The 72,089-nt window shown below is 47.9% G+C and overlaps 1 protein-coding gene across 3 annotated transcripts; it reads right to left on the reverse strand.

Annotated features, from left to right (window-relative positions):
• Positions 1 to 14,054: 14,054 nt before the first annotated feature.
• LOC125544102 lies at positions 14,055 to 19,431 on the reverse strand. 3 transcript variants are annotated; one of them, XM_048707668.1, is made up of 12 exons: positions 19,058 to 19,431; positions 18,701 to 18,778; positions 17,316 to 18,594; positions 16,860 to 17,236; positions 16,588 to 16,776; positions 16,408 to 16,499; positions 16,275 to 16,334; positions 16,121 to 16,190; positions 15,539 to 15,742; positions 14,712 to 14,868; positions 14,526 to 14,628; positions 14,055 to 14,449 (listed from the first exon to the last, which is right to left on the reverse strand). In XM_048707668.1, the coding sequence occupies exons 3-11, from the start codon at positions 17,587 to 17,589 to the stop codon at positions 14,540 to 14,542; spliced, it is 1,512 nt and encodes a 503-aa protein (XP_048563625.1). In that variant the 5' UTR covers positions 17,590 to 18,594; positions 18,701 to 18,778; positions 19,058 to 19,431; the 3' UTR covers positions 14,055 to 14,449; positions 14,526 to 14,539. The 3 variants fall into 3 exon arrangements, with proteins under 3 accessions (XP_048563625.1, XP_048563624.1, XP_048563623.1); XM_048707667.1 differs by having other exon boundaries at positions 14,712 to 15,075; positions 18,701 to 18,748; positions 19,058 to 19,429; XM_048707666.1 differs by having other exon boundaries at positions 14,712 to 15,075; positions 19,058 to 19,429.
• Positions 19,432 to 72,089: the final 52,658 nt, after the last annotated feature.

A 72,089-nucleotide genomic window follows, 5' to 3' on the forward strand; every position in this document is an offset into this window, starting at 1 on the left:
AGATTCGAATTGAGTTGGCACGGTAAACGTGTACTCTGCAAATTTTGAACGAAGCGGGGAAAGTCACAGTAACCGCCCAAAACCAAAATCTGTGAGATGGAAATTACTACTGCCTATCCCTGCCACGCAAAGCCTATCTGCTTGATTTCTATAGGTTCCGATAGGGGTAGGTTTGTAATTTCACTCAAACGTGACATAACCGCCTCTCACCCGGATTCATACACGGTGGGAGCCAAAACACAGTGTGTCCTCGGCCGAAATCGACTCCCTCCCCGATTCATACACGGTGGACGCCAAAAACAAACTCTCGTCGGCAAATATTTGGTGTATGTGAGATTACCGTCCTGTCCCCAACCAACTAATATTGCTGTGATGTAGGAAATTTGAAACGGGGGCTAAGTTTGTAAATTTCCTCGCATTTGAAACAAGCGTGCCCTGAAGACATGGTTCCCCCCTTCCTCTCCACCTACATTTCCCATTCGTACTCTGTGGGCGCCAAAACACCCTCTCCACCCCAGCCTCCTCCGCCCACCAACCCATCCACCGCCGTCCTCCTCCACCATGTCGGAGCTGATACCCCGACGCCACCGTCCATTACAAGAGATTGGCCTGTCTCACCCACGACTTTGGACTGGGATCCTTGCCTCCCGTCCTCTCGCTTTATCCCCGTCGTCGTCCACCTTGCCGGCACTGCTCCTACGACCGTCTCGTCCATCGCGCCCCACCGCCACCGTCTAGATCTGCTTCCACGCCGCCGGCAGCCATCACTATCGCAGCACCGTCAAATTCTCAGCAGATGCATACATGGCGCCGCACCAGAGGCTGTACTCTTTCGTATATGCTCAACTTATTTATCGTAGCAAGAAAATAGATCGCCACTGCTTTACTCTGATTTCTTGTCCATCACTTACTTGCTAGTTGAAAGCAAACATTGGTTGCGAAGTTGCCTTTGTCCGGTTTGCACCTTCAGGTCCGCCATGGCATGCTCAACATTATAATCCCAACGCTTATGGTTTTCCCCTTTTATATTCCACACTAGTTAAATCACGGTAGACTAAATTTCAAAATTGGGTCAGTTGATTTTTCAGAGCTCGTCGGAGTTTGCCGGTGCGAACGAAGGGGCTCGGGTGGGGATGGTGGTTGTGGGGGTGGTGGTGGGGTCTCGCCGAATGAAGAAAACTCGACACGGGTGGGGGCGGGGGTGGGAGGTGGGGGTGGCGGAGGAACACAGGCGGTGGGGGCCGGTGGTCCGGCTAGCGGCCCGTGCGGTGTTCTGTATGGGAAGAATCAGAGATGAGGAAGAAGAAGGGTTAGGAGACGTAGGATCTTCATCCAACCGCCTGAAATGGTCGACTGACCCAAATGACAAAAGTCACGCGACTTGCATGCAGACATGCCTTTATATTCAGTACCATCATCGTACCTGCTTAGCACTGCTCCTGAATCCATCAAGCTAAACAACGTGCCACTCATAATTCCAAACTTGTTGCTCAACTATGAATCTGATATGATGCTGATATTACTAAAACAGATAACATTTAATTGGTCAGCTAATGTTCCTACTTTACTTTCGAAAAAGCACGTGGACCACATATGGAGAGACAACAGGGAGTTGCTTTCTTAATGCGCTCTGGTTCATCATATGTGGGCACTATGCAACGAACATTTTAGTATCCAAAATCTGCTTGCTCTTCTTTAGCATGATCCTCTTCCGTTCTTCTTTAATAAGTACTCTCTCCATTCCTAAATACAAGTCTTTGTATAGATTCCACCATGGACTACATATGGAGCAAAATGAGTGAATCTACACTCTAAAATGTATCTGGATACAACTGTATGTGATCCATAGTGGAAATCTCTACCAAGACTTATATTTTGGAACTGAGGGAGTATGATAGTAGTACAGTATGTTCCTTGTAGTGAAGATGAGCAGGGACATTTGCAGTGTAGAGGTCTATATGGTCGGTTGTGATGGACACTTTGAACTCTTCGGGCCCCTTTGATTCGTAGGATTTTGTAAACATGGGAATAGGATTTGTAGTGGCCTGCCCACTTGAATCCTATAAGAATAGCAAGGAAATGCGGGGAGCTATGTCGCCTTTGAGAGTTACACTGATATTAACAGTACCGCACCTTCAGTTGAAGAGAGCTGGTATCCAAAGCCTTTCTAGCCGTACCGGCAATACTAGCACATATATTCCAGCAAGTTCCACTTTGCTGATTTTACTCTGATGCTTACGGTTTTCTCATTATATCTACACTATGATCTGTTTAGCTACTTTGTGTCGCACTAGCAGCAGTCCACTCTTGAAGCTAAACACTCCAATGACTTACAAAATTGGCACCAAGGCATTGAGTGCCATTCTGGATGCAATGAAACTCATGCGCTCCCCACTTGTTGATTCTTGTTTAGAATATGATCCTAATGACTATTCTAACCTCGAGGAGTCAAAGGAAGATGGCCTGTCCTGTTCACCCATCAAGGCGCCTGTTCTAATTTGGCAAGGTTTTATTGATTGTGTGTATTTTGCATATGTTGTCTTGCATTTCTTCTACTTTGTTGCACCACCATCTGCTTAGTTTACTCATCATATATGTCGAGATGCCATGCCCATCCATTATCAATACATATTCCATCTGTCATCATACCATGTTTTTCCACTCAAATGTTGTTCTTGTGCATCAGACATCAAAAAGGAAGAGGGTGATTGCTGAAACTGAAGGAGCACCAGCAAAGTCCTTGAAAAACATGGTTGTGCCGGAGAAATCAGACAACACCCCACTTATATTGGCTGTACAACCAGTGACATAAAACATAGGACCGACTCCAGCAGACTGTACCCATACTTCACTTGCCACACCACTAGCCCCACCACACAGGACCTGCACTCTAGCAAAAGGTATGCCGATTTCAGTTGCCATAGTACCAGCCGTACCACAGAAAAATCCTACTCCAGCAAAAAGTATAGCAAGTCCACCGGCCGAAGACCTATCCCAACTGCAGAGACGGCCAAATCCTGTAGATTGGAACCCCATTCCAGTTATTCCCAGTTTAAAAGACAATGCTTTCAATGTTGTTAGGGACTACGTGCATATATTCCCATCATGGGAAGATTATAGTGAAGACAAACACCATTTTCACATCTTCATGTCCCACTTACGTATAAGTGCTATTATTCATGGTGATTATTTTCCTATTTTCTGCTGATTGAACACATCAATGATTTACATTACATTGTTGTAAGTAGGCGAGGGTTAATCTGGATAGTCATGACAAGCGAAGCTTGCTTGCGCTTTTCAAGGAAGCATTGCAGTAGTATCGGTGTTATCTGAGGAAATCACACTTTGATGCAAGTGTATAAACAAATTTCTGGTGAAGTCTCCTGTGCTAAATTTAGAAGACATTGAATGGAAAAATCTTGTTATGCACTGGTCTCGTTCCGAGGATGAGGTACTGTCTATGATATCACATGACAATTTCAATTTATACTTTTCCGCATGTGCCTTACGGATCTTTTTTGCAGGAAATCTGCTCGAAAAGGAATTCCGGTTTGAAAAGAACGACAGGATATCGCAAATATGCTGCCCGCTGCTTTTCTCTTGTTAGTACCTGTTGTCCTGTATCACTATACTTGCATACATACCTGGTTCATTATGTGACAGTAGTATGCATGATAGCTTGCTTATCAATTGTTTGCTCCAAATTATCTGATCTGTATGAATGGTTACATTAGTGTAGAATATATCCAATGCCAATGAAATTTTTTAGCTCTGCATTGTTCTTGTAAGTACATGTTGTCCTTTATTAGTGTACTTATATTGACAGGTAGTTGTTCATGTACCATCACTCTGCAGCTTATTTTCCTTTGCCCTACATTTTGTACACATAAGATCTATATTTACTCTTACCATAAGGTTGGATAACACCGATGGTACTGAAGAAGTTTAGCTCTGCATTTCTCTTGGTTGTACCTTTTGCATGTATCGCTGTACTTATATTTATAGCTACTTGGTTATGTAGCATCACTCTTCATCTTATCTTAAATATTCTCCATTTTTTCTTATATTGTCACATCTATATTTGCGCTTAACAAAATGTAGAATAAAGGCAATGGTTATGAAGAAGATTCTGTGGTAAACTTCTTGAATTGCCCCCCCCCCCATTAGCATGGACAAGGGCTTTATAGAGCCTTCCTTCACCAATAATGTAAGTTTGTCCTTCTCAAGCCTTCAAACTTTGTTGTGTATATTTGGTTAGGCATGACTGCAACAGCTATTTATTTTTGGTGCTTGCATCAAATTGCATGTTTAAAGTTTATTATGTACTTCATAAACAAAAGTTTGTCCTTCTCAATTTAAGTTTTTAGTTGTACAACCAAGTTCCTTCTTCATACCATGTAAATTGAACTATACAGAGCAAGTGATCTTATTTTGCCAATCTGAAATGGGATAAATTGACAGTACACTAACCATTGATACTTATGAGTTCTTGATCTGTAATCCAGTGGTGTCGTGAAGCTGCCAACTTCTTCACAATGTCATTTCCTGCCATGTCTTGACCCGAACAATATCATATTGTGTTAATGCTATTTTAAACTGTGTCACTTTATTTGTTAGTAAGAAATGTGATGAATTGTCAGCACTGATACTTATATGTGCAAAACCTATCATCTGTCTGCTTGTTTATCTTTCAGAGTGAGGAGGATATAAGTGTCAAACAAGTGCAGTCTCATCAGCTTGCTCAGCTGCTTGCGCTGCAGCTCCCGAGCAGGGCTAACCTTTCTTGATCTCTATTGAAGTGCTGTCGGTTTTGTATATTATTTTGTCGGCGTGTTTAATTGCACTGGTGGCGATCTTTGGTGCCCAGTGTATGTAAGTTGTTGTCTGCTTGTGCTTTATTATCATAGTGGCGAACTTTGATGCCCAGTGGATGTAGTATGCCGTAATTTCTTTATTGTATAGTCTAGGTTTTTTTTTCTTATTCACGATGCTGCAGTTATTTTACTGTATATATATCTTATCTTCGTAGTAAACCGGCTAAACTGTAAAATTACGGTACATAATCAGGCCGTCATGCAAATCACTATGTATGATCCGCATCATGGGCCCTGTCATCTTGGTCCGTCAACAAGCCTAAATGTAAACTGGCCCACTAGTAGATTCGGGCCTTTAATAGGTTGAGTAAACTGCCGGCCCTATTTTCCCAAGAAAACTCAATGGGCTTTTAAGAGGCTGAAAAGTAGGTTGGGCCTGGAAAGTGACGAACAGCTCACGGGCCGGCGGCAGGCTGAAATAGACCCCAGCCCATGATTGTGCCAATCAAATCATGGGCTTATAACATGCCAAAATTGTCTCGGTCCTTGTTTGGCCCAATCAGATTATCGTCTGTGAGCAGGTCGGATGCAAACGGGGCCGTTGTTAGGCCCAACTATATGACGGGCTTTTAACAGGTCGAAATATATATAGGGCCGAAATGTTAAACGGGCCTTTAACAGGCCGAAACTAATATCAGGCTGAATTACTAAATGGGCCTTTATCAAGTGGGCCCAAAAGCATAGCGTCCAGTTGACGGGCCGAATCTGATATGGGCCATAATTTAGCCCAAAGCCTCTCAAAGGGACGGACCTAATCTGGGCCGTAATTTGGCCCAGAACGTGGTAGGCTTTTAACGGGCCGGATCTCATATGGGCCTTTATTAGGCCCGAAACGTGGCAGACTGTTAATGGACCGGATCAAATATGGGCCGGCATTTGGCCCAAAACATGGCAGCCTGTTAATGGGCCGACCTACTAGTGTCATCAAAATCTTTTGGGCCTTCAGCTGGGCCGACCCATTATGGTCGGCGAAATCTTGTGGGCCTTTAGCTGGGCCGGCCCATTATGGTCCGCAAAATCTTGTGGACCTTTAGCTGGGCTGGCCCATTATGGTCTGTAAAATCTCGCGGGCCTTTAGCTGGGCCGGCCCATTATGGCCCACATAATCTTGTGGGCCTTTCGCTGGGCCGGCCCATTATGGTATGCAAAATCTCATGGGCCTTTTGCTGGGCCGGCCCATTATGGACCGCAAAATCTTGTGGGCCTTTAGTTGGGCCGGCCCATTTAAACTTTATGGGCCACTTTTGGGCCGGTCCACGTGTCAACATTTCATAAGCGCATCTCGCCCATTGGATGAGTGACACCTGTGCCAATGGGGAGCTGACACGTGTTTCCTCCAGCCAATGATGATTTTACACGTGGAAAATCGCCATTGGTCCGGGCTGTTAACGGGTTATCGGATCCAAAACCGGACCTGATAGCTTAACGATGTTCCGTTACGGTGGATGCCATGTGTCGGTCACCCTTGACGAAAGCACTTCTATGACGCGTGATTTTTTGTCATGGAAGTGGACACTTCCGTGACGATAATTTTGGTAATGTCATGGAACACTTATACGACATCACAAGTATGACTATCTTGATTCTGTCAAAAAATTGTCATGGATGTACATGCATGATAGAAAACATGACCTACTGTGACAAACACGTATCATCACGGAAGTATATTTTTTTGTAGTGCAAGTAGACCAAAACGATTCTGCATCTATTCTACTATTACTCCACACATCGACCGCTATCCAGCATGCATCTAGAGTATTAAGTTCATAAGAACAGAGTAACACATTAGGCAAGATGACATGATGTAGAGGGATAAACTCAAGCAATATGATATAAACCCCATCTTTTTATCCTCAATGGCAACAATACAATACGTGCCTTGCTGCCCCTACTGTCACTGGGAAAGGACATCGCAAGATTAAACCCAAAGCTAAGCACTTCTCCCATTGCAAGAAAGATCAATATAGTAGGCCAAACTAAACCGATAATTCGATGAGATTTGCAAAGATATCAAATCATGCATATAAGAATTCAGAGAAGAACCAAATATTGTTCATAGATAAACTTGATCATAAATCTGCAATTCATCGGATCTCGGAAAACACACCGCAAAAGAATATTACATCGAATAGATCTCCAAGAACATCAAGGAGAACTTTGTATTGAGAACCAAATAGAGAGAAGAAGCCATCCAGCTAATAACTATGGACCCGAAGGTCTATGGTAAACTACTCACACGTCATCGTAGAGGCTATGGTGTTGATGTAGAAGCCCTCCGTGATCGAATCCCCCTCTGGCAGATCGCCGGAAAAGGCCCCAGATGGGATCTCACGGGTACAGAAGGTTGCGGCAGTGGAAAAGTGGTTTCGTGGCTCCCCTGGATGTTTTTAGGGTATAAGAGTATATATAGGCAAAAGAAGTACGTCGGTGGAGCTACGAGAGGCCCACGAGGGTGGGGGGCGATCCTACCCCCATGAGTGCACCCTCCTACCTCGTGGCCGCCTCGTTGCGTCTCTGACTTCCACTCCAAGTCTCCTGGATTGCATTTGTTCCAAGAAAGATCCTTGCGAAGGTTTCGTTCTGTTTGGATTCCGTTTGATATTCCTTTTCTGCGAAACACTGAAATAGGAAAAAAAACATAAACTAGCACTGGGCGTCCGGTTAATAGGTTAGTCCCAAAAATAATATAAAAGAGCATATTAAAGCCCATTAAACATCCAAAACAGATAATATAATAGCATGGAACAATAAAAAAATTAGATACGTTGGAGACGTATCAGCGGGACAATGAAGAAGAAGGAGGAGCGAGCAGCAGGAAGATGAGGATGGGCTGGGGGCTTTGCCCCCTATCCCATTTATAGCCAGAGGAAGGCTGATCGGCGGCCTCTCACGTCCCAAGCAATGATGGCCTCGCTGTATGCACTAGACAGTTGTCAAGTCAGGCAGTTGCCGAGGCGGCGTGGGGAAGCGGAGACGCCCACATCCCGTCAAGCGCCACATGTCAGACTGGACCGCGGGTGATTTGGGCCCGCGGCGCTTCGCCCTTGCCCCTTGGCTTCGCCTCGAAGCCAAATCCGAGCGCGCCTTGGGCCCGGGGGCTACTGTCGGCGTTCTGGGAACCAGGGTACCCAGACTTGCCTACCTACGGCCCACATCGTGGCTCACTCGACGACCTAGTATGGCCGATCTGCAAGACCGCAAAGACAAGACCCTCGCGAGGGGCCAAGCCTCGTGAGGCGGACGACACCAATACCTCCCGAAGGAGCGGCCTCCCGAGGAGTGGAGATTTCTATGCAGGTACCCAGCCTCATGAGGCTACCATGACACAAGACATGCGACCAAGGCATGCAGGTGCCATCAGGCACAGAGGAGGCAGTTTCCTCTTTGGTGCTAAGGAGGCAAGGACAGGCGTGGGTTCCCAAGGAATCTGGCAAAGGTTTCCATTTCAGTGCAACGAGACCAAGACCGCCGGCACGGCAGGACGGATGTCATTGCTGAGCCCACTGCCGCGTCACGACCAGAAGCTTTGCAAGCGAAGATCACCTTTCGTCAGGATAAGATGTACTACTTGCCCCTTTCAAATTGGCCACTTTGGGATCCCTTCCCACCTAAGTTTTGGGGGAAGAGGACCGAGGCCTCTATAAATATAGGTTAGCCACCACCTTACAAGGGGTCGACTGATTCCTCACCCCTGAACCTCATGAGGTTGTTCATCCCTTGTACTTGTTCATCCTCAGCCCCTCGTGAGGCCAATCCACCACAAAGCAGGAGTAGGTTCTTACACCACAAGTGGCCCGAACCTGGGTAAACTGTCGTGTTCATCTTCTTCCTTGCTCATGTGAATCGAGCTAGGTCGTGGGGCGACGAGCTGGTAGGCTGGATAGGTTGAGTTATTTGCACACACCCCAGAGTTTGAACCTTTCTTGGGTCTGCGGAGCCCTGAATCCGACAAACACTCATTAGACAAAGATCCAGTCACACATATGCTAAATCCACATACACATATAGGGATACAAGGGTCCAAATCAAACACAAGAAGGTAAAAGAGGAACTAGTTCATCCCAATCCTTGAAGGAGTTGAGGTATTGGTATCCAAGAGGATCTTCCCTAGAAGGGGTCTTGAATCCACTTGAGGATCTTCTTACATGGAGGCCTTGATCTTCATGGGAGAGGCAAGTGGATGAGAAAAACTCAATCTCAAATAAGCTAAACCTTTGCTAACCCTAGCTAGGATGAGGAGAGTCCCTATATATAGTCTTGGGTGAAAAGAGAGAGGAGGAGGAGGTACATGGGCCTCAGACCCGACTGTGCACGCATAGGTGCCGGATGTCCAGTGGTTCACGACGCGCCGGATATCCGGGACAGGGGCCGGATGTTCGGCCTGGATCTGCCCAACTTTTGTCTCTCTTCGGTGTCCTCCGGCTGGATTTCCGGGAAGGATCCGTATATCCGGGCTGGACGGGATGGGGCCGGATGTCCCGCTCCTGGATGTCTTCCAGCATAGCCTTGCTGCTGGACTTGGGCGACGGATATCTCGGGCAGGGGCCGGATGTCCGGTCACTGTAGCATTTCAATGGTCTCCTTCGTTGTGCTTGTTGGTCCATGTACTTAGGGACTTGGTCTTAATTCCGATCGTTTCTCAGGTGGTCTTCTTCATACCTAAGCAGTCTTCTCCATACCTAAGTACAGATAGCATTTCCGATTGAGGTAGTAGCCATGTATCACGTGGTTCATACGGAAGCTCGTTAAGGAGAGATGTTACCTCGGTCTTGATAGCTCTTGCACGTGCTCGTGTCATCGGTCCCCTTGGCACATGGGGAGACGAAGGTAGGTACATGGGGATGACCGTAGGATGCTCCGCATCACAATGTACATGGGTTTAAGTGATTTGATTGATGTGAAGTTTCAGTAGGTTTTCTCAATTTAATGTTAAAACTATGTTGATTAAAGGCAGTAAGTGTACCTAACTAGGAGAGAACTTGCAATATCCAGACTTGCAATGTTCAGACTTTATTCAATCAAACTATATTAATAAATAGAAGACTTTTCTGTTTCATAACATTTTGTCTTTGCATTGACACCCAGAGCACACCTATAGTTCCATAGTAAGCTGACTGAAAAAAGTTTGAGACTATGACATTTTTATCTTTGCATTGACACCTAGAGCACACCTATAGTTCTTTGCATTCAAACCTAGAGCACCAAAATTTGACATTTATAATGGATAATATGAGCACCAATATTCAGATAATATGAGCAATGTCACTCATATAGTGTGAGCACAAAGATTGAGATAATATGAGCACAAACATTTAGATACTATGAGCACAAACATTCAGGTAGATAGATATCATAGATAGATGAGTTCAGATAGAAAGCACACATGGTTCTAGTTCTTCGGACGCAAGCACACTACTATGTTCAGAAACTAACTGAACCCATATATTGGTTCAGATCTTGTTGCAAAAATCAACTAAGACTTCAGTACTACATCAGACTCACTCTTGCTGCAGCTTTAGAAGATGGAGTGATCGACAAACTGGCCCCATGATGCGAAGCTGCTTCTTCTTCTTCCTACTGCTGCTTGTGCCAGTCTCCACCTCCATCTGTTGCTCCACCTACGACGCCTCCACCTGCACCTGCTGCTCCATCTCCATCAGAGCGATGGGTAGCACTAGCACCACCCTATCGAGCTCGTAGTCCACGCGGAGTTGGTCGCGGTTCTGGTACATGTACCAGCGTACCCGCTGGAATGGATCTGGGGAATTCCTTGCCTCCCCCATCGCCTAGACCAAGTTCTCGATGAGTGGGTGGTGGAGGTCTGGCAATTAGGCGTACTCCTCATGGTTGGCGGCATCCATCACCACACGCGCATGATTCTTGAGGATTGCAACACTGGCGCACCAAGTGCTCACCTCGCACACGTAGGAGAGCTTAGTCCTGTCGCCGTCGAAGATCTCCTGTAGCGCCTGGTCCCATCCGAGGTCAAATGCCATGGCGCAATGTAGGTTTCTTTTGGTTTCTGTGGAAGGAGGAAGTTGGATGGAGAGAAGAGATGGAGAGGCTGTGGAATGGTGGTTATCTATGCAAGAGGGTGAATGAATGCAGTGTTTCTATGTGTGAAGACTGGGTTTTCTGGAGAAACCGAACAGGCGCAGTCAATCGATCGAACTACCGCTTGGTTTTTCGGAGAACGAGCAGAGCCCGACCCAACAACCCAATAAACAGAAACCATCGAACGCGCTGGCCTGACCCAGCAGCTTCATCCCGAGCGCAAAAAAATGACAGCCTTTAATGGCCGTTAGCGCCACACCGTCACCGCTGCCCCCTTGCTCGCGATCGACCACATCAAAACGCGCTCAAAAAATGACTCAGTGTTTTTGTCCGCTATAAATTCTTCGGTTCAGAGCAAAATATCACGTTTTGTAAAGTGGTGATTTTCCGCGAGTTATGACACGAAAATGATGGTTCTGTGCATTTAACTCTTTCAATGGTGATCATTGTATTCACGGTACCAGAAGCAGAAAAAGATAGAGACCACTGACAAGCGAGTCCCGTGTGTCATAAGAAAGTTGAGCCACTCACATTCAAGTCCCATAGGTCATACGAAAATGGGGATTGACAATTGAGGGCCGTTGTTGAAGTTGAAGAGTTCTTTTTCTGCTGAGCAAACAAGGGTAAACCCTTCTCTGACCTTTAGTACTCCCTCCATTCCCTTATACAAGGCCACAAGCTCAAAATACAGGTACCAAGGCAAAATTTAATGATTGATTTGCAAGTCAACTTTTCTTCTCGTGAACCGGGATTATTAATATGTCCGCATGCATGCAAGGGAGAAATGAGAAGGAAGTAGCACAATGTCATTATGACTACATGCATGCAAGTTTAAACAAGTTGCTACTATGAGAAAACATCATTAAATGTTGCCTCGATTACTGTTAGTGGCCTTATATAGATACAAATGTATTTTTTCATAGTGGCCTTGTATAAGGGAATGGAGAGAGTATCTGTAATCGACCCCTTAAAATTTAATTTAGGCCCTCATATGCCTCCTCAAACTTTAACTCTTTATATACGAGGAATTAAAAGATGTGATTACTAGCCGAACTCTCAAATTTAACTCCCCAAACTTTTTTCACACGACACAATTCCATTCAAAAAAATTTGAAATTAGTCCATTCGGGCACACATTTCGATTCAAACTACATTGCATAACACGAAATTTAAACTACACTTAGTAAATCACTCATTTTGAAGGAAAAAAATTAAAAAAAAAAGTCTAATCCTCCTGGATCATGAGCTTGCCTCAATTCACGCCGTCGTCAAAGCTAAATGTTGCCTCAATTATTGTTAGTGGCCTTATATAGATGCAAAATGTATTTTTTTTTCATAATGGCCTTGTATAAGGGAATGGAGGGAGTATCTGTAATCGACCCCTTAAAATTTAATTTAGGCCCTCATATGCCTCCTCAAACTTTAACTCTTTATATACGAGGAATTAAAAGATGTGATTACTAGCCGAACTCTCAAATTTAACTCCCCAAACTTTTTTCACACGACACAATTCCATTCAAAAAAATTTGAAATTAGTCCATTCGGGCACACATTTCGATTCAAACTACATTGCATAACACGAAATTTAAACTACACTTAGTAAATCACTCATTTTGAAGGAAAAAAATTAAAAAAAAAAGTCTAATCCTCCTGGATCATGAGCTTGCCTCAATTCACGCCGTCGTCAAAGCTAAATGTTGCCTCAATTATTGTTAGTGGCCTTATATAGATGCAAAATGTATTTTTTTTTCATAATGGCCTTGTATAAGGGAATGGAGGGAGTATCTGTAATCGACCCCTTAAAATTTAATTTAGGCCCTCATATGCCTCCTCAAACTTTAACTCTTTATATACGAGGAATTAAAAGATGTGATTACTAGCCGAACTCTCAAATTTAACTCCCCAAACTTTTTTCACACGACTGGAACAAAGGTCACTCATTGCCCCACCATATGACCAGGCCTTGTCGGTACCCCCCTTATTGTACAGCTCGAGGCGTTGACGCTCCTTGACAACGAGCTCCAAATTATTCAGGCGGAGCTCGACCATGTACTCCTCATCGACGCACACCACCTCGAGACGCTCGAAGGCCTCCTGATTCTCCCGCACCTCGCGACGGGAAACCACTCGAGGGTCGATGGCGAGGAACTCGGGGACATCACGGCCGCTGCGAGGGAAGTTGATCTTCGCCCGACTGTCGTAGAGACTCACCGCCTGCTTCGCAGACTAGAAGGAGTCAATCCAGTACCGACGACCGGTGTCTTGTCCTTTATTTACGAATCCCATGCGGCCACATGTCGTAGCACTTCCTCTTCAGCGGCGGCTGTAGCAAGTCGGTGTAGGAGCGAGAGGGTGACGCGCCGCCGCATGCTCAGATCGCTTGCATGTGCAGTACGGATCGACACTTCGATACGGATCGACACTTCGAATCAGCGGTGGTAACCCCCAATGGCTAAATCCTACCATTTCGAGGGAGTCGAGGGCGGCACCGGTTGATTGGAAGTGCCAGGCGCGGGAGGGCAAGTGCTATGGTGGATTTTGGCGGCGCGGACGTTCATGCGGTGCAAGCGCAGGGAAGGGGTGATATATCCTGAGATTAAGCCACGGTAAAAGCTAGGAGTAAAAGTTTCAACTAGTTAAACCGGATTAAGGTTTGGATAGGTCCGGTTTAACACTTGAAAACGAATTTTGCACTCCCTTACCCGGTTTTGAGGGACTATTGCTATAGTTGCTTTTGACTCCACCCGGTTTTGAGGGACTATTGCTATAGTTGCTCTGACTCCACCACTATAGAGAAACATTTGAACATTTCGAGACAGGAAGTGGCACTTGGAAAGTTGCAGCTACATCGGCCTCACTGTTGGAAGACAGTAAGGACTACAAGGAGCTTTTGGTTATTGGGTGCAATCGCTAGGAAACGTTTCAATAATAGGATAGAAGTTTCTTGTCATGTTTTTCGCCGGTTGTGGCCTTTTTTTCTCTCTTTGTGCTTTTTCTCAGGGAGCTTTTGGTTATTGGGTACAATCGCTAAGAGACATTCCAATAATAGGATAGGAGTTTCTTGTCATGTTTTTCGCCGGTTATGGCCTTTTTTTTCTCCCTTTGTGCTCTTTCTGAGAACCGTACTGGATGTCAGACTTTGTTTTGATTGGCACTTTTAAGAAGATGGCCGCGAGGCCGAGGGAATACCCCCCTTGTCAAAAAAAAAAAAGAAAAAACATCGGCCTCCCTGTTTTGCTGTCCATGTCAAAGTAAAGCTAAGAATCACATCGAGGGCTCTGGCCACGTGAATATCACCTGATCATGAGAGTGATTGCTCGAGGAAACACTACATCCGTAGCTAGTGGTACCACACACACGTAGACTTTACAGAGATGCGACGATGGTAGATCTTCGTCTTAAAGGCTGCCGTGTGCCGTCCCTTTGAAAAGGAAAACTGATCTGCAACACGCTTGGGAGTTTCTTCAGAACTTGTCTACACGCTGCAACGAACCAACCGCATTTGCAGCTGCTCTCTTCACCTGCATGGATCAAGGAAAATCAGCAATGTCACTCTGCATGGTGAGAGCTGAAAGTCTGGTGGATGGATGTGCTAACCTCACATCTCGCCACTACAGGGTGCAAAGCGAAACCAAGTGGTAACCCTGAAGCGCTGGCTCACACTTTGCTTCAAACGAAAAATACCTTCCAAGTTTACGCGCTGATGGATGCATGGAAAACAAAAATATATTAGTAGTAACGTTGCAAATTTAGATGCTGGGGATATAAGGAAACATGCATCACCTTTATCATAGATGAGATCAGCTGCTCTAGGAGGCAAGTCGCTCCTCAGGACTCCTTCTCTCACTTTAGCGTGTGTCTCGGCCTCGTGCTGGAACATGGAGACTAGCTGCTGGAGCTCCAACTTCCTCATTTGGACCTGCTCATCACTGACCGGTTTCTGCAGGCCGAAATAGATGATTCCGACGATGATCAGCATGAACCCAAGCAGGAACAGAAGCCCGGAGAACAATGCAAAAGCATATGGAGTGTTTTTAGCTCCTGGGATGCCGTCCACGTTGATCCCAAACAATCCGGTGATGATTGACAGAATGAGGCCACACCCACCAAAAATGGTCAAATTATGCGTGATGCGAAGGCTCTTATCCTGAGTATCACAACAACCGATCGAGTTCATAGCTGATACTTCCATATATCATAGAAAAGGTACAGGTCTCGGTCATATTACTTGTTAGCATAGGTTGATCTTATTTTCTCCTTTATCTTTTGTACTTTATGTAAATACTTTACTTTTTAATATATATATACCGTAGAAAAATATATTACTTGTTAGCATACCCTCAATTTTTTTTACTTGTTAGCAAACTACGGTTCATGTTGTCGCTTATCAATTACTCCCTCCGTTCCTAAATATAAGTCTTTTTAGAGATTTCAATAGAGACTACATACGAAGCAAAATGAGTGAATCTCTACTCTAAAATATGTCTAAATACATCCGTATGTAGTCTGTACGTATTGAAATCTCTAAAAAGACTTATATTTAGAAACAGAGGGACTAGTATAAAAATTTCAATCAGATCCCACAAGAGTGAGTCTGCCAAAGTATTTACCTGCAACCAGGCACGCACAGTGCTCTGCATCACATCCTGGATGGTGAACAACCGGCCACGGACAGCCTCTTGCTCTTCTATCATTTGCCTTGTGTCTTTCCTGATACCTTCAAGCAAGAACCTGGTGGCGGTTCCCCTCAGATACTGGAGCAGCTCAAATATTATCTCCTCTCTAGCATGCAGTGACCATTTCACCCTGATAACCTATTCACAAAATGCATTCAGTTCAAACATATTCTTTCTTTTTTTTGAGAAATACATATTCATTATGTGCGTGTTTGGTTGCTAGCATAACAGCCATGCAGGCTCTGGGCGGCCAAATCCGGTCCACAAAGAGAAACATGCCTGCCCGCTCCTCAAAGCAAACCCTCAGCCTGGCCCGGGAGGAGCCCTCAAATCGGCGGTTTGCAGGCCCGAACCAGTATGGGAGCAACCAAACGAACTACACAACTCGGCTCAAACCTCGTATTAGCCCATACAGGCTCTACCGGGCCAGGTTTCCAGGAAGCCCAAAAATGCAGTGAGTAACCAAACACGCCCTATATCCACTGTACTGAACTTACTCATTCTGAATATACATACCTGAGTGGCTAACCTTCTAATGTCTTGGTTAAATATTATGCACAGCAGGTTTAGGTCTTCTTGATTCCTCCTGAACATGCTCATACTGTCACATAGTTCTAGCCAAAGAGGAAAGAGGTTCATGAAACCAAGGGTATTAAAGTATATAACTTGCCTGTTTACAAATTTAACTTCAATTTCATCGGCTGCACCAAACACGTATTTGCGCCACAATCTGTCAGGTAAGTATGATGATGACTAGATGTTACAACACTGGGTAGTTGTGCTTCTTAAAAATTCAATACCACCTGTCATCCCATCGAGCAAGGCGGGAAGCCAAATGCGCTACAACTTCATGGATACTTTTAGGAGCTGTACTTCCACATGCAGAAAGAAGCTCCTGCAGCGAGCAAGACTATGCAGGTGAAGAGGAAAATTAACAGATTAGAGATGGTTCTTACTTGAAACTGTTCACTGAGAAATGGTACCTGAACCTCTGTAACCCCTATGACGTTAATGTTGGTCGCAGAACCTTTCACATGAAGCGCTGTTATAAGAAAATTTTGAGCTTGCCATGCACGGAGCACAATAGGAATGTCATCTTCGTCCCCGGCCGGATCGCCCACGGACTGGCCCAATAGCTCGAACAGCAAACCACCTGCAACTCTAACCGGGACCTGAGCGGCATGGGTCACCATGAATTATTTTGTCCACGAGATCGAGATGGCACACAAAGAATTCAGTTAATTCAGTCCGTCACCTCATACAGTAGATGCTTCATCTTCTCACTGATGAGCATGCTCTCGTCCCTGAGCGCCACGCGGATGGCCGGGTGCAGCCATCGCGCCCCGGCAAGCCAGGCGTCCACCGCCGGGTGTCCCGCTGTCACGTGGCACCACCAGGTCGGCCCCGCCGGCCTCTGCCAGTACGGCGCGGCGACATCGGCCACGGTGATATCGCAGCACTGGTCGCCGTCGTCCATGAGGCCGCCCATCCCCTGCCCGTCCCACGCCGCGTCCCCCTCCACCATCTCCACCAGCTCCGCTATCCTCCTCCACCCGATGGGCACCCAGTAGCTCTCCGGCGACGCCTTCCCGTGCTTGCACGCCGGCCCCGGCTCCTCGCCGTCCTCCGAACCTACCGGTTGCCAATCTGTCAAGCCAACCGGGCTTTCTACCGCGAAATGGAATCAAACCAAGAAAGTTGTATAGCTTGCCTTGAGATGAAACGTCTCCCAACTTTGTGATGGGTAGCTTCGTGGGATCCATGGCTGCTGAATGGTCTTTGGAGTACTGCGAGGAGTTGTTCCGTGAGAGATTGGGCGGGCTAGCGAAGCCGTGGCCGCGGACGAACTCGAAGGCGCAGACGAGGCCTCCGGTCCACAGGTCGGACTGCGGCGAGGCTTCCTTGGTGGAGCTGCCGAGACTGTGAATGAGCTCTTTCCTGACGTTGCTGGGGAAGCTGTTGTGCCACCGGGGCTCGCCGTCCATCGTGTCGATCAGCAGCAGCAGCAGCAGCCTGCGAATGCAACGGCGGCGATGTACGGGATATTTCAAGTTTGAAGCGGTCGCCCTTGTCAGCGGTTATGTGGGGGCAGTGGAAGCGAAGCGGGGGAGCGGGTGCCACATGTATCGTCTTTTTGGGCGTGTCGGGCACGCGTGTCAGAGGGCTGGGAGGCGGTGCGCAAGGAGCCGACGCGACACGTGATTTAGCGAGACTATGGCAGCATCGTTAACTTCTCATTTGTGGTGTGTGACAACCTCATGCAATTGTAGTAACAAATATCAGAGAATGATATCCGATGTGAACAGACATGATTGATCATCTGGCAATGATACACGAAAATTGATAACAGAAACACACCAACAGACAACTAAATCACCTGCGGCCACAAAATTCTGCATGATCAATTATATGTGGTTCTTTTAGCTCCAATCTGAGAACAATTGGCTCTAACAAATGCAGTAGCTCCTGCCTAAGAATGAGATCAAGGTGGGAGGTTGTAAGCTCAATCAAATAACAGAAGACAGACCCTCGGGAACAATAAGGCAATGCCAAATATAACTGAAAAATGAAAAGATCCAAGCTCACAACACCCGGGATTAACTGGTAGCTTGACTACCAACCGACTTCACTTGAAATGTGCTCTGGGTACATACTGCCTAGCCTGAAAATTTCTTTCTTTCCAGTTGTTCCCTCAAGGAGGCCAAAAAATGCATCCAGTGAAAAATGAGGCCTAAAAATGCTAGTCAGGTCCTACGTAGCACCGATACGGCGACACGGATACGGCGATACGGGTACGGCGATACGGGATACAGCAATTTTCAAAAACAACAATACGGCTATACGGCAAGTATATATAAATAATTAGTAAATTGCATGCTATAAAGACAAAGAATAATAGATCAAAGTACTGCCCCATAAGTTGCATTCATGCCTCTTTTCATCAAGTCGTCTTCATGACTGAATGATCATCAATTTACTGAATCCCCATGCTGCTTGCAAAATACATCATATGCTGATATTAGAATTTGAACTAAACATAACACTTGTGCATTAAAAGCCTAAAATAGTAAAGACGTTGGCTTGTAGCTTGCTTACCCAATAATACATGACTGATGCTTCCCAGCCTCTCAACTGAAGATTGGCCTGCAGATGACATTGTCGGTATTTCACTCCCTAGCACGTCAGCAGGTCAGCAGCAAATCATAGTTGATACAACAGAGGCCAACACCCAGTGCCCATCAGTAGCTAGCAAGCACGCACACAATTACAGAACAAGTACGCAGACGGACACACCAAGCACGAACGCACGCACGCCGCAGCAAGCACACACCACGCACGCACTCGGCAGCAAGCACACACATAATCAGCACGCGGCAAGCCAGCAAGAGCGGGAGGACCAGGCACCACCGGAACAGAGAAGAGAGCAGAGATTGGGAAGGGGCCGGGGGATACCTTGCTGGTGACGGCCAACAGGCGGCGGCGGCGGACACTCCAAGCGGCGGCGAGGCGAGTCCAGATGGCCGCGACGGAATCCAGGCATCGGCGGCGCACTCGTGCGGTCGCACCTGAATCCTCGATCCAATCTGCCGCATAGCAAACTGCGAGAGAGAGTGCTGGCTGTTTAGGGTTACGACTTTGCGAGCGGCGGAGTGGGCCTCTACTGGGCTTCCCGTGTCGCCGGCGTGTCGGCGCCGTCCCGGCGGCGTATCGGCATTTTTTTTCTTTTGTTTTAAATCGAAAATCACGATACCCCACGGATACCCGTATCGCTGCCGTATCTTGCGTATCGCCGTATCGGTGACGTACAGGACGGCGATACACAGGTTTTCCACGTATCGGTGCTTCGTAGGTCAGGTCAGTCCACTATGAAACAAATATTGGCATCACCATCTCAAAATTACAAAAACGCACACATGCATTTCCCTCTGGATCAAAGCACAAACCTTGCAAAATAAAAATTAATCGTAAAACCATGAAGATTGAGAGGTAAAACTATACACTGATTAATACACACGCCACACATACCTTCTACTATGCATCGATTTGACAAAATCAAAGTAGTTTTAACTACAGTAGATAGACGCCAATCCTCTTTAAAGAAAACTGCAAAAAACTTGTTCAAGCATGAAAGAGCAAGTACATATACAAATTTAAGAACTTTCAAGCATGAACTTTATCGCCAGTCGGTAGATCTAGAGGACTAAGATGGGTAGAATCAGGCCATGTAGGTACTACAATTCTATAATGAAAAGCATTTGCATGTTAAATAATCATTATGCATCACATCTAGTAAGATATCAAATGTAGTAAATGTTGACCCCAGCATTAGTTTAATCTCCAGAATCTTCAGTTATATAATACAACACAAATATACTACTTGCGACAATATGTTACCTTCTGATTCGCTACATCCATAAATAGATCTTGAAATCCTTTCTTGAACATGCAGGTAAATTCATATAGCCCTGTGGTAAAAATACTAATTTGATAGTGAGCATAATAAGAGGACAGGAGACGGGAACAACAATTTGAAGCATTGCATCAGAAATTCCTTCATGCATCTCGAGTTCATCACTTATACACGCAGAAATTCCAAATGAGAGTGTTAGCTGATGTTTTCTCAAAAAAGAATCTGTCCCAACCAAATAAAAATTGTGAGAAGCATTAGAATGCTGTGGAATATAGTAGGGTGAGCCTTCAATTTTTCAGGTAGATTAGCGAGAAGTTCTGACCCCAAGGCTTCGTACTGGTTGAAGAAGAGTCCAGGAGGTGAGTGCGACACAACAGGGCTGGGTTTGGGAAGTGGCGATGCGACGGTTCGCAGATTACTCCAACCATCGATTGCTCAAGGTTCATATGACGAAAAATTCGTACATCACACCATCACCAAGAAACGTGTAGCACACAATAGTAGGGACGGGAGCAACAACCCAGCAATATTTTTGTTCGCAATTCTTGTATAGTATGTATGCATCGATTATTGCAAGAACATGAGAATGCAGTGTAGCTTGACTTTAGCTGATCCCATGTTTCATAGTAGAACATTACTCAAGAGGGAACACATCTTGCAAGCATAAGAGAAATTAGAAAGAAGTTTACCAAACAAGCAAATCGTTTTGTGAAAAGAACTTCATACCTAACATGAAACTGTTAGAAATGAACTAAAATAATATGTGCAATAGAACTACATACCTAGTGAATAATGGAAATTTAATGAAAAAAATTATCCACAATATTTAGGTGATAGCTGCAGCACAAGCAACAAATGCAATTAATAAAAGGCCATTTCCGAGACACTTACACCATCTGGATGTATTTCGCTGAGTCTGGTCATACTCTCCCTTTCCTTCCATAATAGTTCTGCAGTTTCAACTAAGTACTGCCAAATAATGGTATCAATGACAAAGTCTGAATCAGATAAGTATTTAAGAGAGTGATTAAAAGGAGGACAGGAGGGGTATAGTATTTTTACACAAAACAAACTGAATATGTGTAGAAAAACTAAATCTAGTTAGGGGGGGGGGTGATTCCTGAATGAAGAAATCAAGTGACCACACCTTGGCCGTTGACCCGGTCAGCCCTGGCGATTACAAAAGAGGAGCGGAGAGTCAACGCACCCGGCCTCCTCCACGAACGCGACACGCATCCCACATGGTCGTGTCTCTCGCTAAATCCAGATCTAGTGATGGTGCAACAACTCAACAGAGACGGGGCTCAACAGCCGGCACAACAATGGGGACGTAGAGAGAGTTTGTGGGGAGGAGCGAAGGTGTACGGGAAGGGCGCGGCATTGCAGAGGAGGCGGGGGCGATGGCAAAGGCAGTGAAGATCCGGGACGCTCGGCGGCGGCACACAGAAAAAGGTCGGATTCAGGAAGTTGGAGAGGGCCAGCAAGAACACCGGCACCATAGGCCTCACACGCCAGAGTCAAAAGCCCATTTACAACCGACCATAGGCTAAACAGGGCCCATATACTGCCTAAAACACCCCTGATCAACCAGAGGCTCCCATTTCGTGGGAGCTTAGTATCTGTAGCGACTAGCTACGACTGTTCTTGTAGCTGCTTCGTGGGACCTGTGCTGAGTTACACTAGCATGAGATTTAACGGTGGCCGCAGCAATTGCGGTTTTATTATTTAAAAGGTTTAAGTATTACACCCGGCCTCTGCATTACTAAGATGCACACAGGCAACAAAGTTCTCACGATAAGACAAAATAAAAGAAGAAGGCAAAATACAAAGATGAATATCTGTATGACACCTAAATCGAAGGAGGCCCAATCCTAAGATCATGTTGCCACCCATGTTAGGTAAAACTATCCTTCGCCGCAGCCTCCAATCGTGTACACATCTCTGTAAACAGGTCTCGATTCTCCACTCGCTGTAGAGAGGACCATAAATGAAGCGTCCCGGTACATCTACAGATAACCTGCATAAGGAAAGTATTTTTATCATTAAAAACCTTATCATTTCTACATAGCCAAAGTGACCAAATCACGGCAAGCGCTCCCATCCTAAGAAGAATTCTAAACTTGTGATCAATCTCATGTAACCAGTTGCCAAATATATTAGCAACACTACACGGAGGATACAAGCCAGAATCTATCTGGATGACTAACCATATAGAACGAGCCAATTTACAATGGAAGAACAAATGTTTTATTGTCTCATCATGCGAACAAAATACACATTGCATACTTCAATGTCAATTCCTCTTAATAAGGTTATCTTTAGTAATAATGACTCCGCGACGAAAATACCACACAAAGATTTTATTCTTAAGAGGTATCTTCGTCTTCCAGATCTTCTTATTATTATCAACTGGCACATCGGATTGGATCAGAGCTCTATACATAGACTCCACTGAACTGCCCATTCCCATGTAGGTTCCAACGAAAGACATTGGACCCTTGTGACAACTGTACCGTGGTTAACCTTTGGAGCAGTATTTTCCACGATTGGAGTCTAGGTCCCAATTAAATCCCTTTTGAATGTCACATTTGACGAAATTGATTCCAAAACCTTGGCAATAGCATCGCCCTTGTGACGCACAATATTGTACAGAGCTAGATATTGCGCCCGGAGAGTAGCATCCTTAATTGAGAAGGAACCATAGCGGAAGAAATATGTCTTCGTTGCCATTAGTCCGGCCCAAAAATGAGAGTCCCCGAGCTTCCAGTATACTTGGGATACCGCCTTAGAACCCACATATTTTCTTTTTGGCAGGGTTTGTCATACACCATCTTTCGTCAACAACTTAAACAACCATTTGCCGAGGAGGGCCCTGTTCTTAACCTCAAGGTCATGAATGTCCAAACTGCCTTGGTCCTTGGGACGGCAAACCACACTCCATTTAGCTAGCCGATATTTTTTCTCTCGCTGTCTCCTTGCCAAAAGAATCTCAATCGGAAGTAATCCAATCTATGTAATACTCCTTTCGGCAATTGGAAGAAGGAAATCATATATAGTACCATGTTACTTAGTACTGAATTTATGAGGACCAACCTTCCACCCAGAGATAGCAATTTACCTTTCCAACTACTAAGTCTTTTTTGTAGGCTCTCCTCAATGTGTTTCCATTCAGCATTTGTGAGTCTCTGACAATGCATCAGTATCCCCAAATAAGTGATCGGAAACTGGCCCAATCCGCATTCGAATAGCTCAGCATACAGATGGGCTTCGTCTTGAGCCTCGCCAAAACAAAGTAGTTCACTTTTATGGAAATTGATCTTAAGCCCTGAGAGTTGCTCGAATGCTGATAAAATTAATTTCAAATTTCTTGCTTTCTCGAGGTCATGATCCATAAAGAGAATCGTGTCATTGGCATATTGGAGGATAGATAGGCCACCATGCACTAGATGATTCACTACCCCATTAATTTAGCCATCAACCTTGGCACGCTCAATCATGACTGCTAACATATCAGCCACTATATTGAATAGCATGGGCGATATTGAGTCACCTTGTCGCAATCCTTTCTTCGTTTGGAAATAGTTGCCAACTTCATCATTGACTTTAATGGCAACAGTACCTCCAGACAAACTATGGATCATAGTGCGCCAGTCTGCAGAAAAACCTTTCATTCTGAAAGTCTGTCGAAGAAAAGACCACTTGACTTTGTCATAAGCTTTTTCAAAGTCGATTTTAAGAACCACCCCATTCAATTTTTTCTGATGCAATTCGTGAACTGTTTCATGAAGGACAACAACCCCATCTAGGATGTTTCTTCCTTGCATGAAAGAAGTTTGAGAAGGACGAACCACATGTTCAGCAACCAAATTTAGCCTAATCGTCGCTACCTTGGTGAATATTTTAAAACTAACATTAAGGAGGCAAATTGGATGATATTGTTGTATCCTTTCAGCCTCATTAACCTTAGGTAATAAAATAATTTCACCGAAGTTTAAGTAGAACAAGTCTAGTTGGCCAGTGTGAAGGCATCCAAACAAGAGTAGGAAATCCTGTTTGATGATCTCCCAAAAATTCTGGTAGAACTCAGCGGGAAAACCATCAGGACCCGGTGCTTTGTTATGCTCCATTAGGAAAACCTCCTTTCTAACTTCCTCATCGGAAAATGGAAATGTTAGAAGGCTATTTTCCGCATCAAAAACCTAGGGGATGTCATCTGTTCGTGACTCATCCATCGAGAGGTTTCCTTCCTCAAGGGTTCCGAACATATTTTTATAATAACTAGTGATATAAGACTTAAGTTGCTCATGCACTTCAATCATGCCCTCCTCCTGTTGTAGGGAATGAATAAGTTTATTCCGATGTCTACCATTAGCGACACCATGGAAAAATCTCGTATTCGAATCACCTTTCAGGATAAACCGAGAGTTTGAATTTTGGTACCACTTGAGTTCCTCCTCGCGCAGCATGTGAGCTAATTGGGCATTTGATTGACTCTTGATCTCTATTTTGATGTCAGAGAGAGGTCTAATCTCTGCCAAAGCTTCTAAATCATCAATAATAGATGGAAGGCGAAGTTTCTCCTTTTTGAGGATACCCGCAGTGTGCCTAGCCAATCCACAAAGGAACTTACATAATGCACGCATTTTGTTGTTCCATATGTGTATTGGGGTAAGCCCGGCAACCGGTTTATTCCACACGTCCTTGACCATTTCATGGAATCCATCCCGATGCAACCAACCCAGTTCAAACTTGAACCTGCGTCGGTGCTGTGGTCGAGGTAATCCAGTGGTTAAGAGAATGGGTGCATGGTCTGAAATAGCCTCTATACGAGGAAGAGAGCGAACAGAAACCATTGGGAATTTGCATTCCCAGTCGGTATCCATTAAAACGCCGTCTAATTTCTCATACGTCACCTCCGGAAGGCTATTCGCCCAAGTGAATTGTCTTCCAATCATGGAAACCTCTCGCAAATCTAGATTGTCAATGACAACGTTGAAAAGGAAAGGCCAATGATTATCAAACCTACCTCGGCTTTTCTCATTTGGAAATCGTAGCAAGTTAAAATCCCCACCAAAGAATGGGGTAGGGATTATCTTTCGCCAGATTAACCAGTTCACTGAGAAAAACGGCCTTGAGCTCATCCTGGGCTGCCCCATACACGGCGACGAGGGTCCATGTGAAGTTGTCAGCTTTGTTTCGGATATGGGGTTTAATATGAAACTCTCCATCCGAACTAGCCAGAACATCTAGTCCCTGTGTTAATGCCAAGTAAAATGCCCCCAGAATGACCTCGAGGTGGCCGTGAAATCCAATTATAGTCCATCCCGCCAGACAGGCGGTCAAGCAGACTTGCTGAGAAACCACGTATCCCCATTTCAGATAAAGCCAGAAAGTCTAAACTGTACTCCCTATTACATTCCACAATGAATAGATGTTTAGCCAAGTCACCAAGATCTCCGCTATTAAAGAACATGCCATTCATGAGGAAACAATAGGATATTTAGAAAATTTCACCCTCTTAGAGGGTTCACGACCTTTTTTCGAACGGTCGGACTTAGATTTACGACCGGAAGCTGTAAGCTCAACCAATGAACTAAGCCCGGGTTCCTCCAAGCCCACGTCTGAAACCTCCCCTACTACACGAGCGAGTAGCTGACCATCTGATGTGGCATGCAGCTCCTCCTCATCTAGATGAGAGGTAAAACATTTGCTAGAAACTCGTGGAGTGACCTTTAATCAGTCATATTCCAAATGTCTCAATGCGTTTGTGGAAACAGAAATATCATTCTCATTATTTCCTAGACTAACACCCACATTATTCAACTTAGCAATGATGGATGTAGTAGAAAAAGATAAAAACGATTTGGGTGAGGACGAAGTACCTTGGTTGTCGAGGTTCTGCATGGCTTTACACCGCATGGCCTTGCCAGGGAGTCTTCGTCAGTGTCCGCCGTTACATCGTCAGCCACCGTATGGCGGGCACTGCGACATGTGGGTGTCACCTTAGATGAAGAAATACGTGTAGGAACCTCCACCGAAGGAGGGGATGAGGGTGTAGTAGCAACCCCCTCCCCGGTAGTCACGAGCACGGGTACACTCAACACCGTCGCCGAAGATGGCATGTATGGAGGCGGGACCACGGGTGGTGCGTGCATGGGTGAGACGCACACATTTGGATTCATCTGAAAATGTTGAGCATCCGCGGACGCGTCCGGCTCCGATGAAGATCGAATAATAGTTGAATGTGCAGTGTTGCATGGCTACACATCTGAGGCCAGCCCTTTGTGTCCCAGCACACTCGAAACATGCATGCATGATTCCAACTGAGGTGCATGTTGGGTTGGCCCTACCCGAGCTGTTGAATGCCTACTAATTAAAGGAGCTTTAGGGCGCCCCGCTGAAACTCCGGCTGCCTGCACCGGCTTGGAGATAGCCGGCTGCGACGGCGCCGTCCGCGTCGGCGGCGGCAGCTGCGGCGCCACCTCCGCAGATGGAGAGTCCGGGCATCCCGCTGAGCCGCCGGTGACCTGCACCAACTGGAGGGCAGCGGGCGACGACGTTGTAGTCCGAGAAGGCGACGATGGCTATGACACAACGATAGCCCGTGGCATAGAAGGCGAGGCAGACTCCTGCGCTAAGAGCACTGAACCACGTCCTGTCACATCTCCAGAGCCCACACTCGACAATACACGTCATTGAACTTGAGTCTCATGAATTTTATTCGTCTGAGCAGAACTAGAAGACGGATGATTGGAAGGGTTCCCGGTGTGCTCTAAGGTGTCCATCACATCGTCCTTCTCCTTGGCGCCGCTCTCATCGTCAGCATCATCACCCTTGCATCCACAGATAAATGGGACAAAGTCAAGGTCCAGAATGTATCCAGCCGGTTCCTTCCTAAACGTGAATGCGTAGCCCTTGAGCTTAACTAGCACATCTGTTGCAACAAAAGGCCCCGCATCATCCTTATCCTTAGACAAAATCTAAGAGTTGCTCATAGCCACGAGAATCCGGATGTAGGATGGAAAGTATGTCTAGAGGGGGGTGATTAGACTACTTGACCAAATAAAAATCTAGCCTTTTCCCAATTTTAAGTCTTGGCAGATTTTAGCAACTTATCACAAGTCAAGCAATCAACCTACACATGCAATTCTAAGAGTATAGCAGCGGAATGTAAATCATTGCATATGAAGGTAAAGGGGAGGAGTTTGGAGGGAGCAAATGCAATGTAGACACGGAGATTTTTGGCGTGGTACCAATAGGTGGTGCTATCATACATCCACGTTGATGGAGACTTCAACACACGAAGGGTAACGGCTACGCGAGTCCACGGAGGGCTCCACCCACGAAGGGTCCATCAAGAAGCAACCTTGTCTATCCCACCATGGCCATCGCCCACGAAGGACTTGCCTCACTTGGGTAGATCTTCACGAAGTAGGCGATCTCCTTGCCCTTACAAAATCCTTGGTTCAACTCCACAATATTGACCGAGGCTCCCAACTGACACCTAACCAATCTAGGAGACACCACTCTCCAAAAGGTAATAGATGGTGTGTTGATGATGAACTCCTTGATCTTGTGCTTCAAATGATAGTATCCCCAACACACAACTCTATCTCACATATTTGGATATGGTGGAAAGATGATTTGAGTGGAAAGCAACTTGGGGAAGGCTAGAGATCAAGATTCTTGTGGTTGGATTGGAATATCTTGGTCTCAACACATGAGTAGGTGGTTCTCTCTCAGAAAATGAATGCTGGAAGTGTAGGCACGTTCTGATGGTTCTCTACACGAATGGAGGATGGGTGGAGGGGTATATACAACCTCCACACAAAATCTAACCATTATACACAATTTACCAAACTCGGTGGGACCGAATACTGAAACTCGGTCAGGCCGATTTAGTTCAAAATGTGAATGTTAGGCTTTTCGGTGGGACCGACATGTCAACTTGGTGGGACCGATTGTGTTAGGGTTAGGGCATAACGTAATCTCAGTGAGACCGATCACATGAACTCGGTGAGACCAATATCTGTAATAGGCAAACAGAGATTTGGTCGGGCAAACTCGATGGGACCGATCGCTCATTTCGGTGAGACCGAAACATTACAAAAAGGAAACAGAGAGTTTGCATTGCGAACTCGGTGGGACCGATCGCTCATCTCGGTTAGACCGAAATGTTATGAATGGAAACAGAGAGTTTGCAATCCCATCTCGGTGAGACCGAGATCCCTATCGGTGAGATCGAACTGATTAGGGTTTCTGGCTATGGCTATGTCAAATGAACTCGGTGGCGCCGGATAGATCAAATCGGTGGGGCCGAGTTTGACTTTTGGTTTGGGACGTATGTGGATATGAGAAAGTGGTTGAGGGATTTTGGAGCATATCACTAAGCATTCTGAGCAAGCAAGCCATAAAGCAACACCTCATCCCCTTTTAATAGTATTGGCTTTTCCTATGGACTCAATGTGATCTTGGATCACTAAAATGAAAATGTAGAGTCTTGAGCTTGAGCCAATATGTGTCCTTAGCATTTTGAGGGGTCCACGTCTCTAGTCCTTGCCATGCCAATCATTGAACTTTCTGAAAACATTATCTTGAATGGATATTAGTTCAATAAGCTATATGTTGTTAATCATTACCAAAACCACCCAGGGATTAGTTGCATTTTCAATCTCCCCCTTTTTGGTAATTGATGACAACATATAGATCAAAGCTTCGACAAATGATAATACGAGTGAAATATATCGTCGCTTTGAGAAGTATGTGATAAGCAAGGGCTCCCCCTAAATTTGTGCATTATTTAAAATTTGCTTTTGAATGCAAATGCACAATCGATTAGGATCATGGGTTACTCTTCCATGTCACATACATCTTGGTGGAGCGCTCATAATGATAGAATATGAAATATGCACTCATCACCAAGACAGAGTGAATGATCATACATGAGAGATAAATAATAGCAGCATTCAAGCACAAGCATTGAAGTATGATATGATCAAACACATGACCATACAAGTATCTCACACACACATTATCATCCAAGCAAGCAAACAAATAAGTAGAAAACAAGTAGCAAAAGAGATAGCAAAAAGAAGCAAAGCTCTCTCTCTCTCTCTCAGCCTATGATCTATACACTTTCTCCCCCTTTGGCAATAAGTTACCAAAAAGCTCGAAAATGCATAGTGCTATGTGGCTCTCCAAGCTTGATCTACGGGAGGTGGCATGGAGAGGACTCCTAGGACAATTACGTAGATAACTCCAACTTCCTCGACCACCTCAACGTTGACCTCCCCTTTTACTCCGACACCGACGTCCACGACTTCATCATCGAGATCACAGAAAGTGACCGTGACGACGTCTGGAGACGGAAGACCCGTGGGAAACTATACGTAGACATCACCAGAATAGTGAGGATAGGAGTTCGAGAAGAACCTAGAAGAGGTGTCTTCAGACTTAGAGACAGTGGAACTGTAGGTTCAGTACTTCAAACCAAAGTTTCTAAGAGAGTTCTGAGAACTAAGACTCAGTCTCACCGTTTAGGAAAGAGTTAGGAGTTTCACCTGACTTATTCTATCGGTTCAACCAGAACGAAACTGAACTCTTTTTGAACACTCCGAAGAAGTCGTGAACCGTAGAACCAACGGAAGAGAAGAAAACGAAAGAGGGAGAAGAGAACTCGGAGACGACTACATCCTAGAAGTCGTAAGTACTTTTGACACAACAGTAGTTTAAGTCCGGAGTTCCCTTCCACGAGAAACAGGTTATCTATACACGTACACGGGTAGAACCTTAACTACTCGTAGACCTACACACCTCGTATGGGTGTGCTGGAAAAGACTAATCGACAACAGGAGAACTAACAGAGATGTTAGTCACAGTAGTGAAACTTAAAAAGACCGTGTAGTTTGTATACGTTTTTTAACTACCTCACAGGATAATAGTAGGACACTAGTGGTCTGAACCCATTGTCTCACACGGAATCCTATCATAACTATCATCCGTCTGGACTGTCCTCTTTTATCTGTCTCGGTTTGAACACTACAAGGTTTCGACGTAGACCTTAGAGGAACATGTATACACGGTACTTCAACACAGGGAAGGAACCGAAACGTATGTGTAGTCACAGTAGGAGTACGAGACGTCCCCGTAACTAATCGAACCGGGTGAGATGTTGACAACTGACCATGGAACATGGAAATCTGTAGGTATGATAAGGCGGTAGACCCATCTTTACTCAACAACCTATCTTAACGTACTATTCGAGTAGTAAGGTGAACCAGTTGAAGACTGGGTGTTTCCGTAGTTGAGGTAAGTAGGACTTCGAGAGTACTTGAGGTCCCTTCACCAGAAGTAACAACAGCTACATGAAGGTCAGTTGGGTGAAATACAGTGTATGTTACCCAAACGATAGTAGGCAGACCTGACAGGAGAAAATAGACAGAGCCAAACTTGTGATGTTCCAAAGCTGCATCTGGAATCTCCTTGTACATATGTGCCATGAAGTTGTGTCCCTTCCTTGGCTTTGCATACACATCAGTGTCATCCTCATGCTCTGCAGGGGCATTGATTAGCTTGGCCCACTCTACAACTGTTGACTGGTACCTTGTACCTTTAGACATCCATACTATTCCGCCATCTGGGTAGAAATGAGTTGTTGGATAGAATTGCATGATAAGCTCATCATTCCACTTGGTCAACTTCTGACCCACAAAGGCATCAACTCCATTCATCCTGAAGCTCTCATGAACTCCAGGGAAGTGGTCTTCATTGTTGTCGATGTACTTCCAGTCAACCCACTTTATGTCACATACAATGGGTTTCTTGTCCAGGAGCACGGCCTCATAGAAGTCCTGTTGTTCCTTAGTGTGGAACCTGTAATCTACAACAGTTCTTCTTCTTGAGGCATATGCATTTAACTGTCTCCACAGTCTGAGATCTGCATCCTTCCTTATCTTCATGTTTTCAGCCACTGGATGTGTATCATCATGATCAGGGATCTTGGGCTTTAGCTTTCTGAGCACTTGGGATCCATCTTCTTCTTCTTCTTCTTCTTCTTCTTCTTCTTCTTCTTCCTCCTCCTCCTCCTCTTCTTCTTCTTCTTCTTCTTCTTCTTCTTCTTCTTCTTCTTCTTCTTCTTCTTTAGTTTCAGGCACTGGGCCCTTGTTCTTCTCAGCAGCAGGTATGTTCCTGGTGGATCTCTTGGGTGCAGACTTGGTGGCTGGAGCGGTAGCTTTGGGGTTGGTCTTAGGCTTTGAAGGAGCAGCCCCAGACTTGATGGCATCCCCCATCAGCTTTTGAGTCTTTGATGCTGGTGCATCATCCTCTTCTTTCGCTTCTTCCTCATCATATTGAACCATCATTGAGGGCTTTCCAATAACTCCGACCATAGTTTTCTTGGCCCTTTCCTTCCTCTTCTTGCCTTCACCAGCAGCCTCTGCCTTAGTTGATTTGGAGGCTTCAAGAGTTGAGGCTCTGGCCTTTAACATGGGCACTCTCTTGGCAGGAGGCTTCTTGTGCATACCAGGCTTTGTTGAAGCAGCCGTGCCAAATTCCTTCTTAACCACTCTCTTGTGCATACCAGGCTTTGTTGAGCTGACCTCCTCCTCAGCAGCAACATAATCTTCATCCTCAGAATCAGAGTTTCTCTTCTTTCTCTTCCTAGTAGCAGCCTTAGGCAGGTTGCTAGGAGTACTTCTGCTACCCTCATCATAGCTGTCAGAGGGACTAGTGCCCTCACTCAGGTTAACTTGCTCCTCAGACTTGTTCTAGCTATCATTCTGATCAGACATTTCTCACACTGCAAACTGAAAGCTGACCCTGTGAATAGATATATATGAGGTAGAGTGGATGAGTATCACAAAGTGCAGAGATTTTGCAAAAAAAAAAATTGAGTCAAAAACTTAGTTTTAGTTTTCCACAGAAAGCATTTCGGAACTACCGATTTGTTAAACTCGGTGCCATCAAAGCAATATTGGAATTTGAACTAGTGAGATCGGTCAGACTGAGACATGGTTCGGTGAGTCCGAGATTGCTAGGGTTTCATTGAGAGTTGAACTCGGTCACACCGATTTGCAAGTTTCGGTCAGACCGAAAGTTACAAGTGCAATGGCCTAAGCCAAATCGGTGAGACCGATTTCTACAACTCCGTCGGTCCAGATGAGTTTGGCGGAAACCCAACCCTAAGTTTTCGAATCAAAACTAATCTAAAGGGAGTTTTTGCTGGATAGGATAATCTCATACATGGTAAGAATCATGGCATTCACTTTGTGCTAAGAATCGGAGGTAAAGATTGCACAAAGGATCAAACTCATACCCTAACTTGGCGATGAGCTCGCTACGACGGCAACGGCGGTGAACATTCCCGTTGACGGCGGCGGAGACCGGCGGCGGGAGGTTGCTGGCGATGAGGAGATGATCCGGAGACCTGAGTCAGCACAACAGGACACACGCGGGCGAAAAGGTTTCGGAGGAATTTCCAAAATTTGGCCCGTGGGTATATATATCCTGACCTTGTCGGTGTGACCGAGTGGAACAACTTGGTGGCACCGAGATGCAGAATCGCAAGTGATTACTGCAACTCGGTGTGACCGAATGGTTCTAATTGGTTGCACCGAGATTGAAAACCTAGATCAACTCAATGAACTCGGTTTGACCAAAAGGAATGAATCGGTCAGACCAAAATACACAGAGAGGTTTTGGAAGTTTAAGTCTATGGTGAATCGGTGACTCCAAGTGCTCCTCACCTAGAGGGTTCGAATCTGACTTGATCAAACTTTGTGATGTAGCATGAATAGAGTTTCAGACGAGAAAATCATAGATAGCTAGAGGAAGTTCTTAGACATTCTTGTCCATCCATTTGGCAAAAGAAGAAGAGCCAAACAATCAAAGCAACAAATGGATGTCCTTGAATGAGAAAAATATGCAATCAACATGCTCACACAATAAAATGGCAAATGAAATATGTGGCAAAGCATGCACAAACACTCTAGCATCTATCAAGCAATTGGCGATGACTAGGTCATCTATATATGAGTATATTGACTGAGGAGTCAAATGAGAACATTTGATCGTAGGTCATACTCATCGTTTAAGCACAAGTGGGGTTACCACTTTTACATAACACTACAGCAGGATGGTCCAAATGCGACACTGCGATCAGAGACCCTTCGACAAAACTGTGTGCGATGCCATAATCGCAAATGGTGGTGTAAAAGAACCGTAAAAAGGTGCAAAACGTTTACGATGGCGGAGCTATCAAGCACGGTTCAGATTTTAGTTGCATGTGCGATGCAGGGCATACGGTTCATCTCAATGAACTGTTTCCGATGAGGCAGAACAAAAGAAATGGGCAGCCTGATGAAGGCGTGTGCGATATAAAGTTCACTCGAATGAATTGTTTGTGATTAGGAAACACAAAAGAAACGGTCAGCCAGATGAAGGTGTGTGTGATACGGGGCAAACAGGTCTGTAATCATAAATGTGTGTGAAGACCAATAATAACATAGACGATTGCTGCTAATAAGCCGTGTGAATTGCTCTGTCTACAGTAGAATAACATGTATATATATAACTGAAATAAACATCCAATTACATAAGTGACTATACAGATCATTCGCACACACCTCAATAAACAATTGCATGCATTCTAAAGTAGGAGAAACGATCGTCTAGTCATCTACTTCTTGTGACGCTCCCGCCACTGCTATGTGGATCAATCCCTCGCCTGGGTCAGGAAGAAGACAATTCTTCATGTCAATGATCCGCCTGTACATCTCGTAGCTTGTGTACGCATCCATGGCCGCGTACTTGACATGTTGTCCATCCAGTCTCTCATGCCACACACTGTGCCAGGCGTTCTTGTCCTTATTGCTCTCTTCCTTCATCTTCGCGTAGTAGGGGTCGATGATGGCCGAGGCGAGGTCAACCAGGCAGTTCAGTTTGTTTTTGTCACTTCCCCAGACCTTGTAGTGGTGCTGGATGTTGACAAGATTCGGGCTTTTCAAGTCTGAAACCTTGAGCGCTTTTAGATCGTTGGTGGTGTCCACTGTAGCAAAACTGTAGTCGGAGCTATTGATAAACCTGGAGAAACGCTCACAAGGCCTTGTGGAAAGGTGGTAGTGGTAGAAGAGGACGTCATGTCGCACGCACAACTGAGCAACAAAAACCTTCTGATCGTGCCTGGCACGACCGATGGTGTACTCGAGGTCGAAGCCGACCACTTGGTACTTGTCCTCGGCAAGGAACTGCTCCATAGTTTTGATGGAGCTCTCCACCAAGACCGAATCGTTCGTGTACACCACTGAGAGGGCCTTCCCCCCTCACATGGGTGTCCACTACGTGATGCGTGGTGAACTGCCTGCCGTTGTCGTCGTCGGCCGCTGGGAGCGCCATTGAAGCCACGGGGAGCGCCATTGAAACCGCTGGATGTCCTCTCTGTATGTGTCCTTGTGGGTGTGCTTATTGTGTTGTGTGAGACGAGAGATGAAGGTAAATTGCCGGAGGAATAAAAGGGGGTCAGGCGGCATGGATTCTCGGCGCGTCCGCATGGCAGTTTTTGCAATGGGTAACTGCATCATCTCACCGCGCCCGCCGCAACCGCTTGCATACGAACATGCGTGATCATGCACCGGCCCCAAACACTGGCAGCGCGCATGGAGGGATGAGGAAGAGCACCCGAAGGGACACGAGAGCAGAGAGCGTGCGGCGGGACCCGAGCAGAGCGCGCCATGGCCGCCTGGACCGCAAGCAACCACACACATAAAGCAGTTGAACATGCAGGAAATGGTCGCCTACAAGCCGGCCGACAGCTGCGTTGCTGTGTAGAGAGCGGACCGTGTGCTACCACCTCCATCTAGTCTATAGTATCCTTTATATTTTGTGCCATACTTTGACCTCAAATTTAACCAACAAAATGTTAATGCGTGTTTTAAAAATTATATAATTGGAAACTATGTTCAAATACAAATCCAACTATATAATCTTTGGCGACATGAATTCGTTATTTATTAGTTAAATCATACTTATATACCAGGACGGTGGTATAGTAGGTAATTAAACCGCAAACGTTTTTTTATTAACCGTATGTGTACATGGCCTTTCGTCCTCCTCTCGCACGTCTTGTCACCCCGCTGCCACAGATGGCTTACAGCGCAAGCTTGCGCAGCGCGCGGGGGCGTTCTTTTGGCCAAATGGTGGCGCCAATGAATCGTCGATGAGCCCGTTCCCGCGCAACCTCGCAGGTTCCCACGCAAGCTTCCCGCCCGACTCGGTGAAATCCCCCAAAATCCCAATGCTTACTGGCCTGCTATAAATACGCTCATGGCCGGCGAGTCATGCGTCGCATTTTCCCCCTCCCTCCCTGTAGCTTATCTTGTCTGCTTCTCCCACAATCACCAATGGCACCGGTCCGTCATCGTTGCTCAGCCACTGGGAGGCTACACTGCGGTGGCGGCGCAGTCCCCGATGTAGTGTAGTGAGCGTGGCCTCCCTGTTGGGTGTGCCCGGAACACCCACCACGCGCTCCGCCATCGGTGCCCGTCGGTAGCTGTTGCCGGCCACCATTGCCGCCACACCACCGTCGAAAGTCAGGGCCATCACGCGCTCCGCCGCCACGGCCCGAAGGCGGGAGGTGGCCATCGTGGCCGCCACCCCACTGCCGGTCACTGTGGCCATCACCCGCTCAGCCATCGCGGCCCAAAGGTGGGAGATGGTGGTCGTAGCCGCCACCCCATCGTCGGCCGCCGTGGCCGCCAGCCCATCGCCAACCGCCGGGGTCATCACCCGCTCCACCATCACCGCCCGAAGGTGGGAGGCGGCCCGCACGTGCGTCAGTGACCTTGCGCGCTACACCGAGTTCCTGCGGGATGAGGAGGAGCGCCTCATCGAGCATGCAAAGAGCCTTACCGCTGTCATGGCCGTGGCACACGCCGCCTCAGAGGCGAGGAATCAGGAGATCTACGAGGTGAACCACCACTTCGGGAGGGGTCGTCTGGAGCGGCAGAGGGCATTTGAGGTGAGCATCACTGAAGCTGCAACAGCGGCAGGCACCGTATTGCGGTTGCCCAGCTCGTCGGTAGGCTCCTCCTCCTCCGCCTCTTACTGAGCGCGCTCGACAGAGGAGAGGCATCCGGAAGTAGTACAAAGCCCCTCCGCAGTAGTAGTATTTAGGGGCTATTTTGTTTAGTTCATCTGACTATAGATGTGGTGGAACTATACAACGTACTTAAAATTAGCTAGTATATATAGTTGAACTAGCTATTTCAGTACGTGGTTGGCAACAATTGGGGAAAAGTGTGGTCGGTTCAGCTGTCGAGTTGAACTGTTTGTATAAATTAAGAATGACTGCTTAATCTATGAATGAAATATATGCTTAATTACTGAATTTTAGTTACAAAAATTAGATACTGCTAGTGATTTTTAGCTTCATATTTTGACAAATCGCAGTGTTATAAGGATTGACAAATCTTACCAAATTGTTTGTACATGGTTTCACACAGGTCATCCAAAACAACTGTTTGCATTGAAGGGATGCACAAATCCTGCGTTGCTCTCACTTTGCATATGGGTGTTCTATCTAAAACGTTTGTGATCAAAAGCTGCAGAAATCCTGCTTGGCACATTTTCACTTGGCTTCCTGGGGAAGCTGTCGGTTTGCATACAGGTGTTCTAACTAAAATGTTTGCGATGAGTGTTTTATATTTAAAAAGCGAATTAGACTGCGGGTTGGGCGCCATTAATGGAGAGGATGCGAGCAAGGCGAGCGGCCATGGAAGTCAAAGGGCACGCTTCCCAGTGAGCCTACATAGCGTACATCTCGCGCGCTTCCTGGTGAGACTGCGCATTCGAGGACAGCTTGCACGCCTCTCGGTCAGCCTGCGCACCGAACGACGCTCGTACGCCTCCCGTTCAGTCAAGGTCAAGCAGCTGTTTGCACGACACCTCCTATAGCCATTAAAACCAAGACACATGGTGTCATGTGAATGGTTAACAGAACGCACACGGTTTGAAATATACAAACATTTGAGATATTAAAGTGGCAGCTATTTTTTCAAAATGCCTTTGTTGGTTGCCATTATTCGAGTGCGCCTTCTCTCAAAATGGACACGAAAAATACCATAGCATGTCGGGTGCCATTCCATGATAGCATGCCAAGTTTCATGAATTTTAGACGAGTTTTGGATTTAGTAGAATTTAAAAAGTAGGCATCTCAATGTTTTGCCGGCAATCAACGGTGCCCTGGTGTTCGAAATTCATTCCCATTTCTTGCATGGGACCTAAGCATGCACCCAAGGACACAGATTTGATTTTTCAACCAATTTATATGCACTGGAGCATGTGCATGTAGTTCAAATTTGAATTATGCACATAAATGCATTAAAAACTCAGTTAATGCATTAAATGTCCAAACGAACCCCGAAAGATCACAAAAATTCACACAACACTCCTGTTGTTCTATGTTGACCCAAAAAAATTTGAAAGCAATAAGAGGCAATGGATATCGTTTCATGCCCAAAGGTGGGACATTCCCTACCGAAAACCATCATGCTTGTTGTGAGAAGCTCCGGTTTCTGAGAAACATATACCCAAGCCTGCCCCAAATGTGACAAAAATTTTACCACGGCATGTTGATGCCGCTCCATGATAGCATGCCAATTTTCATGAATTTCAAACGGGGTTTGGATTTACTAGAATTTAAAAACCAGGCATCTCAATGTTTTGGTGTTTGAAATTCATTCCCATTTCTTGCATGGGACCTAAGCATGCACCCAAGGACACATATTTGTTTTTTCAACCAATTTATATGCAAGGGAGCATGTGCATTTAGTTCAAATTTGAATTATGCACATAAATGCATTGAAAACTCAGTTAATACATAAAAATGTCCAAACGAACCCTGAAAAATCACAAAAATTCACACAACACTCCTGTTATTCTATGTTGACACGAGAAAAAATTTGAAAGCAATAAGAGGCAACGGATATCGTTTCGTCCCCAAAGGTGGGACGTTCCCTACCGAAAACCATCATGCTTGTTGTGAGAAGCTCCGGTTTGTGAGAAGCATATACCTAAACCTGCCCCAAATGTGACAAAAATTTTACCACTGCATGTTGATGCCACTCCATGATAGCATGCCAAGTTTCATGAATTTTAGAAGGGTTTTGGATTTACTAGAATTTAAAAACCAGGCATGTCAATGTTTTGCCGGCAATCAACGGTGCACTGGTGTTTGAAATTCATTCCCATTTCTTGCATGGGACCTAAGCATGCACCCAAGGACACATATTTGATTTTTCAACAAATTTATATGCACTCGAGCATGTGCATTTAGTTCAAATTTGGATTATGCACATAAATGCATTGAAAACTCAGTTAATGCATAAAAATGTCCAAACGAACCCTGAAAAATCACAAAAATTCACACAACACTCCTGTTCTTCTATGTTGACATGAGAAAAAAATTTGAAAGCAATAAGAGGCAATGTATATCATTTCGTCCCCAAATGTGGGGCGTTCTGTCGGTGTACAAAAGTAGGGGCTCTCCTTTTGACTCCTTTACTAGTGCGCGGGCGGTCAGAGCCATGAGTCGGAGCCACACTTAGCAGGGCAGAGGAGGGAAGCCGGAGAGAAGCCGAAGCATCAAGGCAAACAATACAATGCCAAGGCCGAGAGCACAAACAGCTGAGGGACGAAGCAGGTTCCCCCGGCAAGACCCTTGCCGGTGCAGCTCATCCAACACCAGCGGAGCACGCCACCCTTGAGCCCACGGTCTCCAACACCATCAACCATGTTCGGCTAGGGCTCGGGAGGCACCTCCATGGTGGCATACAGATCTTTGTGAAGACAGAGAATACTCAAGAGATCTTTGTGAAGACAGAGAATACTCAAGATCATATGAGGACCAGAAGGCGGCGACCCTCGGCGGGATCCTAGCCGAGGAAGTCGACAAGGCCCCCGGCAAGACCCTTGCCGGGGATGACAGCAAGGCCCCCGGCAGGACCCTTGCTGGGGTGACGGCAACGCCACAGCAGAGACCCTTGCCGAGGGCATCAGCAGGGCCACCGCCAGACCCGTACCAGCCAAGACTACCACCACCGTTCGCATGCAGCTGCCAGCCCAACCAGCTGGGCAGGCACCTGCGTGGCGACATGCGAATTGCAGGCCAAATCAGCAGGCACCTGCGTGGTGGCGTGTGGACCTTCATGAAAGCCCTACCACCGCGCCACCTCAGTTGCCTGCCTGTCTACATGGCACTGCATGCATCGCTAGCCTGGGTGCGTGTCAAAGCGAGGAGGAGTGGCGACGGACGGGACGGGCCTTGTTCCCGTCCTCGATAAAGCTAAGGGACACCTAAGAGATGCATTAAATGCGTCTTGTCTTGTAATACGGGTGATAAGCTTGCAGTACCCCTTTCCACCTCATGTGTGCCACTGTGGCGGCCCCTTTTGACTATAAAAGGAGGCCTATGGCGTACTGGAGGGGGATTCAACTCTTTTGAACTACACAACCACCGTAGCTAGTTCGAGAGCCCAAGAACACTCAATACATCCACCAAAGTAGGACGAGGGTTTTACGCATCCTCGTGGCCTGAACCTAGGTAAACGATCCTTGTGCTGACTGTTAATCCTGCTCTTCTCACGACCCCGCGCCCCGGCAACTGTAGTAGGGATTCTTGTGATCCCATAGGTGTCGTTTCCCACCGACATCTTTGGCGCGCTAGGTAGGGGGCGCAGTTGTGAGAATCTGGTCTAGCGGCCGGCTTAGCAGTTCCTCATGGCCATGGCTTTCGGAGAAGAAGACAGCCAAGGGAACGACGCCGCCTGCAAGCGCGAAGGACGCCGGTGCAGCAACAGGAAAGCTAAGTCATACAAAATCTTAAGCAATTTCCTTTTTATATATGAGGTTATTGTCTTCGGAGGTCCTTCCCTATGTATGAAAGCCTACATGCAAAGGGGCCCTTCCGCAATTGGCAACGCCCTTGTTCCATTTCGAGTCCGCTCAACAGCTCAAGTGGCCGCATCGAGAGTGGCAGGGTAGCGTTCCGCAATTGGCAACGCTCTCGGCTCCGACTCGAGTCAAGCTCGACAGTTCGAGCAGCCGTGTTGAGAATGGTAAGGTGGCTCGCTCGGCAGCAAGCACACTCGACAGGCCATTGAAGATCCGTCCTCAAGGTGCCGCCCTGGGTTTACGCGCCAGCAAGCCTGCCCGTTCAACATAGGGTAAACATACAAAGGGGAAGATCGAACAGGAAGATAACACGCACTGTAACAAAAGCGCCGCGGAGTTATATTACATCAATTGTTGCTGCGATTCTAACTAAAGATAAAAACTGTCTTGGTCGTGAACCTACAGTGATAGTGGGAGACGGGGTGCCTAATCTCGATGCTGGCCCTCCACCCTCTCGATTTCACCGATGCGACTGATGATGGGCTTGATACGCTCCTTGAGCGCCGCGAGGCACACACCCGCCGGCAAGCTGTCCAGCGCGGCGTCGAAGTCGAGGTTGGGGTTCCAGTACGCCATCTTGGTGAGAACCTTGGTCATGGCACCCTCGCAAAGCCTCTGGGCCTCATTGGCCAGCGAGGCCGCCTGGTTGCCATGAAGCCGCTCCAAGGCACTGACAACCCTCTCAAAGAACAGAGTCAGGCTGCAGTTGGCGCTCAAGTTCGGCTCCGAGGTGTACCTCACATCCAGTATCCCCATGGTAGCTAGCTACGTGGCGGCCTTGTCGGCAACGACGGCAAGGCGATTGAGCCAGCGGTTCTCGCCCTCCACGTGCTCCTTGTGGGCGAGGGCATCGTCCTTCCGTAGCTGCTTCTCGGTCTCCAGGTTCTTGGTCAGGGTCTCCTCCCAGGCCTTGCTCTCCGACAACATCCCCTCGAGACCCTCCAGCTTCAGCCTGAGGTCTTTGATGGAGTTGTTGGCCTCGGAGAGCTCCCCGGCCCTGCTGAGGACCACGCCCTGCGCCTCTATCAGGGCGCTATTGAGTGTGTCCTTCTCCTTGGACAGCGCTAGGACCTGGTTTTTCAGCCCATCCCGCTCCACCTCCAGATCCTTCGTCTTGTCGACGTGAACCTGGGCCTGGGCATTAGGTGCTGCCCTGTGCCTCCGCTCCAGTCCCTGGGTGCGCTCCGCGACGAGATTCTCCACCTCCTCATCCTTGCCGCAGAGCGTTGCAGCAAGCTCCTCCTCATGCGCGGCAAGGTCCTCCTCCTGGGAGTTCAGTGCGGGCTGGTGCTGGGCTCGAGCGGCCTCGGCTGCGGTGGCCAAGCTCTCCGCCGTCTCCCGGGCCTTCTCAATATTGGCCTGCTTCATGGTGAGCTCCACCTCGTGCTTGGCCAGCTCGCCCTGGGCGACCTTCAGCTCCTCACAAGCTTTGCGAAACCAATTCTGCGTCTCGGCGACGCGCGCCTTGAGGTCCGCCTCTGCCTTATCCACCGTTGCCGCCCTGGACTTGGCCTTGTCCAGGCAGGCACGGTGGAGCGCTTGGAGCTTCCAGAAGTTGGTACCCATGGCCTAGAGAAGCCACTCGTCCTGAGAACCATCGCCACCGGCGCTCGGCTCATCAACAACCTCGAGCCCGGCGGCGGCAAGCACCTCTTCGTCTAAAACCTCTCCCTCGTTGGGCACCTTGGAGCTCGACGGACCTGGGAGGTGGACGAAGCGATCATCGCTCACCCTCAGGTACTTACCGGAGCCAGAGGCAGTAGAGGAGGAAGGCTGGTCATCAGCCCCCTCCTCCTCGGCAACGGGCTCGCCGGCCTCCCCGGTAGGTCCCTTACCGGTATCCTCGGCAGTAGCCTTGTCGGGCTCCCCAGCAGGCCCCTTGGCGACGTCCTCGGCAGCATCCTTGGCGTCCTCTTCAGCGGCGATCTTCTCGGCCTCCGCCGTGGCGTTCTTGGCTACATCCTCGATAACGGTGTCCAGGTCCTCTCGGTCCGCCGGGAGAGGATCTGGGGATCGGAAGGGGGGTGAAGCCAAGACCAGGATTCAAGAAGAACAGAATAGAAGGGATGGAAGGCGAGTGGCTTACCCATGCCGGGCTGGAAAGCAGAGGCCCCCTCTCCGCCAGCATCAGGCGCCGAGGTGCGGCCACCGGTGCCCAAGCCTGCCTCCTCCTCCTCTGTGTGCATGGGCTCGGAGCTTGGCGCCCTTGCCGGGGACGCCCCTCGGGGCGGCGTGGTTGACGGAGGCGGCGTGTTGGGGGTAGCCCTCAGGGGCTCCTCCTGCTGCTGTCCTCCCCCTGCGATCGTGGCAAGGTCAGCGCCAAGGATCATGCCCTTGGTACACATCGACGGGAAGTGAGTGGCAAACTTACGCTGGGGGCTGCCCCGGGGGCTGCTGTCCGGACTGCTCACCACCACCAGTGGCGCCTTAGAGGTGCCCGCCGGGGGATGGCCGCCCGTCTAAGACCTGGCCCTCTTCATGCTCTGGGCCACTGTCTCCATATCCTTGCCAATACGAAAACAAGTCAAGATGAGAGGTACGATCAGTGGAGTTGAAGATGACGAAAGGAAATGGCGCTTACTCTTCCTCCTCCTCTTCTGTTGCCTTCCTCTTCCTCCTCGGGCTGAGAGACCCGAGGTCAAAGAAGACCTCCATGTGGTCATCTACGGGAGGAGGGGAAGCGGGCGGCGGAGGGGAAGCAGGCGGAGTTAGGGGACACTTGGACGAAGAAGAAGCAGATGCTTTCTTCTTCGCCACCGCGGCCTTCACCAACTTCTTAGCCGCCGCGGCCCTCACTTCGCGCGCGAACGTCTCCTGGGTTTGCCGGGGTGGCATGGCCCTGCCGGGCCAGACCGGCTCACCGGAGGTGGCCCGTCGCAGGACTCGCCTTTTCCCCGCGGCTGGGGGCTCGACAGCCTCAGCCTCCTCCTCGAACGGCTCATCGTCGTCGTCTTCAATAAGATGAGCCCCGGTGCCGGCGCTGCTGGCCTCCCCAGCAGACTCCGCCCACTGGGTGAGCTCCTTCTCCTCTGCGGCCACCGCGGATTTGTCCTCCACGCCGCCGGTGCTGCCGGCCTCCCTAGCAAGCTCCGCCTCCGCCGCCCTGGCGGCGATGTAGTCTAGCTCCGCCTGGGTGGTGTCCTGGATGAGCCACGGTTCCTCACAGATGTACTTCTCCGCCAGGGTGTCAAAAAACTCCTGCACCTGCTCCTCTGGCGGGGCGACCCAGCTTCGGACGGGGCCGTGGATGTTGCAGTCCAGCATCATGGCGATGATGTCGGTCTGGCGCGAGTTGTTGCTCAGCTGGACCACCCCCACCAGCAACCCAAACAAGGACCCCTTGACGACCTTGCCAGCCTTCGCGGCCTTGCCGGACCTCTCGGCCCTGCCGTCGCTGTCCACATCGACCTGGAAGAGCCGCTAGCAGAAGTGGGCGTGCGCCAACACGGGGAAGTTGTGGTCGAGGCCGGGGCGGAGTCGCATGATGTCCGCCGCGTTCGTGAAAAGCTAGGCCGGCCTCCCCTTGTTATGCAGCGGAGTGATTCGGCGGCGGAGGAAATCTGCCCCGATCATCTCAAGGGTGAGCCCGGCCTCGGTGAGGCGAAGAATCATGGTGGTGGCGACCGTGAGCTTCGTGTCGTCAGGGTCGACACTGCTCCAATCATTGTCGTGAACCGGCGGCACCTGGCGAACCCGGAAGAACTCTTGTGGATCCTCCTCTTCGATCCAGCACCACCGGCCCCGCCACTCCTCCCACCTCTCCTTCTGAGCGCCCTCCGGATATGTCCCGTTGGACCTCGGGATCCAGGCGACACAACCGGAGATGGCGCCTCCCTTCTGGATCCGAGGGAAGAAGTAGTGGCGGAAGAGCACCGTGTTGGGGTGCACGTCGGCGAAGCCCTCGCAGAGATGGGTGAAGAGAGCCATGCACGCCATGGCATTTGGGGTAAAATCCAGGAGATGGAAGCCGAAGGTATGCATGATGTCATCGAAGAAATCGGAGAAGGGGGGCAAAGGCCGCAGAAGAACTAATTGACGAAGAACGGATACCGATTCGAGGCGGCCTCGCCGCAGTTGGCGGGGATGACGCGTGTGGCAGGATGCCCCGACATCTCTCCCCCCGTCTTGACCCCCACAGCGGCCTGAAGTTGTCCCGAAGGTGGGCTGCGTCGACCATCGAAGGAAAGTAGGCGAGCTCCATTCGTCGCACCACCGACTCCTTCTCTGGTGGCTCCGCTCCTTCAGCGTTTTGGCCACTCCCTTGTCCTTGCCAGTCTTGGGTGCCATGGCGGCCGCGAGCAATGGAAGGGAAAGGGCAGCGAAAGTGCAGCGGCAGCGAGCAAGGGCTTGTGGAAGAAGGAAGGAACGGCGGCTCTGAGATTGGAGAAGACACAGAAGGTAAATGAGGAGCGTGCCCATGGCCGTTTCCTTTTTACAGGGAAGGCACGGGCCGCCTCTTTCCACGATGTGACGCATGCATGCGGAAACCACCCCACGCATGACCCCACGTCGCGTGTTCAACACGGGTTGTGGGGAAGCGCGACGGACGAGAAGTTACCACGGTAAAATCCGCCCCACCTGCCCGCGCACCGTTCTGGGCCTAGCCCAACAACGCGTTGCGCTTATGTATGGCCCAGGCCCGGGGGCTCCTGTCGGTGTACAAAAGTAGGGGCTCTCCTTTTGACCACTTTACTTGTGCACGGGCGGTCAGAGCCCCGCGCCGCGGCCACACTTAGCAGGGCAGAGGAGGGAAGCCGGAGAGAAGCTGAAGCATCAAGGCAAACAAGACAACGCCAAGGCCGAGAGCACAAAGACTAGAGGGACGAAGCAGGTTCCCTCGGCAAGACCCTTGCTGGGGCAGCTCACCCAACACCAGCGGGGCGCGCCACCCTTGAGCCCACGGTCTCCAACACCCTTGAGCACGGGAGGCACCTCCATGGTGGCATACAGATCTTTGTGAAGACAGAGAAAACTCAAGATCAGATGAGGACCAGAAGGCGGCGACCCTCGGCGGGATCCTAGCCGAGGAAGTCCACAAGGCCCCCGGCAAGACCCTTGCCGGGGATGATAGCAAGGCCCCCGACAAGACCCTTACCGGGGATGAAGGCAACGCCACGTCAGAGACCCTTGCCGCCCCCCGGCAAGATCCTTGCTGAGGGCATCAGCAGGGCCACTGCCAGACCCGTACTAGCCAAGACTACCATCGTCGTTCGCATGCAGCTGCCAGCCCAACCAGCTGGGCAGGCACCTGCATAGAAACATGTGACTTCCAGGCCAAATCAGCAGGCACCTGCGTGGCGGCGTGCGGACCTTCACGAAGGCCCTACCACCGCGCCACCTCAGCTGCATGCCTGTCTACATGGCACTGCATGCATCGCTAGCCTGGGCGCGTGTCAAAGCGAGGAGGAGCGGCGACGGATGGGACGGGCCTCGTTCCCGTCCCCGATAAAGCTAAGGGACACCTAAGCGATGCATTAAATGCGTCTTGTCCTGTAATACGGGCGATAAGCTTGCAGTACTGTAGGCCTTTCCACCTTCTGTGTGCCACTGTGGCAGCCCCTTTCGACTATAAAAGGAGGCATATGGCGTACTGGAGGGGGATTCGGCTCTTTTGAACTACATAGCCACCATAGCTAGTTCGAGAGCCCAAGAACACTCAATACATCCACCAAAGCAGGACTACGGTTTTACGCATCCTCACGGCCCGAACCTGGGTAAACGATCCATGTGCTGACTGTTAATCCTGCTCTTCTCACGACCCCAGGCCCCCGCAACCGTAGTAGGGATTCTTGTGATCCCATAGGCGTCGTTTCCCACCGACACATTCCCTACCTAAAACCACCATGCTTGTTGTGAGAAGCTCCGGTTTGTGAGAAGCATATACCCAAACCTTCCCTAAATGGGACAAATTTTTTACCACGGCATGTTGATGCTGCTCCATGATAGCATGCCAAGTTTCATGAATTTTAGACGAGTTTTCACTACAAAAAAAGACACATCCGTGACATTTTGGGCCGAGCGAATTTTTTTTCTATCATACATATGACACTTCTATGACGATAATTGTGACAAAACCCGGTATCATCATAGATGTGGTGGGCTCCTACTTCTATGACAAAAAATCATGACAGAAAATGGGCTTTTCGTCCTGGGCGGGCCCGAGACGCAGCTGCATGACATTCTTTGGGCCGTCCATGACGGAAAAAACTGTGGTAGAAGCGAGGGCGAGGAAAATTTCGGGGAGTTCCCGGTTATGGTGGGAGGTTGGCGGCCGAGCGATGCGCGCTTCTCTCGTACACGTACGCGCGTGTGTGCGAGGCGTTGGCTCTAACTGAACCCGAGCGAGCCGTTGGGCTCTAACTGAACCCGAGCGATTGCACTGCAGGCTACGCATTACTGAACCCGAGCGATCGATCAATGGCTGTTAACTGAACCCGATCGAGCGATTCCTTCGCTACTGCTGCTAACTGAAACCGATCGATGCTGCCTCTGGATGAACAGTCGAGCGTTGCAGGGGGGTGGATGAACAGTTCCCGGTGGGGGTGGATGAACAGGATCCCGTTGTGTTGCCTCTGGATGAACCGGACCCCGATCGATCGAGACGGTTTGGGGCTGGATGAACAGGACCCCGTGGAGGGCTGGATGAACAGGACCACCCCGTGGAGGGAAGGATGAATAGTAGATGGTGGAGGGCAGGATGAACAGTAGCCCGTGGAGGGGTGGTTGAACAGGAGCCCGTGGAGAGGGCTGGTTGAACAGTAGCCGGTGGAGTAGCGCTCGGTGGAGGCCGGATGAATAGGAGCCCGTGGATGAACAGTCGCAGGTGGAGGCTGGAGCAGGTCGACGGTGGATGAACAATAGCTCGTGGAGGCTGGAGGGGGTCAATGGTGGAGATGAACAGTATCCCCGTGGAGTCCCGTTTTGCGGTATGCCACACCCCTCCCGATGAACAGGACCCCTGTTTCGACCATAGCGCTCCAACACAAGTCCGTTTCGTCCGTTTTGCGGTACGCTACACCCCTCCCGATCAACAGGACCCCCGTTTCGACCGTAGGAGGTCCGTTTCCTCCGTTTTGCGGTACGCCAGACCCCTACCGATGAACAGGATCCCATTTCGAACGTGGCCAGTCGAACACAAGGCCGTTTCCTCCGTTCTGCGGTACGCCAGGCCTCGTTTCCATGGCCTGTTCCGTCCAAGCCCTCCCGATGAACACGACTCATTCCTTTGCCTCCCCATGAACACGACGACGACGCTGTTTCTCCTATCTGACCCAGCCATGTACACAAGCCCTGGCCGTACGTATGCGCGAGTAGGCGTTCGAGACCCCGCCCGTATGTACACATACGTGGCCGTATTTTCTTTCTTGCACCCTGGCCGCTGTACGTACGTGTACATGCTACGTGCACGCCTCTACTACGACACGTGTGCGCCTCTACTACGACACGTGCGCGCCTCTACATCGACCAGTATGTACGTACACGTTCGCGACCAGAATGACAATGCTACGTATGCTTCGACCAGGTGGGTCCCGACTGTCAGGCACTTCCTTGCCTGCAAAGATGTAGCTGGTGGGTCCCAGCAGTCAGGGGTGAATCGTTTTTTTGCACGGACGCACTTCCTTGCGTGCGAAGATGTAGCTGGTGGGTCCCAGCAGACAGGGGGAAACGTTTTTTCGCGAAATACAGTGGCCCGTCCGGTGGGTCCCAGGTGTCAGGTGGAGGAATCATTATTTTCCGCATAATAAGGAGTCACTTCCTTGCTGCGGCAGTGGACCCAGCTGTCAGCCTCTCCACGTACAGTCCACGTCTGATGGAAGTTGTTCCTTGACCACGTTGACCACGCCGCGCCGAGAGCACCAGGGCGGTGGACGACGGCTAGGCCTAGGAAGGGGACGACACGGAGGCAGGGAGGACTCGGCAGTTGTTTCCCACGTGGAGGGGAGTATGACTGTACGAGGGTTTACTGGTTCGTCTGCCATCGCCAGAGAATAACAGCAGGTGTGGGTGAGTAGAGGGATGGCTAGGCCAGCGATGGGAGTACGGTCGGGCGGTGAGGCCTGCGCGGCAGCACAGCCGGCCGCGAGGAGGAGGGAGCAGGCAGTCCCGCCGGCGCTTGTTTGAGCGGTTGGAGTAGGAAGAGCAGATATTGAAGAAGCACAACGGCCATTGGATGGACATCCAACAGTCAGTGCTTGTGCCTCAACCTTTTTTTAGGAAAGCCTCAAATCTGTGGAAAACAGCATACAACCTATCTGCCATTATTTCTAATAATTTACAGCCCATTTGCTAATTCTTAAGGTTTTTTTGGAGCCCATATTCTTTTTGTTAGCATTACAGCCCATATTGTGGCAACGGTTAAAAAACTATACGAAATTTTGCATATTTTGGTGCGGTCCGAACTATTTTTAATCTCGAAATTTCGACTCACATTCAAACTGATTTTAAAAATAAATGTATATCAATATAAAATCCAACAAATTCTCCACGCATAAAAATTAATGTAATTTAAAATCTTGAAATGAAAAAAAAAATATTTGAAACTAATTGCCGGTTTGATGTGTTTTAAAAATGTACAACCCATTTCTCATTACTGATGGGCCATTTTCTCGGCCAGCCGAATGAAAGCTCTCCTCATCTTAAAAGATTTGCAGCCCAACAGGCCTGACAAAGCGACTTACTTGGCAAATCACAAAAAACTGGGCTGTGGCCGTGGACCCAACTGTTAGCCTCTTCACGTACAGTACTCTTCCGATGGAAGTCGTTCTTTGACCACGTTGACCACGCCGCGCGGAGAGCACCACGGCGGTGGACGACGGAGAGGCCTAGGAAGGGGACGACGCGGTAGTGGAAGCCCGCGCGGAGAGGACTACGAGGGTTCACTGGTTTGGCTGCGGTGTGAGGCTGCCGTCGCCGCAGGGCCTGGCCAGCGGTGGGAATAGTAGGGGACGGTGAGGCCTCTGCGGCAGCACAGCCGGCCATGGGAGGCAGGAGTATGCGGCACGACCGGCGCTGCTTTGGGCGGCTGGAGCAAGATGACCAGAGGTTGAAGAAGCACTACGGCCGTTGGATGGACATCGTACGGTCACTGGAGCTAGAATCGTTCATATTGACTAAGTTGACAAAGACCTTCGTCCCCGTCAACCTAGTAGGACCACAAGTCAGCCTCCCAGCAAGGTGGGTCCCAGCTAGCCAGGGGAGTATTCATTTTTTGTGCATAATAAGGAGGCACTTCCGGTGGGTCCGAGCTGACAGCAGGGGGGACGTTTTTTTTTTGCGAAATACGGTGGCCCGTCCGGTGGGTCCCAGCAGTCAGGGGGAAATGATTTTTTCGCAAAATACTGGTGGCCCGTCTGGTGGGTCCCCGTTGTCAGGTGGAGGAATAATTATTTTGCACGTAATAAGGAGGCACTTCCTTGCTGCGGCCGTAGACCCAGCTGTCAGCCTCTCCACGTACAGTCCATGTCCGATGGAAGCTGTTCCTTGACCACGTTGACCACGCCGCGCCGAGAGCACCAGGGCGGTGGACGACGGCGAGGCCTAGGAAGGGGACAACACGGAGCCGGGGAAGACGCGGCAGTGGATGCCCACACGTAGAGGAGTACGAGGGTTCACTTGTTCGCTGCGGTGTGAGGCTGTCGCCGCCGCAGAATAACAGGGGGTGTGGGTGAGTAGAGGGATGGTCTGGCCAGCGATGGGAGTAGTAGGGGGCGGTGAGGCCTCCGCCGCATCGCAGCCGGCCACGGGAGGCAGGAGCACGAGGCACGACCGGCGCTGGTTTGGGCGGCTGGAGCAAGAAGACCAGAGGTTGAAGAAGCACTACGGCCGTTGGATGGACATCGTACGGTCACTGGAGCTAGAATCATGCATATTGACTAAGTTGACAAAGCCCTCCGTCCCCGTCAACTTAATAGGCCCACAAGTCAGCCTGCCACTAAGGTGGGTCCCAGCTAGCAGGGGGTATTCATTTTTTTGTGCGTAATAAGGAGGCACTTTCGGTGGGTCCGAGCTGACAGCAGGGGGAACGTTTTTTTTCGCGAAATACGGTGGCCCATCGGGTGGGTCCCAGCAGTCAGGGGCAAATGTTTTTTTTCGCGATATACTGGTAGGTGTCCGGTGGGTCCCTGCTGTGAGGTGGAGGAATAATTATTTTCTGCGTAATAAGGAGGCACTTCCTTGCGGCTGCCGTGGACCCAGCTGTCAGCCTCTCCACGTACAGTATTCTTTCGATGGAATTCGGTCGTTGACCACATTGACCACGCCGCGCCGACAGCACCACGGCGGTGGACGACGGCGAGGCCTAGGAAGGGGACGACGCGGTGCCGGGGAAGACACGACAGTGGATGCCCACGCGGAGATGAGTACGAGGGTTCACTGGTTTGGCTGCGCTGCCGTCGCCGCAGAATAACAGGGGGTGTGGGTGAGTGGAGTGGAGGGATGGCCTGGCCAGCGGTGGGAGTAGTATGGGGGCGGTGAGGCCTTCGCGGCAGCACAACCAGCCACGGGAGGCAGGAGCAGGCGGCACGACCGGTGCTGCTTTGGGCAACTAGAGCAAGAAGACCAGAGGTTGAAGAAGCACTACGGCCGTTGGATGGACATCGCACGGTCAGTCGAGCTAGAATTGTGCATATTGACTAAGTTGACAAAGCCCTTGTCCCCATCAACTTAGTAGGCCCACTATACTGGGTCCCAGCTAGCAGGGGGAGTATTCATTTTTTTGTGCGTAATAAGGAGGCACTTCCATGCGTGCAAAGATATAGCTGGTGGGTCCGAGCTGTCAGCGGCGGTAACGTTTTTTTCGTGAAATACAGAGGCCGTTTCGGTGGGTCCCAGATGTCAGGTGGAGGAAATCATTATTTTGCGCGTAATAAGGAGGCATTCCCTTGCGTGCGGCCGTGGACCCAGCTGTCAGCCTCTCCACAAACAGTCCACTTCAGGTGCATCTCGGTCGTTGACCATGCTGACCACGCCACGCCGAGAGCACCAGGGCAGTGGACGACGGCGAGGCCTAAGAAGGGAACGACACGGAGGCAGGGAAGACTCGGCCGTTGTTTTTGTTTCCCACGCGGAGGGCAGCACGACTGTATGAGGGTTTACTGGTTCCTCTGCCGTCGCCGGAGAATAACAACAGGTGTGGGTGAGTGGAGGGATGGCTAGGCCAGCGATGGGAGTACGGTGGGGCGGTGAGGCCTGCGCGGCAGCACAGCCGGCCGCGAGGAGGAGGGAGCAGGCAGTCCCGCCGGCGCTTGTTTGAGAGGCTGGAGCAGGAAGAGCAGAGATTGAAGAAGCACGACGGCCGTTGGATGGACATCCAATAGTATACAGGCCATCTGTGGAAAGCCTCAAATATGTGGAAAATAACATACAGCCCATCTGCCATTATTTCAAATAATTTACAACCCATTTGCTAATTCTTGCGGGTTTTTTTGGAGCGCATATTCTTTATGTTAGCATTACAGCCCATATTGTGGCCACGGTTAAAAAATTATACGAAATTTTGCATATGTCGGTGCGGTCTGAACTGTTTTTAATCCCGAAATTTCAAGTCACATTCAGACTGATTTTAAAAATAAATTTATATCAATATAAAATCCAATAAATTGTCCACGCATAAAAATCAATGCAATTTAAAATCTCGAAATGAAAAAAGATATTTGAAAATAATTGCCGGTTTGATGTATTTTGAAAATGTACAACCCGAATGAAGCTCTCCTCGTCTTGAAAGATTTGCAGCCCAGCAGGCCTGATAAAGCGACTTACTTGACAAATCACAAAAGAACTGGGCTAGCCATTTTCAGAAAGAAAAAAAACTACTGGGCTGGTCTGTGGTAAACATAAAATAAAAGGCTGTCTAGACAGGCCATAGTGTCCCGCACAGCCCAGTTGACACCCTGCTTCCGTCTCAAAAAAATTAGTTAAATGCCACCCCAATTATGGCGATTCATAAAAATGCCACTGCAATTTCCAAACTTTGAAAAATGCCACTGCAATTTTTGCAAACTTTGAAAAACGCCACTGCAGTTTGCAAACTTTGAAAAACGCCGCTCCAAACTTCAAAAAATGCCACTAGAAATGGCATGAAATGGCATTTTTCAAAGTTTGGAAATTGCAGTGGCATTTCTCGGATACACCAGATTTGGAGTGGCATTTATCAAATTAACCCAAAACAAAAATAACTGGGCGAGCTACTGGGTCCCTGGTGTCAGCCGCTCGTTGTGCAATTCTCTCGTTTATTGACTACGTTGACAATGGCATGGGACCCAGATGTCAGAAATCCACTAGGAGGAGCCATTTTTTTATTGGCTTGAAATAAGGAGGCACTTGCTTGTATACTGCCATGACCTTGGCGGGTCCCTACTGTCATCCTCTCCACGTACAGTAGCAGTTAGTCGTGCTTCAAAACTGATCGGCACGCCATTAAAAAAATAAAGGTCGATAACTAATGTGGCACCTCGGGCCAACGCGGCCAGATCGCATTTTGCACGAGAAATTACACACCATGTTTCGTTGACATGTGGTCCCGTTCCAACATATCAGTGAGACGACGGCGAGTAGTAGGAGTATTTTCGAACGGACGTGTAGGCCGGGGCGCCTCTTCGTGAACCGTGGCAAACTCGCAACCGTCCACCGACTCTTCGCCTTTCCCTCTCGATTTGGAACTGCTGTCGCACACTCTTCCTCTCCCTCCTCCATTTTCCTTTAGCCCTTCACCCTTTCTTCTGCCATTGTTCGATCGTCTTCTCCTTGGAGGGAACAGGTCGGAAATGACCCCGTTATTCTTGCCCCGATCTGAAAGATGACGTGGTGGAGGAACTCATTGATCGGTGCGACATCATCACCTCGGCTAGCATGGCAGTTTCGTTCAAGCCCATTCTCGACTCAACTAATAACATCATTACAAAGAACCCAAGAGTCAAGGAGCGGTTAGATCTCCCCTGTCTTCTTCGCTGTGACCCTGATGACTGGCGCCGGCACGACGGAGGCCTGACCCTGTGCCAGTTGATGCCGCTTGATAATGATACGTATGATGTTAAGATGCCATCGCTTGAGGGCAAGGCTTGGGCAGGCGCAAATGGAGATTGGGTTGTTTACATTGGGTCCAACTGTGAGTGGGAACTTGTGAATGTGTACACTCGTCACCGGGTTCCACTTCCAAAAATCTCAGCACACTGCCCAGAGGTTGAGCACACCGGTAATGTACGCACGTTCAAATACGATCATGGTGACTGTCTTCTATGGAAGATAGCAATTTGTCGAGTTCCCAACCGCTCTTGGAATTACAACAACTATCAAGTTGTTGCTATCTTCGACAGGCTTGTTGCTGTCCTTCGTGGTTCGACTTGATGGATATTGCTCAAAAATCAGTTTCCGTACACGGATGAGTACTATGATGCAATTCAATACGAGGGCCTTGTGTTTGCTGCTACCACTCGTGGCACTGTTTTTGCATGGCATCCTAGTAGTTTCGGTATGTTTGTCTTCCACCGTAATTATAATTGTTTCATCCACATGCATGCGGGTTAGCAAGTTTCCCTTTACTAATTAACCTTCTTCTTGTGTTTCCAAGGTCCTGTGAACATCCCACCACCTATACTTGAAAATTTTTATAACCAAGGGGGAGATGACGATGGTGATGATCACGAGCATGAGGACGAGAAGCGCCGATATACTCTGTGGCGCCTGGCAACTAATTCCGATGGATCACCTCTTCTTGTGTGTATACAGCCCACTGATGATGTTACTGCTAAGGAAGGAGGTGTCTCCCATGGTCACACTCTCCGGACCTATTCCAACACCCGTTGCATGGTATTCGGGATGGATACTAGTGTGCTAGCGCCAACTCCTTCTCCCTGGCACAGAATTGATAGTCTTGGAGAAAACTCGCTCTTCCTTGGACAAAACTATCCGATGATGGTGAAAGGCGATCCAACTGCTATTGACACATTTATGAGAAGCAACTGTGTCTATACCTCAGACATTTGGGTGGTTCCCTACCCTGGTACTGATATAGTAGGCCGCTTCAGCCTGGATGATCAGTCCTGCGTTGGTCTCCAGATCGACAACAGATGGCCCGTCCTAGAGAATCACTTGTGGTTCAAAGCAAGCGTTTCCAACTCCGCGGAATGGTTGAGTTGAAGTTCATTTCATGGCTTGTTATTTGTTGTGTGGTGAAAACTTTAGTATTTATAATGTATCCTCGTTGTCGATGTGGGTTGTTGACCTGTTGTATGTAATAAAATGCCTGTGATAAACTTACTAAATTTATGAATGGCTTTCGAGTCGCTTCTCTAAATTTGTACTAGCTTCACATGCTTCGCGCGTCGGGCGGGTGTTTTTACTGTAGCCATATGTTAATGTGTTCATTGTACGTAACCAGCACCTCGAATCCTCGATACTAGTATACTATATACTAGTAGGAGTAAGTAGTAGGAGTAGTAGGGTGGCATGGGCCAGAACAAGCATTCACGTCCAGGAGTACGACACATGCCACCACCACGACATCCATCTGACACCATATTATTTCTTGGAGTCCGTGCTAGAGCAATCTCTTCAACTTCGTCGTTTCTCTAACTTCAGCCATCGCGCGGCGGGCGAGGTGGGGGTTTGCCGATAGTCGGTTTCCTTAACTGCGGCCCCACTTGTAAGGCCAACTCCAACGCACGACCCCAAACGGACCTCCGTTTTGCACGAACTCCAATGATAATTTTGACTAGAAAAGCAAGACCAAAGAAAACAAGAACCACAAGAATAAATTTTACTACTCCTGTAAGTTGGATTAGTGCCTTCTTGATGCATTCATTGTTGATCTGCGGAGGCTCGATCTTGCGTGCTTGTTTCTTCTTCGAGTGTAAAGAAGTAGACGTTGCTTCCTCGCATCTAGTATCATGTCTAGCCTCTATTCTAGTAGGAGTATCAACAAGTGCACTAATCTCATCCGAGAGCAGAACCGAAGATTTGGTCAGGTTCTTCCTCCTTTTGCCGACATGTGGGACATCCAGCATCCAGGTCGTGTCATGAAAGAAAATAGAGTGGTAGTTGAAGCCACGAGATGTGCATCTTGGGTTAAACTGTAAATAGAATCTTACTACTCTTGAGTAACTCCAAAAGTGGACACCGAAGATCTTTATTGGATTTGTTTTTCATCACCAGCACGTCGAGGTGATAGATGTGCAGGTTCAGTAGGTCCTCTTGCGTTTTCACTGACATGTGGGGCCGCATGTGAGCAAACAGACGATGGGCTCCACTCGTCCGCTGGCTGGCTGAGAAGAGAGATAGAGGAGGGCTGAGCACGGACTGCAGGAAATTTGTTCTACGTACCTCAATATAGGCTTGATATAGTGGGGTGGCATGGGCCATAACTCAGTAGCATTCACGTCTAGCAGTACGGCACACGCCACCCACACGAGTCCCATCTGACACCAATTTTCTTGGAGTCTGTGCTACAACCATCTCTTCTCCCTCCTGTTTTCTCAGCCATCGCGTGGTGGGCGGGGTGGGGGTTTGCCGATAGTCGGTTTGCTCAACTGCGGTCCCACTTGTAAGTGAAAATGCAACACCGCACACATTCCCGCTTGAGCGGCGTGCCGGACCAACCGTGTGGGGGTGCGACGCGAACACGACAGGCTTTTCCTTTTGAACTCGTAACTTGTAAAATTTGGTTCTGCTCCATGGCGCGACCGATAGATAGAAAATAACGATTTTGCCTAGAGTAATGAGAAGTTTGGTTCTGGCGCCATTCATGCATGGAGTACGTACGAAAATTATGAAGTTGATGCGAAAGGTAAGATAATTACTGTAGTATCATATACTACTACATGGATTTGACGGAAAGATAAAAATACATACGGATCCATCAACGTTCAACGACATCCTCACGCCCTAGTGCGCCAGGTCACCAACCGACGTGTGAGGAGCAGCAGCGTTGGTGGCGAGCTCAACGTGCTTCTGAAGAGTGCCGTCCAAGGTTGCCATGCGCTCCAAGAAGGCCAGCGTCCTATTGTCCTCCTCTTGCATGTAGTAGTCCTTGTGGACGATTTGCGCGTAGACGTGGGTGATTATGTCGATGGTGTCTTGCTGCGCCAGGCGCTGCGCGGCGAGTGCGACCTCGAGGTGGACATTCTCCGGCGCGACGACGGGCAGTTGCAGGGCCACCAGTGCGTCGAAGAGGTTGTTACCATAGTGGCCGTTGAGGGTGGCGGGCATCACAGAGCCTGGGCGCTTCGGCTGGAGGCTTACGTCAAAGTCATCCGCAAGCTTCTTGATGACGGTGAACTTGTCGAGGAAACCGACGAGGACCTCGTCGAACAAGGATACGAAGCTGTCGTCCAAGCGGCCCCTCCCCCTAGCGGCCTCAAGCAATACTACCTGGAGACGTTCCTTGGTGCCGGGCCGCAGGCCGGCGTCGTGGACCATCTGGCACAGCCGACTGATGCTCGCGCTCATCGCCTCCATGGGTCTAGTGTAGCTTCTAGTCAACTGATCTTGCGATTCGAGTGATCACTCAGCCCTTGGTTAGCGTGCGTAGGTGCATAGGATTTCGTACTACTCCTCGGCCCTCTACTGCACCTGCCTTTGGCTGTATGATAGGTGGGCCAGCCACCCCCTGGGGCCACATGTCATTCACCCAAAGGCAGTTGCCGTAAGTCAATGAAGCTGCGTCCCCCTCCGTGCCGGTGCAGTATAGTCATCTCACCGGACCTCTAGTTGGGGCCAAACGAGAGAAGTTTGATGTTTACTGGTTTATTGGTCCCCTTTGCATTTTGCGCCAAGTTTTGACCTTGATTTAACTAATAAACTGTTAATGCATGCAAACAAAAATGTTGTGTAAGTCACCTTACGAAAACCAAACAATCCCAAAATACTTAGGCACGGGTGCATTAACTCCCTCCTTGTTTCTTATTTCGTGACATATCAACCAATGAGAGATGTGGGCCGTGCATGCTTTCAATGACTTGAGACTACCAAACATGACATGCAGTGTTTAGTTCATTGCATGTAATCCTATTAGTACTCTAGTTAGGAGTAGCAAAAAAACATTAAGTTCTCTCGCCGATAGGAATAAAACACCATGTATTTATTTACAGAGGGAGTAGTACATTTTTGGTGACATGCATTACTAGATATTGCTAGTCAAATGCTAAAATCCAGATGGACGTGGTAGTACTCCTAAATCCAGACGGTGGTGCTACTAGTACTAGTAGTAGTACTACCAATGTAGGAGTAGTAGTAGGAGTACTAGCACTGTACTATCCGTTGCTCAAATTATTACATGTTGCTCCTCACAGTGAAGTGACAAGACCCTGCGCCGGAGATGACATCTGAGTATAGGCGCCATGTTCGGCATACCATAGTCAGCCTCACCGTCTGCAGTCACTATCATCATGGCTGTAGAGCTAGCCTGCATACAACTAGCCCTGTTCGACATAATTTCCCGTGCGTAGATGCCCGTGCATTGCACGGAACACCAAGATTGGGGGTGGACGGCTCCGGCAGCGGCCATCGTGCCAGATTTTTCCACGGCCTTCTACTCCTAGATGTGGTGGGAAGGAGATGAGGCTGATTGTGAGAGACAAGGAGTTGTTTGTAAATAGGGAACAAGTGCGGGCATCTTTTGGCAAAAATGGAGAAGCTTGGTTTGTATGCGTCAGATCTAGATCCGACGGCTATCGGTGAAAGATGGGAGGCACAACATCATCACCAACTCAGGACCTGTTTGATTCGCAGGATTTTGAAAACGCAGGAATAGGACACGGCAATATTACAAGTTTCAAACTGATATTACAAATGTTAGGAGTAATGCTGCACCTATGAAGAGGGAATTACTAGGAAGTTTACGTAAGAACTTTAGTTACTTTAGGTGGATGCAGCATTATCATACAAACTAAAATCCACCGCCCTGACAAGTCACTAATGGGCAAATAAGTTTTCGAGTCTCTGGCCACTTGATGCTTCAAAAACAAATTCAGCTTCTGCGGAGAAATGAGCTCCACCGTGTACCCGCGCGGGTGTGGCTGGGCACGAAGCATGAGTACGTGCATGGTGCACCGATTCTCTTCTTGTATACGTACACCACCTACGTGGGGTTGTGTGAGAGAGATACAAACCTAGAGAGATATAGTGTCTGGGTTCTTGAGAGTTTTTTTGTGTGGGGGTGTGAAATAGAGTCTTGGATATAGCATATATATAGAGGGGGCGATCCACGAGAAAAGAGTGGAGGTATCATCGGCTTGAGGTGTCCATAGAATTGAAGAGAGGGATGATGTGTGTGTGTGTGCGCACGCGATCGATGAAGAGTGCCATCGAATTTGTGTGTGCCCACGTCAAAGATATAGAGTGGCTGGCCTACTGGAATGTGAGATGGGACATGTGCAGTTTGTCTCTGTGGCATGGATACCTACCTGCGGCGCTCGACTATCGGTGTGTGGTGGGGGAAGAGGGAGGCCCAATTAACTATAGAGGTACAATGGCTGGTATATGTGTGGAGGAGGAGAGAGGCCTACCTCATGTATTAAGGAGATTGATCTGCCTCATGTATTAAGGGAGATCGATCGACATCCATGCATATGTGCAGGAGATGAATAAGGTTGGGAGAGAGACAGAGCTAGAGTGTTGGAGGGGGTGGTAGTGGAGTTGCTTCTAACAAATGGTGGGATAGGCTTGCTAGACAAACGGAGGGCACGCCCGCAATATCAATAAGAGAGGAGATGGCTGCTTGTTGTCTGTGCACGTGCATGTGAGAGACAGGTCAGGAGGCATGCACGAATGATGAGGGGGGATGATGTGGCTGTGGTAAGCAGACGTAACTACATAGGAAGATCAATCGCCCTTTGTAAGAGAAAGGAGAAACATAACTTGTGAGGTACGTCGATCGATGGGGGGTAGTTAAAGTCGATCTAGGTATATGTTGGGAGATTGATCGGTATACATGCATGTGTGTGTTAGAAGCAAATGAGGCACGAGGAGAAGGATAGAGAGAGAGGTATGCATGTAGGAGGTGGTACGAGAGGCGTACTATATCGAGGGGGAGGAGTGTGCGAGTACGAGAATGATGAAAAGAGTGGTGGGAGTGAGGCATGGACGGTGACAAGAGAAGAGGGGAAGCTTGTGTTTGTGCTAGGCACACCTGGCTAGAGAGGCATATCGATCGATTTGTGCCATAAAGAAGGAGCTGGGGGGCCTACACACACCATGGTGAACGACCTAAAGTGAAAAGACGATTTTGCGCGATGGAGCTAGAGAATGCTGAGGGAGGGTGAGAGGGATGCGGGCGTGTGCATGCACAAGAGAAAGTTAGCGCTAGCTGCAAAGATAAGAGGGTTGTGTGGGTGTAAAAGACGAATAGAGATCATATATACTTCATTATAAAAGGCGAATTCGGATATTTGAAGAATTTATCATAGTGTTTCAAACCGACGGATGTGTGAATATATATAACGGTGATACACATGGTGTGGTTATGAACATGGTATACTACATTTAATATATTTTATCTCTACTCTTATAAAAAACGGAGTTGTTGATGATGTTGTGCCTGCCATCCTGCATTATAGGCCGTCTGATTTATATCTGGCAGATAGCAAGGAAACTATGATGGTTGAAGTTGGCAACAATCATGATTGTAGATTCTTATTGAAATAGAGAAACGAATTCAAATTTAGTTCGAATTGCAGCGGTAGTATAGACATTTGGAATGCACTAAAATGTTGGTATGAGTAGGTTACATGCATTATACAGCAAGCAAAAAAATTTAATCGGACATAACATGGATTCATACTCCCTCCTTCCATCTATATAGGGCGTAATGAGATTTTTAAGACCGCCTTTGACTATTGACAAGATTAATAGTACATGACATGCACAATGCGAAAATTATATCATTCAAAGAACCTTTCATAGACGAATTTAACGGTGTGCTTTGTGTAAGTTGCATGTCATATGTCATTGCTCTAATATTTGGTCAAAGTTAGCATCGAAAAACGCATGAGGCCCTATATAGATGGAAGCAGGGAGTAGCTTTGAATAGCATTTGTATAGTAAAACGGGGCAAGACTCTTTCTTCGTTTTCTTTTTGGTTGAGGGAAGTGCGAATTGATTTGGTACGTACAAGTACAATATTACTACACGTTAGGCTTGTCCCTATAATTCAACCCGCGTCTTGTTATATCCCGAAAATTCAGATATCATGCTCCCAAAACTGGCGCCTTCACAACCCGCGCCTTGCTATCCTGAAATTACAACGCGCACGAAAACTCCCTCTAGCTGCCAAATCCCGACACGCGAAATCCCCCTTCTAACCCTGAGCCGAAAGGGCCGCTAGTTCAAATCGGTGGGGGGTACTTTTGTAACACACCCTACATTTTGGACAAGCGCGTTCCTAAGTCATGCTTCACCCCCTCCCATCACCCCCCTTTTGCCATTCGAAATCCCAGGCCGCCATAACCTCTCCGCTCCAGCCGCAAAACCCCACCCTCCTCCGTCTGCCACATCACCGCTGCCCAGTCGTAGCCTCTTCCCCGACGACGTCGTCCACCGCAATAGCTCGACGTCCCTCGTCCACCTTCCCGGATGAGGATCCGTCGTCCATCTCGCCATCCCGCCGGTTCAGCCGCCCCGTCCTCCACCTCCAAGGAGCTGCTCCGACGATCGCCTCATCTATTGCGGCTGCTCCATCCCCACAGCGCCGCCTTAACCTGCTCCACCGGAACCGCAGCATCCTCACCGACTCCTCGGACGAAGCCGAGGCCTACTCGGCGCCACCAAAGAGGTTGTACACTCATCGCATTGCACCTTCTCCTTAACTTGACCTCCCGGCGCCGATGGTGCTCCATCCCGCACCCCCATGGAGCGGCTACCTTGAAGCCGGCGCCGCGGGCGACATCTCCCCGGCGGCTCTCCCCCAGTGCGAGGCCCCTTCGGTGGCAGCGTCCATACCAACCGGATCTGCTGCTGCTGCTCTGGCTCTCGCTCGATCGCTCGCACGCCCAGCTGCTACTGCTGCTCTCCCCCTCACTCGTGCTGCTGCTCTGCTCTGATTAAGCCACACTTCAGTCGACTGAATCGACTTTTCGGTCAGTCGATTTTCAAGGGTTGGGGGGGCTCACCGGAGTTAAGGAAGAACCACCCGCAGCTGGGACGGGGGCTCGCGGGAGAGGTACCCCACTATCTATCTTAGGGTTCAGGGTGGGGGCGGGGGGCCTAGAGGGCTGGCCAGGGCGGCGGTGGCGAGTTGTTTCGGGGCGGGGAGCGGCGCTGGGGCTGGCGGTTCGGCCGGTGGTGGCTGGCGGCTCAGGGGGGTGCAGGTTGAAGATGAACTGCAGCCCCTCCCTAAACTACATGTCAAGTGCCTCTCTGCTACCATTGCGTTCAGTTTCGACAGTAGCATTCAGATTCCAGAGTAAATTTCAGTTTCGACAGTTAAGTTCAGAGTCAACAGTTTTTACCTCATCTGTTGTAGTCAGGTGGTTTTTGGTGATGTTAATTTTACATCCATTTTACATCATCTATTGGAGATGTTATTAGAATCCCACTTGAGATTGACGATGTCTGTCTTGTGCTGCTTCAGCCTTGACGTCTTACGGCTCCCCGGAGCTGCTCCAATGACAGAACGATCCATCACAACAGAGCAGTGCCCTGGACGCCGTCTACAGATTCCTCAGATCTTCCTCCAGACCTCTGATAGCCACCTCTGCCTCAACTACTTCAGCGACTAACCCAATGATGCTGAGGTTGACACGGCTACGGCAAAGAGGTTGTACACTTGTTACATCACTTATTACTATACATTCACGTCGATCCATTAGGGCTATTTTGGTTCAACGGAAAAACATCGATCCACTGGTTGTTACCATCACTCTAAATTTATGCATGCTCTCCTTACATAATCTCACCATATTTTTTTCGTATGCATGTCAGATATTGTACACAATCATGCTGAACATGTAGACAAAAAGAGAAGAGTTTTGCGCGGCAATACAATGTCATGCAGACATCGTCCATGGTGGGTTCAATGGAAAACCCTCCCCACCCCTCTCCAGATTGTAATCCAGAGGAAGATATCTGTTCTGAGGCGGATTCGGACGCCGCTGACCACTCCTATTTACCCCCCAAGGTGTTTGCTCTACCTTGGCATGATGATGTTAGTCATATCATGCATATGTTGCCTTGCAGTGCCTACTTTTGACATCATATATGTCATCTGCTTAGTTTAGACTTGTTCTGTAATGCCACATGTTTAGTTTCTATATCATATATGAGAATTATGCAGTCTCATGTCTTTTAGCCAGCCATAATATATGTGAAATGTGCAATGCCATCCTGTTTAACCAGGCATCATATATTTGAATGATATCTTGCCCATCCTTTTCTTCATTACATTTCCATTTGTCGACAATGTTTGTACATTAAACTACTCTTCCTGTGAATCAGCCATTTGGGTGGGAGATGGAAAAATCTGGAGTGAAAACAAGGCCTTCAGAGCAGACAGTGCTACCTGTCGAAGCAGATCTCTTGTTGGGTCCCGATAGCTCCTCAGAGATGGATTCAGAGACAGATGACCAGTCCTATTCCCCCACTGAGGTGTATGCTCTAACTTGGCACGGTTATACTGCTCATATCATGCATACGGTGTCTTGCATTGCATAGTTTAGACATCATATACACAATATTCAACACCATGTTCTTAGTTCAGACATCATATCGAATGACCTCTATTTAGCATATAAATCACATATGTGAATTAAATGATGCGATCCTGATTACATAGATAACATGTAGGTGAATTATGTCATGCGATCCTGTTTAGTTATTCATCATATCTTTGAATTATGTTATGCTATGCTATCCAGTTTATATAGACATCATATATGTGAAATTATGTCATGCTATCCATTTTAGTTAAACAATATACATGTCAACTATTTCATGCCCTGTTTTTTCCACACTGTCTATTGCATCTGTCTCTCATACAATGTCCGTACATTCAACTATGTTTCCTGTTTATCAGCCATTTGAATTGGACAGGGTGATGCCAGTATCTAGCGGACTAAAAACACGGTCTTCAAATAAAACAGTGCTACCTCTTGGTGGAGATAGCACCCTGGTTGTACATGCACAAGAACCAGCTCTACCACACATAACCCAAACTCTCGCAGATTGTACCCCTACTACGATGGAAGAGAACCAGCTTCACCCAATCTAACCCCAACCCCAGCCGATAGTAACCCAGTTCCTGTTGACACAACACCATCTCCACCACAGAGCTCCCAAACAAGAGCAGTTAGTAAGGCAGCTCCAGTGCCCAAAGGGCCAATACTATCACGGCGAACCCCAACTCCACCAGTTAGTACGCCTATTCCTGTGGAGGAAGCACAACCAGCTAGTCGTAGTTTAGCATCTATCGCATTTGATGTTGTTAAATCGTATGTGCGTATCTTCTCATCTTGGAAATATTATACTGAAGATGAAGGAAAATGCCAGTTGCAGGTGTTTGTCCAGGAGTTATGTGTAAGTAATGTTATTCATGGCAATTACTGTGCTTCGTCCCATACATCCTACCTCCATGATGGTTATAATACAGCAAATTTTCCCATTTTTCTCTATAGAGAATGACCGATTTGGAAACTCAGGATGAGGTAACCTGTGCTAATACCTCTGCTATCTTCAAGAATGCTTGGTGGCAGTATATGAATTACCTGAAGAAAACTTACTTCACCGGCAAAGAAACTCATCAAATTCCCTTACGTTCTCCTGAGACACATTTACTGGACGATGACTGTGAACGCCTTGTTCTGTACTGGTCCCGAACCAAAAATGTGGTAAGGTCTATGAGCTCATTTTCTATTTTTAAGTATTATATTCTTGCGTCTTACTGTACTCTGTTCATGTAGAACAAGTGCCTAAACCTGAAGAACAACTGTTCTAATTTAAAGATTCCATTGCTACCATAGGACATAGATATATGTTTGTTTGATGCTTTTATTATGTACTAGTACTTGGCAATAGAAGACTTGGTAGTTTAATCCTGTCCACCTTACTAATGAACTGGTTCACCGAAATGAGTTTCATATACTAGTACATGCTAAACTTGTTATGTGTCTGCTTGTTTCTTCTTTTAGAATGCTGATAGAATATTGGGGAAGAGTGCCTTATTAAGCAACGGTAAAGGAAGTAATGCAGATAAGGTTCAGGATAGTGACACATCCTGTCTTGGTTTAGTGTTGGAGTTACTGGCCACTACCGCTTGCACAAGCTATTCAAACTCAAGGTCTGAATCAGTTCGGTTTCTTGAGTCTCAACTACAAGCTGAAAGACATCGATCAGTTGTGCTGCGACAAGAAGCGGAAGGACTGCGGAAGTCCCTGGAGCATTCAGATGCATACTTTCTGGTGCAACAGCAAGCGTTGGAAGATTTTAGCACCAAACAGGACAAAGCTAATCAGCTTGCAAAGCTTATTGCCAGCATGGTGGATACCCATGATAACGTTTCTTGAGCTCTTCTGAAGTTATTTCAGTTATGCTCTTGTTTTGCTGGCGCGCTTATTTGCACTAGTGGCCAATTTTGACGGCCAGTGTATATGATATGCTGCTTTGTTCCCTATATTTGCACTGGTGGCGAACTCTGATGCCCAGTGGATGTAATATGTGTAATAGCCATGATAGCCTAGCATTAGTTGCTTGCTTATTTATTTCCTTGTTGTCTTGTTTATTTGTTTGCTTGTAGTCATTGCAGTTCTTTTTCCGCGGTTAACTAGTGGCTGCAATAACCTATTTTTTAAACTAGGCCACAATAACCATGGGCTAATATTTACTGTAGTGACACTGTGCCTCCTACGAGACGTAGAAACAGTGGGCCTTCTACGGGCCGTAGAAACAGTAGGCCTTCTACGGGCCGTAGAAACAACAGGCCTTCTATGGGCCGTATCATCAATGGGCCTTATACGGGCCGTATGATCGATTGGCCAAACATGGGCCAATAATAGGCCACATTATGGCCGTAAACGGGCTAGAGTTGGAATCGTCCGTTCATGGGACGACCGTAACGGGCCACCGTTAATAGGCCGTATTTGATGACGCTATGAAAACGGCCCAACGTGTTAACAGACCACAAACGGGCCGACTGTAACCACGGGCTGAATTTGGCCCACAAGCAGAAAATGACAGTAATGGGCCGTAAGTAAACGAATGCTGGAAATGAGCCCAAGAATAAATGGGCTCTGAGAAGGCCGAAAGATAACATGGGATGGAAACGGCCCAACGGAATAATGGGCCGTTAATGGGTATAAAGTGATACACTGTTCATTACGGGCCAGTTTTACCATGGGCCGTTAATGGGTGTAAAGTGATACACTGTTCATTACGGGCCAGTTTCACCACAGGCCGTTAATAGGCCAAGAGTTGCATAGGGCCTCATATGGGCCGAAAGACGTCATGGGCCATACATGGGCCAGAAGTGAAAACGGACTGGAATCATATTGGATGGCCCAGATGACGCTACTGGGCCTAATTCAGATAGCGCGTAACGTGCCTTGGGTTAGCGGGCTGTAAATGGGCTATATGCGAACAGGCCGTTAATAGGCTTTACATGGGCCGGCCCGCCACCTTTTGACCAAGTCAAACGGGCCGGCCTTTTCACAGGAATGGGCCTCTGTTGGGCCGTGCCACGTGTCGACGTATCATAGGCGCCTATCTGACCCACTGATGAGCTGACACGTGTTTCCTCCGCCCAATAAGAATTTTACACGTGGAAATTTCCCATTGGTCGGGGCTGTTAATGGGTTATCGGATCCAAAACCTGACCCGATAGCTTAACGATGTTCCGTTATGGTAGATGCCACGTGTCGGTCACCCTTGACGAAAGCACTTCTGTGACGCGCGATTTATTGTCATGGAAGTGGACACTTCCGTGATGATAATTTTGGTAATGTCATGGAACACTTCTACGATAGCACAGGTATGACTATCTTGATTCTGTCATAAATTTGTCATGGATGTACATGCATGACAAAAAAGCGACCTACTGTGACAAACACGTATCATCACGGAAGTGTATTTTTTTGTAGTGTTTGGATTTACTAGAATTTAAAAACCAGGCATCTCAATGTTTTGCCTGCAATCAACGGTGCCCTGGTGTTTGAAATTCATTCCCATTTCTTGCATGGGACCTAAGCATGCACCCAAGGACACAAATTTGTTTTTTCAACCAATTTATATGCACTGGAGCATGTGCATGTAGTTTAATTTTGAATTGTGCACCTGAAATGGCTAGAAAACCAATTTAATGTATAAAATGTTCAAACGAACCCTGAATAACTTTTACGACACACATATAGTTGCATGTTCACTCCAGATAAAAGGTCTAGCAATTCAAACACTGTCCTTTGCTGTTGTGACTCCATTATGTAATTCAAATCAAGACGAAAAATCAAGTAGATCGCACACAGTTTATTATCAGCAACCGTGTGAGATGCAACACAAAATATCCTAGAGCACCATCGGTGTATAGTACGCCTATGGCTTACGCGAGAAGGTGCGTCGACTACAGTCCATAGCCGGCGTCTCAAGCACACTAGCTCGCTCCCCAAATATCATTTCACTCAATCATCGCTGGTGAAAGATGGGCACGTGGACCCGCATCGTGAGGGAAACTTTGGTGGCCCACTCCGGCGAGAGCGTGGCTGAACCCGCCATACGCGTGCTAACAAGGTGCATGAGCGCGGCCGCAATCTGCGAACAAGCGGCAAAGGCAGCCCAAATGGCCGCTGTTGCTTCTCAGGTGGCGGCAGCAAAATCTGCCTTGGGGATAGCAACTGGCGAGAGTGGCACAGCAGCTGTCCGTTCCACAATGGCGGCCTTAGCCCTGATGGAGGCCGCCCACGACCATGTCAAGGCCGCCCATGCCCAGCTCCTGGCGGTCACCGCACAAGTCAAACAAAGCTTCTCGGACAACGGTCGGCAACCCACGGCCGAAGAGCTGGCAATCGCCGAGAGCGTTCGAGCAGCCGTCCGTTCCTCCGCCACATACCTTGTGACGACGGAGCCCGTCCAAGCCGAGATCGTGTCCGCCCACACCCAGCTCGTGGAGGCCTTTTCCAAAGAGATGGTGGACGCGGATGGTGATATGCTTGCTGAGTATGGTGCGATGGATGCCATGGAGCCCCTTCCCCAGGAGACCGCCGGGCGCGAGATGGACATGGAGGCGGTAGCGAAGATCGACGAGCACCATCCGTAGTATTACTCTTTGTTTTGTTTAATTAAGAGCGCCGGTCTTTAATTTGTTAGAGTAATGTTTAGGTTAGCTAGCTCTGTTTAATTGCTGAACTTGCTCAATTAAGAAGTGTGGGTGTGCTATAGTCTCCTTTGTGTACCCAAATTATGCAATGACGTGGATGACCACTGTAACCATGGAAGTTCGAACCAAAACTTCTCATCACACATGGGTGAAGCTATCCGAATTGTTTGTGATGTCCACATATCATACACAGTTCTGAATAAGGGACCGTGCTGCTACCTCTTGAGCACTGCGTTGGCTTTCCCTTGAAGAGGAAATGGAGATGCAGCAAAGTAGCGTAAGTATTTCCCTCAGTTTTTGAGAACCAAGGTATCAATCTAGTAGGAGATCACGCTCAAGTCCCACACACCTACACAAATAAATAAGAACCTCGCAACCAACGCGATAAAGGGGTTGTCAAGCCCTTCACGGTCACTTACGAGAGTGAGATCTGATAGATATGATAAGATAATATTTTTGGTATTTTTATGATAAGGATAAATAAAGATGCAAAGTAAAATAAATGGCAAAGGAAATAACTAAGTGTTGGAAGATTAATATGATGAAAGATAGACCCGGGGGCCATAGGTTTCACTAGTGGCTTCTCTCAAGAGCATAAGTATTACGGTGGGTAAACGAATTACTGTCGAGCAATTGATAGAACTGAGCATAGTTATGAGAATATCTAGGTATGATCATGTATATAGGCATCACGTCCGACACAAGTAGACCGAAACGATTCTGCATCTACTACTATTACTCCACATATCGACCGCTATCCAGCATGCATGTAGAGTATAAAGTGCATAAGAACATAGTAATGCTTTAAGGAAGATGACATGATGTAGAGGGATAAACTCATGCAATATGATATAAAACCCATCTTTTTATCCTCGATGGCAACAATACAATACGTGTCGGTTCCCTTTCTGTCACTGGGATCGAGCACTGCAAGATTGAACCCAAAGCTAAGCACTTCTCCCATTGCAAGAAACATCAATCTAGTAGGCCAAACAAAACTGATAATTCGAAGAGACTTGCAAAGATAACCAATCAAACATAAAAGAATTCAGAGAAGATTCAAAGAAGATCTCCAAGAAGATCAAGGAGAACTTTGTATTGAGATCCAAAGATAGAGAAGAAGCCATCTAGCAACTATGGACCCGTAGGTCTGAAGTAAACTACTCACACATCACCAGAGAGGCCATGGAGTTGATGTAGAGGCCCTCCGTGATCAATGCCCCCTCCGGCGGAGCTCCGGAAAAGGCCCCAAGATGGGATCTCTCGGGTACAGAAGGTTGCAGCGGTGGAATTAAGTTTTCGTGGTTCTCCTGGATGTTTGGGGGGGTACGTGGATATATAGGAGGAAGAAGTATGTCGGTGGAGCAACGGAGGGCCCATGAGGGTGGACGGCGCGCCCAGGGGGTAGGCGCTCCCCCTGCCTCGTACCTTCCTCCCTTGTTTCTTGACGCCCACTCCAAGTCTCCTGGATCACGTTTGTTGAGAAAATCACATTCCCGAAGGTTTCATTCCGTTTGGACTCCGTTTGATATTCCTTTTCTTCGAAACCGTAAAATAGGCAAAAAACAGCAATTTGGGTTGGGCCTCCGGTTAGTAGGTTAGTCCCAAAAATGATATAAATGTGTAAAATAAATCCCATTGACATCCAAAATAGATAATATAATAGCATGGAGCAATCAAAAATTATAGATACGTTGGAGACGTATCACGTGTCTGATGACACTTTGCGCGCCAGTTTTTTGGCTGAAGCGATTCCAAATTTTCGGCTTCCGCAGAAATATCTACCTCTCCACCCCTCCCCCTTACCAAAAGCCACATTTCCCCTCTTTATGCCTTCCTTTCCAAGTTGAAACCTTCACTCCTTGCTTGCAGCGCCGCCTCCTCATCGGCGACCCTCCTTCACACTGCTCAGCCTCGTCTATCCAGGCAGGTAATCCACACCCGACCCCCATCCCCCTCCTCCTTCCACATCCCACATGCCCCGACCTCCGGCGCGAGCACGACACCTTCCACCCAAATCACTGACCCCTCCACCAAATAAGCGCCGCCCTAAGCCATGGTGCATGCAGTATAGCCAGGATCTCAAGGAGCATTTGGCACCAGAGAAGCAAATTGTGGTCGCACACACGGATGAGGTCGCGATGCCTACCATTCATGCCAACCCCCAGATCTTGGAGGATCACCTTGCCATTTGCTAGCTAGGCCGATTAAGCATGCTCGGTTTACCCGTTGCGTGTGCTACACCTGCCTTTCCTTCACAAATTATAGTGAATTGTGCTATCTAATTTTACCATGCAATCTGTTGCTCTAGTGTATATGTTCTATATGTCGTGCAGTGTGGTGCTCACTTATTAATCGTTTTGTTAATTAGTTGTCATCTTAAGTTAACTGTTTGGTTCAATTATGCAAATGTGATGTTCAACTCTTCAGGCTGCAATTTTGTATTGTCTTCCATGTGAGAAATAAATTGAATTTATCTTTACAAAATACATGAGAAACAAATACAATTGCTATATTTCCAAGTTGTCAAGCATGCTTGGTTTGGTTATACATTGTGCAATGTGGTGCTCAGTTAACGTTTGGTTCATTTGTGTTGTGGTGTTTAGTTAACTGTTTGGTTCAATTCTGCAATGCGATGTTCAATAGTTGTGGGTGCATTCTGTTATTGTATACCATGTGAGGAATAGATTGAATTTGGCTGTAGTAAATACATGAGAAACAAATACAATTGCTACAATTGGCTGTAGTTAACTGTTTGGTTAACTGTCTGATCTTCTATTAGGAGTATGTTATATTGTGCAATGTGGTGCTCAGTTAATGTTTGGTTCATTTGTTGTGGTGTTTAGTTAACTGCTTGGTTCAATTCTGCAATGCAATGTCCAATTGTCGTGGGTAGAATTTTGTATTATTGTGCATGTGAGGAATAAATCGAATTTGGCTGCACTTAATACATGACAAACATATACAAGTGCTATATTTCCTAGTTCTTAATCATGCTTGGTTTGGGTAAATGGGTTTTCCGTGTGGCTTGAATTAATCTAATGAATCTGCAATGTGCTTATTTTTCATCAACATATTTTACGGATAGCATGTGAACCCTTACTTAACCTGATGACTAACTACCTTATATGTGTTGTAGGGAAACAATGGGAAGCACTGAGGCTTACAATCGAGGTTAGCACGTGCATGGTCCGTTCTCTAATAGTACATCATTGTGCAATTGCAGGAACCATTCTAATATTTTGGTTTTTAACAATTTGGTCTTGCACATGTAGGTCCTGCTGTCAGAGGTTTTGACCCACTGTTCGACCCTTTTTGCATATGGGGAAATGAGTTGTCCATGAATATCAGTCAAGTCAAGAAACTCAGAATGATTGTTAGGATAAAGAAATTATCGACAAAAAACAACAATATCTTTGTCTGCACAATGAAGAAGACATCAGGTCACTACATGATGGTACTAACTATTATACCTTGCCTTTTCTTTATTCCTTTGCCCCATTTCCAATATAGAGAATATATTTATGCACATCCTTGTTTTTAGGCCTTTCCAAAGCAGTTCACTGATGATTACCTCTCAAACCACCTGTATGGTCAGGAGGCAGGAAGGTATTCATACAACACCCACGGTTCAATATTGAAGTGTTCCTAAAGAGGACGAAGGATGGATGGTCAATCATCCACAGGCACTAGCCTAAAGCTGCAAAGACCTTCAACATGAATGAAGGCTCAATATTCGCATTCCGCTTCAGCAGTTTTCCAGATGAGATGCATCTATCTATATACCGTCTATGATGCTAATTTTGAAAGGTTCTACATGTTGCATGTGGAACATGCCGTTGGTGTAGTTGTGTAATGGGGTAGCTGAGTGCTGAAGCTATATCATGTTGTACTCTGATGTATTTCAATTATGAAATTATGCTTCCTTAATATGGAATTGAAATATATTATGTGCTTAATATTAAATGTTAATTAGATTAATAAATGGATTATGAATAATGGGATAATTAGCCTGCTAATGGTGAATTAACCTGCTAATTGGGTTTTGCTATTCCAAATGGTTGTTGAAAAAATACCGTGGGTGATGACCTCAGGCAACACACACATTTTCTAGGAATAAACCATGTTGGATCAATGAACAATCACACACGACTTTCTCTTGAAAACTGTTTGCGTTAGGCCACCTTGCGCAAACGTTTACCACATAAAACCTATGTGTGATGGACAACCTTTGCCACCCAGTTTCTTCTACGGACCGTGTGTGATACATTCAATAACGCAAACGATTTAACGGGAAAAATTGTGTGTGATGTACCTGTGAACGGATACGTTTTCCTTGGAGCGACTGTGTGGGATGTACATACGAACGGAAACGTATAGCGGGGACTGACTGTGTGGGATGTACTTGCGACCGGAAACAATTTCGCCGTATAATTGTATTTTTTAGCTCTACTATACGTATTTCCGTATTTGAGCGCTCGCCGGTCGCACACGATCTCATTTTGCCGAGCGTGTGTGCTAGGAGGGCATATCCCTGACGGTTTCTAGGTCATGTGGGAAGGACCCCCTATCGCTCACTTGGTGACGGTTCCAAATGTCGTCTCGGAAAGGGGTTAAAAACCGTTTGTTTAGGACCAACGCGCACCGGTGTAAAGCATTGTTGTGCTCACACCATTAGAGTTGCTTTAGCTCAATCCTTAGAGTAAAGGTCCCCCTAGATGTGATATCCCCCCTAAGAGGGATGAACTAACCTTGGGTTTTGTCGATGATGACTTCATGTAGTTTTTAAAGATGTGGATGCTCAATGTTGATGTAGATCATTTGGAGCAATCAGTTGGAGTGAGTTG

This window comes from Triticum urartu, chromosome 3 (assembly GCF_003073215.2).
Source record: "Triticum urartu cultivar G1812 chromosome 3, Tu2.1, whole genome shotgun sequence".
Taxonomy (NCBI): domain Eukaryota; kingdom Viridiplantae; phylum Streptophyta; class Magnoliopsida; order Poales; family Poaceae; genus Triticum; species Triticum urartu.

Bases quoted from the DNA above. Each gene is read 5' to 3' on its own strand.
- LOC125544102 (XM_048707667.1), bottom strand. From the start codon at position 17,589: ATGGACGGCGAGCCCCGGTGGCACAACAGCTTCCCCAGCAACGTCAGG. The intron at 16,777-16,859 runs GTGACGGACTGA...CATGCCGCTCAG, and splicing joins TGAAGCATCTACTGTATGAG to GTCCCGGTTAGAGTTGCAGG. The intron at 16,191-16,274 runs GCAAGTTATATA...GAGCATGTTCAG, and splicing joins GAAGTTAAATTTGTAAACAG to GAGGAATCAAGAAGACCTAA.